Raw genomic sequence first — 72,089 nt, 5'->3', positions numbered from 1 at the left:
TTAACCAAGCCACTGCGCCGCCCTACTCCCCCTACCCATCCCCAAGCCCTAACCCCGTCTCTGGAGCCAGCTGGAGCTTGTTGTGGCACCATCATCGTTGCTGGAAATATCCATCCGAGCTCCTATTCACCCGTGGCCTTGTGAATGAGCCTCTCCCTCCGCTCCTGGAGTCTGTTTGTGGCTGACATCTGCACCTCTACACCTCCTCGGCTGGTCGTCAACACATAGTCATGCAGAGCATCCTATGATCATCCCCATGGACTCACCTTCATCTCCCCAAGTGCCAAGTGGATTGATGACACGAGCACGTGCAAGAGCTATCGAGGCCGAGGTGGTATCTCTCCTTAATGAAATTCCACATGACCGCGTGAGACATGGCTACTACCTCAATCTGGAATGCGATGTGTGCTTAGGTACCAATAAGATCCTCTCAAAGATGCTCGGAACAATGGACAAGTCCCCAAGTACACGGATGAAGGAGCACGATGAGAGGAACCGCTGAACCTCTACAATGGCCGGACATCTGTCCCATGGCCCGTACATCCAGCACCTAAAGACATCCACAACAGTAGCAGTCCAGCAACCCAGAATCCATTGGGCCCAGACATCCGGCCCCGGCCCGACGCGAGCCACTGGACATCCGGCCCCACCTAGAAATCCAGCTGGAGACCTAGGTGAATTTAAGTCAGCCCGAACATCCGGCTTGTCCCGAAGCCCTGGACATCTCGGCCCCAGCCCGGACATCTGGCACCTGCGCGTGCCTAACCGGGCAACAGGACCATGTACCCCCTCTTCTCCCCTCCTACCTTGTGGACTACCATATAAGGACCCCTACCTCCAACTAGATAGGGTTAGCAAAGGTTAGAGCTCATTTGAGATAGAGCTTTGCTCATCCACTTACCACTCCCATGGAGTTCAAGACCTCCATGTGAGAAGATCCCCCAAGTGGATTCAAGACACCTTCATGGGAAGATCCTTCTAGGATTCAAGACCTCTCTCGTTCAAGGATTGGGATGAACTAGCTACCTTTCTACCCTCTTGTTTTGACTCTGGATCCTTGTATCTCCTCTTTGTGTATGTGGATTTAGCATATGTGTGATTGTATCTTGTCTATTTGAGAGTTCTTCTTATGTTCCTGTTTGATTTTCTCTCTTCCCCACCTCCAAGTGTGAAAAATATTAGCGTACACATTGGAGTGTGATGTCGTTCCCATATATCCATACCATCTCCTCCTAGGAAGACCTTGCAATTTGACCATGGCATCATCCATAATGTATGGACCAATCACTATAGCTTCAAGATGAAGGGCAAGGAGTAGGTGCTTCGTCCCATGTCGCTAAGTAAAGTAATCGCTGAGAAGCAAGCTTCAACCCATCGTGGAGAAAGTAGTGAGCAAGTGAACCATCAAAAGGAGAGTGAGCGTCACAAGCCAAAATTGAGCGACTCAACGATGAGCGACAAGAAAAACTTAGTGGAGCCACCATTTTTTTTCTTCAAAAATTGACCTTAAAAGTGCGTACTATCAAATTCCCATTCAAGAGGGTGTTGAATGGAAAATGACTTTCAAAACCTAATTTGGCTTGTATGAATGGTTAGTCATGCCTATGGGCTTATCCGAAGCACCTAGCACTTTTATGTGTGCGATGCATTATGTTCTTCGCAAATACATTGGCATATGTGGTGTGGTATACCTTGATGATATACTTGTGTTTAGTCAATCTCTTGAAGATCATGTCATTTCTCTTAGGGATCTTTTGCAAGTTCTTAGAAACAAGCAAATTTACGCTAACATGAAAAACTACACCTTTGGTGTTGACAAGCTTATTTTCTCGTAATTTGTTGTTTCCCCTAAGGGTGTTCAAGTTGATGAGTCTAAAATTGCCGTAATCAAAACTTGGCCACAACCAACAAATTTGCAGCAAGTGCGTAGTTTCCTTGGCGTGGCTGGTTTCTATCATCGATTTGTTGAGGACTTTAGCACTATTTCATCACCATTGCACTCATTGAGTAAGAAGAATGCACCATTTGTTTGGGGACCTTCCCAAGCACCGCATTCCATGAGATTAAAAAATGGATTACACATGCTCCATTACTTGCCTTACCAAACTTTGATAAAACTTTTGATGTGGATTGTGACGCTAGTGGTAATGGCATAAGCAACATGTTAATGCAAGAGAAGCGCCAAATAGCCTATTTAGCGAAAAACTTTCTGGGGCGCAACTTAATTACCCCATTTATGACAAGGAGTTATATGCTTTAGTGATAGTGTTGCATGTGCCGGAACATTATCTTCGCCCTCGTGAATTTGTCATCAATACAGATCATGAGACGCTTAAATACCTCAAGGGTCAAACAAAATTGAACAAGCGACATGCCAAATGGAGTGAGTTCATTGAGTCTTTTCCTTATGTGATCAAGTACATCAAGGGTAAGGAAAATGTTTTGACAGACGCTCTCTCTCGCAAATGCATGCTAGTAACTCAACTTGAATTCAATGTCATAGGATTTGAGCACATTAAAGACTTGTATGCACATGATGTTTAATTTGCTATTCCTTATGCCAAATGCCTAACCCATACATCTTGAGAGCGATATTATATCAAGGATGGTTATCTAATGGGAGCTAACAAGCTTTGTATCCCTGAGTCTTCTCTTGGTTTGTTGCTTTTGCAAGAGGCTCACACTGGAGGACTTCTGGGACACTTTGGACGTGACAAGACATTTGCTATGCTCTCCAAGAACTACTTTTGGCCCAAGATGTATCATGACATCTCATGCTACACCAACTGATGCTATACATGTCACAAAGCTAAGTCTACCGCTCAATCCCATGGTCTCTATGTGCCACTTCCTATTCCATATCACCCATGAGAAGACAATAGTATGGATTTTGTGCTTGGTTTGCCATGAACTCAAAATGGCAAAAATTCGGTATTTGTTGTTGTGGACTATTTCTCTAAGATGGCACATTTCATTCCTTGCAACAAGATAGACGATGCTTAACATGTTGCCAATCTCTTTTGTAGGGAAATCTTGAGATTGCGTGGAGTGCCCAAGATGATTGTGTCAGACCGTGACATCAAGTTACTTAGCTACTTTTGGAAAACACTATGCGCCAAGCTCAGAATCAAGCTACTCTTCTCATTGGCATACCACCCACAAACTGACGACCAAATGGAAGTCAAAACTAGATGCTATCTACTCTCCTCTGCGTGTTGATCAAGAAGAACACCAAGGAGTGGGAGGAATGCTTACCCATCGCCGAGTATGCCTACAATCGAGCAAGACACTCTAATACTAGCATGTCCCCCTTTGAGGTCATCTGTGGATTCAACCCATTGTCCCCATTGGACATTCTACCGCTACCACTTCAAGATAGCATCAACATGGATGCGAGCACATGAGCAATCTACCTAAGGAAGGTGCATGAAAATATAAGGCACAACATCGAGTGCCAAGTACAATGACTCACAACCAAGATCAACATCAACAAGCACCCCATGGTGTTCAACCCTGGAGATCTTGTGTGGCTACACCTATGGAAAGACCATTTCTCTAACGAGCGCAAGTACAAGCTACTACCTCGAGCCGATGGACCATTCAAGGTGCTAGAATGCTACAATAACAATGCATACAAGATCGACATTCCATGCAACAAGTACAACGTGAGCGACATATACAATGTCAATGATCTATCTGCCTTCCATGGTGATGAAGTTTTCGATCCGAGCTTGGATCTTTCCCAAGGGGTGAGATGATGCGGAGCATCCTACGGTTAATCCCATGGATCCACCTTCATCACCCCAAGTGCCAAGTGGACCGATGGCACGAGCACATGCAAGAGCTATTGAGACTGAGGTGACATATCTCCTTAATGACATTTCGTATGACCCATGTGACACATGGCTACTACCTCAATCTGGAATGCTATGTGTGCTTAGGTACAAAGAAGACCCTTTCTGATATGCTCGGAATGATGGACAAGTCCCTAAGTACATAGATGAAGGATCCCAATGAGAGGAACATCTGAACGTCTAGAGTGGCTGGACATCCTACGCGTGAAGACAATTGCTATAACAACAGTCCAGCAGCCCAGAAGCTATAGGGCCCGGGCGTCCGGCCCCGGCTCGGAAATCCGGCCGGACTCGAGCCGCCAGACATCCCGCCCCTGCTTGGAAATCCGGCCCGAGACCTAAAAAAGCTGAACCGAAGCCATCCCGGACATACATCCATGACCCCAGACATCCGGCTCGTCCCGAAGCACCGGACATTCGTCCCCCAGCCCAGACGTCCGACACCTACACGTGCCTAATGGGCTAGAGGACCATGTACCCCCTCTTCTCCCCTCCTAACCCTACCTCCCCCAAGCTAGGGTTAGCAAAGGTTAGAGCTCATTTGAGATAGAGCTTTGCTCATCCACTTACCACTCCCATGGAGTTCGAGACCTCCATGTGAGAAGATCCCCCAAGTGGATTCAAGACCTCTCTCCTTCAAGGATTGGGATGAACTAGCTGCATGACATTCTTTGGGTAGTCATGGACGGAAAAAACCATGGTAGAACCGAGGGCGAGGAAAATATCGGGGAGTTCCCGGTTACGGTGGGTGGTCGAGGGCCGAGCGATGCGCGTTTCTCTCGTACACATATGCGCGTGGGTGTGAGGCGTTGGGCTCTAACTGAACCTGGGCGAGGCATTTTCCTACTGAACCCGAGATATTGCACTGCAGGCTACGCGTTACCGAACCTGAGTGATCGATCGATCTGACAGTTAACTGAACCCGATCGAGCGATTCCTTCGCTACTACTTCTAACTGAAGCTGATCGAACCTGCTGCCTCTTGATGAACAGTGAGAGTTGTTGGCGTTGTTGGGGGGGGTGGATGAACAGTTCCTGATGGGGGTTGGATGAACAGGACCCTGTGGTAGTAGAGGTCGTTGCCGCTGGATGAACAGGACCCCGATCGAGCCGGTTGGGGGTGGATGAACAGGAGCCCGTAGAGGGCTGGATGAACATGACGACCCCATGGAGGGCTGGTTGAACAGTAGCCGGTGGAGGGCTAGATGAACAGTAGCCCATGGAGGGGTGGTTGAACAGGACCCCGTGGAGAGGGCAGGTTGAACAGTAGCCAGTGGAGGAGTGGTGGAGGCTAGATGAACAGGAGCCCGTGGATGAACAGTCGCGGGTGGAGGCTGGAGGAGGTCGACGATTGATGAACAGTAGCCCATGGAGGCTAGAGGAGGTCGATCGTGGAGATGAACAGTAGCCCCTGGAGTCCCGTTTTGCGTTACGCCACACACCTCCCGATCAATAGGACCCCCGTTTCAACCGTAGCGCTCCAACACAAGTTCGTTTCCTTCGTTTTGCAGTACGCCACACCCCTCCCTATCAACAGGACCCCGTTTTGACCGTAGGAGGTCCAAGAGAAGTCTGTTTCCTCCATTTTTGCGGTATGCCACACCCCTCTTGGTGAACAGGATCCCGTTTCGATCGTAGGCAGTCGAACACAAGGCCGTTTCCTCGTTTTGCGGTACGCCATGCCTCGTTTCCATCTATTCCGTCCAAGTCGGTTGGCTCCCGATGAACACGACACATTCCATTCCGACCCAGCTGGTTGGCTGCCGATGAACAGGACGCCATCGCTGCCTCTCCATCTACACGAGCCCTGGTTGTACGTATGCACGAGTAGGCGTTCGAGACCCCGCCCGTATGTACGTATGTGGCCTTATTTTTGGCGTGTGGCTGTATGTATGTGTACATGGTTTAGACGGGACAGCCTGAACTGTTACGTGGGAAGCTCTACTATGACATGTGCTGCTACTTACTCGGCCACGGTTCATCATTGTAGAGCGACCAATCGGCCAGTATGTACGTACATGTTCGCGACAAGACAGACAACGGTATGTATGCTTCGACCGAGTGTGTCCCACTTATCAGGGAGGATAAGGACACACTTTGTTGCGTGCGAAGATGTAGCTGGTGGGTCCCAACAGTCAAGGGGAAACGTTTTTTTCACGAAATACGGTCGCCCATCCGGTGGGTCCTAGCTGTCAGGTGGAGGAATCATTATTTTACGTGTAATAAGGAGGCACTTCCTTGATGCGGCCATTGACCCAGATGTCAGCCTCTCCACGTACAGTACTCTTCCGATGGAAGTCGTTCCTTGACCACATTGACCACGCCGTGCCAAGAGCACCAAGGCGGTGGACGACGGCGAGGCCTAGGAAGGGGACGACGCGGAGCCAGGCAAGACGCGACAGTGGATTCCCACATGGAGAGGAGTACGAGGGTTCACTCATTCGACTGTGGTGTGAGGTTGCCGTCACCGCAGAATAACAGGGGGTGTGGGTGAGTAGAGGGATGGCCTGGCCAACGGTGGGAGTAGTAGGTGGCGGTGAGGCCTCCGTGGTAGCACAGCCGACCACGGGAGGCAGGAGCAGGCGGCACGACCGGCGCTGGTTTGGGCAGCTGGAGCAAGAAGATCAGAGGCTGAAGAAGCACTACGGCCGTTGGATGGACATCGTACGGTCATTGGAGATAGAATCGTTCGTATTAACTAAGTTGACAAAGCCCTCCGTCCCCGTCAACTTAGTAGGCCCACAAGTCAGCCTCCCCCTATGGTGGGTCCCATGTAGCAGGGGGAGTATTAATTTTGTGTGTGTTGACCACGCCACGCCGAGCGCATCCAAGGTGATGGACGAGGGCGAGGCCCCGGACAACAATGAGCCGGAGATGGGAAGACGCGGGAGTGGAGTCGCAGAAAGAGAGGTGTACGAGGGGTTAAATAGTTCTGGTGCCGCGTGGTTCGAAAGTCGGTGGAGAAGAACAGGATGTGTGGAGGGGTGGAGGGATGGTCGGGCCGGCTGTGGGGTAGAATTTCACATCGAAGAGTGCTAAGCAGAGCTGCTAGCAGCAGGAGGCGGGACGAGGTGGTCCCGGCGGCGCTGGAGGAAGAAGACGAGAGATTGAAGATAGATGCCGGTCGTTGTATGTAAATCCAACGACTAACGATGTTAGAATCATTTGTTGACTAAGTTGACAACGACTTGTGTTGGCTTCGACCAATTGGCCCACATTTCAGCCCCCAAAAATGTGGAATATATTCAACCCATTTTTCAGAATTTACTGTCCATTTGATCTTTTTTGAGAATTACAGTCCATTTGCTGGGCTGGGTGAACAAATAATGCACCGTCCATGCGGCCCATTTTTTTAAAACTACAGCCCATTTTCACTTTCTTGAAATACAGAAATTTGCTGGGATGGCTGAACAAATAATGTAGCGTCCATGTGGCACATTTATTTTTTTTCCTAAAAATTATAGGCCATTTGCACTTTCTCCAAATACACGATTTTGCTCGGCTGGTTCTAATTATAATGTTGGGTTGGGCGCAACAATATTATCAAAAAATAAATAGGGGCTGAGCATTTTTTTAATAAATATATTTAAATAATAAGTGATTTATTATTACATTGGTCCTTAAATCTTACCAAGCTTTTGTACACAATCACCAGGATTTTCATTGCCTTAATTTAAAAAAATCCTGGATTTTATTGTTAAAAAATTATTTTTACAAGTTAATAAGATGTGGGATATTGTTTTCTTATATATGTAAGTATCTGTTAAATATATGATGACAATAACAATAATATATAATAGCATAAAACAATTTAAATATATATAATATAGTTAGAAGTGAAACATAAGTTGGACCTGGCGTTCCTATTCTTATATAGAAAAATAGAACAGACCTCTGCGTTTTCTTCAAAAAAATACATATGTTGGGCTGCCGATGTTTCAGGAAAAATAAAACCTCGGATGGGGAGGTCCATAGGCCGGTTGATACATGACGGCCCTCAAGAAAATACAAACCGGCATGTCGTGGGCTGCGCATGTTAAAAAAGAAAGCCTAGACGGGGCAGCCCACGACCCAACTGATACTTGCTGGCCCACCGATAATGAATGATACGTGCCAGCTCCCCGGCTTCATTGTAAATTTATCTCCTTTAGTAGCTACGTTGAAGCACCTAAAAAATGTAACTATGTTGACAAACCCGTGGGCCCCTACATCAGTATAGCATTAGGAGGAAGTATTTTTTCAATGCGGGACTTGCTTGCGTACGACCATAGACCTGGTGGGTCCTGACTGTCCGCCTCTCCACGTACAGTCCTCTCCAGATTCCTCTCGTTTGTTCAGCATGTTCACAATGGCAGACAGCGGCGCCGAGGCGAGCGCACAAAGGCACGAGAAAGAACCACCGGAGGCAGTGCCTCATTTCTACCGAAACTACTAAACTAGCCCAGTGGCCAAGTGACACTACCCGACCGTTGTTCCGCTTGGGTTTGATTCCACCAGATGCAGGGAAGATATCTCCAATTTTTTTGCCTCTGCCATTATTGACATGTGGGTCCCCATTGTCATCTACGCACACCATGTCCAACACTTGCCAAAACTTCGTCCCTCGTATTCTCTGTTTTTCGCACACTCAACATTGTGTGGGTATTTTGAAAATAGCATATCTTTTTGACTGTGCATCATATGAAGATGTGCTATGCATGAATGTTGGTCAACATGATGTTAACTAGCTGGTAATTCCATTTTTGATCATGAATAAAACTTCCAACATGATGTTATCCCCATTTGAAAAGGGCGCGTTAATATAAATGCTCTGCCTCTGAAACTTGCAGTTTCTTATCTGAAACTGAAACTTGCAGTTTCTCCTCTGAGAATCACATTGTCTGGAATTTTATACTCCTATGAAACTGCATTTTTAACTGCTAAAAATAGATCTCTAGAATTCGTAAAGTACTTCATATGCTCAATACTGCAAATCTGAAATTCAAAAGACATTCATATCTAAAAATACTCTCAAAATGCACAACACAAAACACAATTCACAACCTGTAAATACTTACAACCCTAAGCTCCTCCTGACAATTCACAACCTACCCGACTATTGGGTTGGGGGCAGTCCCCTCCTATTCCTCGGTGGCAGACAGCCACCCCGTGAGACGATGTGAACGGCGAGGGAGAGGATGGCAGGGAGCGTCATCGGGCCAACTGCTTTTCTCCTCTCGCAGTTGAGTTCGGTCGATGAAGACTCCACCGGCTCGCTCTGGCACGGCACCCTCACAAACGGCACCCTATAGATGCTCGATCCTTCAATCTCTAGTGGATGCTCCATCTAGGATCTATACTCCCACCACCGCTGCCTCACAATCAGATTCAGTGAATCTGTTTGCTCCATGGCCCAGAGGAGTAGCTCTATGTACTCCGGCGCAACTCCCTTCAGCAGTATCACCACCTTTTCACTCTGTTGCAGATATTTGGCCATGGATGTCGCCGTCGCCGCTAGTTGGTCCTTGTTGTCAAACCAAGACTGTATCTCCAACATCCTAGCTAGCTTCACAGGGTTGCCGTCTGCGATCCTCACGTATCGGTTGTACTCCTCCATCGATCTTCTTCTCCACAGGAGCTTCACTCGCCGGCGGTGGTTTTTGAATGGAAGAGGAGAGGAGCAGCGCTGGTTTTGGATTAGAACGGGAGAGGAGCGGTGCTGGTTTTGGATTGTAACAGGAGAGGAGGGGCAGTGGTTTTGAAATGGAAGAGGAGAGGAGCAGCTCTAGATTTAGATTGGAATAGGAGAGGAGCGGCAGTGGTTAAAGAGTAGAGGAGCGGCGCTGGGCTTGGAAGTATTTTGTTTTGCACATTTTGGGTCAAAGTTTGACCATGTACTATATTTCACAATCAAAATGTGAATGCATGTCACAAAAGATTGTATCGTTTGGTTCGTATCTGAATGTACGTTCAAATTATATTATTTTTGCAACATATAACATATATTTTATTTGTGAAAATCATGGTCAATTATGACCCAGAATAAAAGGGAGACTAGTTAATGTGGGGTCAATTTCTTAATTGAAGGGTAAATTGATTTTGATTTTGATCCAGTCACAGCGCGCCGGCCCTCTCTTCCAATCCTAAATCGCTGTCACACGCTCCTCTCCGTCTTCTCCATTGCAAAACCACCTCCTCCCCTCTCCATCATCTCGGTTCCAAAACCACCGTCTCGGCTCTCCCACTTCCCCATTGCAAAACCACCCCCTCTCCTCTCCATCTTCTCCATTGGAAAACCACTGTCTCGCCTCTCCCTCTTCTCTATTGCAAGGCCACCGTCTCTCCTCCTATCTTCCAAAGCTAGCACCAGACCTCTCAGAAGGATATCTATGGAGAGGATGCAGCAGCGAATCAGGAAGATTGCCGGCGGCGACCAGACAAAGTTAGCCAGGTTGAAGGAGATCCTTACTTGGTTTGACAATGAGTGGGAGATTTCGAGGACGGTGAGGGCCATGTGGCAATGTATGCGAAAGAGCGAGACGACGACGATGAGGGCGGCGATGTACTCCTCGGTGGCAGTCACGCCACAGTCCTTTGAGTTCATTGAGTATCTCCTCTGGGCAATGGAGCAGACTGATTCACCCGAGGAGAAATTCAGGCGGAGGTGGTGGGCATATAGGTTGAAGGTCGAGCATCCAGAGGATAACGAATTGATCGAGTACGGTGTGCCATTCGTGAGGGTGCAGAGCGTGTCGGAGCCACAGGAGTATTCGTTCTTCCACCACAAGAGGAGGCCGGATGGCGCGACATCGCTTCCCCGCCATTCTCCACGGTTCCCTCGACGATCGTCTCATTTCAATAGCGGCGGTAGGGTTTAAGGTAAGCTTCGCAGTAACCTAATCATCCATGTGCTCATGCTTACAATCAGTGTGATGACTAACGAAAATCATGCTTACAATTAGTCTCTGAGTACTACGCCAATCACCCTAAAATAGCTTTTGGCCTTTGGATCAAAGTTGTGAAACTGTGTACAAATAAAGAAAAATAGATTGGTGCTTCTTTCAGAAAAGAGTACTCCCTAGAAAACTGCCAATATAAGCTACTAGTATTTAGTTAGAGGATTTGCTGTCGAGAAAGATCCGTCCACAAAGAGCGTCACACATCCCACTAGTGGTGGTGGATGCCAATGCATGCATGGAGCATGGTTGGTGTCGGTAATTTTTTCTTGGCACACCTCGCACTGTGCATATAAGCCGGTTCCATCCGTACATTTGTGCAGTTCCACCAAAACGCAGCTGAATAACCCTGTTTGCACAGATAATGAAAAAGTGTGATTACATTATAGTGGCACTAGTTGATGAAACAAACACTAATAAATAGAAGAAAGTATTGCGATAGTATCATAGTATGCCATGCTGCGAGGGCGAGATGGGCCCTGTGATGCCTCATATGGTAGGCCTCATACTAAAAAACCACCCAATTCTCCCCAATACACCTTCTGCCAGTGATGAACATCAGTGTACAACGGTAGTACAAGGAGGGGCCTTGAGACATTCCAATCTCTATTTTTGTGCAGATCAACTAAAATTAAGCACCCCAGTTTGCAGACACGCTTAAACATTAACGATGGGACTAGTTGATGAAACATATACTAACAAAGAGAAGCACTTTCTTTATCTGCATTGGAAATGAAATGATAGAGAGGACACTCGCTCTATTTTAGCTATATTATTACTTCATTTTATCAGTGGCACTAGGGTCGAGCAGGTGGCAAGCGAGGTGTACCATGTGTCACAAGGATGGAGACCGGGGGTGCTTAGACTGGGATGCTGAAGCTGGCTCTTTCAGTCCCTATCTTCACCCCTGATGTTTCTTTGGTAGCATTTCGTTTCTAATCCAAACTTGGTCGAGCTGGTGCCGCGTCCCCTACCTGCCTAGCTTATGTGGCAAACTTGTCTCCTGCTAGCACTTAGTCCGTTCTAGTAGTAGTTGCATAACTACCCGTTTACACCGAGATGTTGTCGGATAATGGTTCTCTATGGTTGGGTTTCTTTAATGAAATCGGAGGAAACCCCCTCTTTCGATATATAAAAAAATCAGTGGCACTAGTGGTGCCAAAACATTGCCTCAAATTAATATGCCACTAGATTAAGGTGCAAAATAATAACATTACTGCTTTATCATGGCAGTGCCAAAACAGTAGCACAAGAGCAGACTGAACATGCAGGATCTTTGGCAAATGGTCGGACCAAAAAGGAACATACCTCATGATGGGAACCATATCTGCAGTCAACGCCATCGTAGAAGGGATGACACCAGTCACCAACATGGATGATTCAATTCATGGGACCTTTTTGTGCAGCTCACCTAAAATGAAGCAATGTCCCATGAGCTAGCAGCTTCTTAATTTTTTTAAGAAAAGGGCTCCAGCCCTGGTTCCATTTCCATCAAAAAATGAAACCCACAGAGCTTAAACCCACAGAGCTTCTTCTTCATTAGTTGCAATAAAATTGAGCAACATCAAGGTTGGTTGTGAAGCTCGTGTAATGTTCAACTATAATTTGGATATCATTTGTGTAGTTCAACTAAGATCAAGCGTGAAATGTATATCTCAGTTTGCACAAAAAAGGTGGAAGGGAGGGTGATTAACAAGTGATGAAACATACATCAAATGAAAAGAAGCATGTTCCTTACCTGAATGGCAATCCTACAAGGACAATAGCACTATGACAACCGTTAAATACGACATTACTTTAATGGTGCCATTGCTTCATTTTGCCAGCAACATTACATTAACAGCTTCTACGGAGTTGGTATTTGGGCATTGGAGAGTAGACGGACTAGGAAAGTTGCATTTCTAACAAAAAGAAGCAACTTATCTTAATGGGAAATTTAGCATGACATGAAAAAAGTGCCATTGATTCATATTACTGGAGGTGTTACATTGAAAACAACATTGGTTTAACGTGTCCTTACTTTTAACAGTGCGACAGCTACATTTTACTAGTGGCATTACATAAGAGGGGCTCGGAGCAACAAACATCAGAACATGATATCTAGGTTGGTCCCATTTTTGTTCGGTATAGCCACCTTATACTGTGTGAGGCTAGCAAATCTAGTGTTGGATATACTCTGTTGACTTGTCCTCTAGTCCCCACTTCCTTTCATTTTCAACCATTAGATTGGGCTTATATTCAGTTTGTACTGCGTTTCCCTTTATTTCCATATTAGACCAAGAGAACAGTTGGATAGCCAGTCTCTCCTACTTTTCGCCCCCATTATTTCCTCTTTCGACCAAGTCCTAGATTCAGGTAACAAATCTTCCCCCACCCCCACTCCCTTTCTTCCTTGTTTGAACCAAGTAGTACTAGATTCGAGTGCATGAACTAGTTTTACCTCTTAACAGTAAAAATTTAGGTGGCTTTCGAACAGCCGATCGATCCTATCTACGAGGGGGCTTGAGAAATAGTAAAAGATACAAATGCAGCGACATTAGGAGCTGGGGAAGTAGAGCAAGCCCAGATTTGAAGGAAGTTATACCTGAGGGTCACCGGGATTTCGCTAGGTGGGCGGTGGGAGGCCGGATATGCCCATACTATGATAGCGAGGAAGAAGGGGTCGGAGGCCCTCCCTAGCTGGCGGTGCGTGGGAGACAACGGCAAGGCACGCTGACCGGGACACACCGGCAGTGGGTAAGAGCCGTTGCCAAGGATGATCGCGTGAATGTTGCACCTTCTCACCTTCCCCGGCGGAGAGGATCCGTTTGGATCTGTGACCAGCAGTGAGTAGAGAGAGTGTGGCCACCACTGTCGTGTTTTGATCTGGAGAGGATGAGACAGTGTGAAGAGAGCAACACTAGCAAACAAGCGCGGAGGCTCCAGCCTATATCGTGGAGTAGTTTTCTTTTGTCTACCGGAGCCGGCTTGACCTCATCAATGATTGTTGAGAAGTCTTCATGCATGTGCCCCGGAGGCGCAGTTGTCTTCATTTTGATCTGAAGCACCGCATTAACATATAACACAAAAAATGCCACATGACAAGAAACCATAACCTCACTTCCCCAAGGAGACAACATGAATCTTGACGGACAAACTAGACGAGGATTAAAGCTCAAATTAAAGATAAACTCATAGAAAAGGGGTTGTCGGTGTCAAAACTGGCCGATCTCGGGTAGGGGGTCCCAAACTGTGCATCTGAGGATCGAAGCTAACAGGAGGCGGGGGACACAACGTTTACCCAGGTTCGGGCCCTCTTGATGGAGGTAATACCCTACTTCTTGCTTGATTGACTTTGATGAGTATAGGGGTTACAAGAGTTGATCTACCTCGAGATCGTAATGGCTAAACCCTAGATGCCTAGCCTATATGATTGTGATTGCCTCTATGGACTAAACCCTTTCTATTTATATAGACACCATACAGATTCGGTTTACAAAGAAAGGAATCTTCATATCCGAACGCCAAGCTTGCCATCCATGCAAAGGAGAGTCCTATCCGGACACGAGGGAAGCCTTCTATCTTGTATATTCACGACCCACCAGTCCGCCACGCCACACAACCTGGATGCTCGGGGACCCCCTAATCTAAGACTCCCTCAGTAGCCCGTGAACGAGGCTTCAATGACGATGTGTCCGACGCGCAGACTGTCTTCGACATTGCAAGACGGGTTCCTCCTCCGAACACTCCAAACTAGTTGACCAAAAGAACTGTATCCGGTTCTGTACAATAGTTACAACCCTGAACCACAAGGGAAAATACATAAATAAAAATAGGTCATGTCTTCTGACAGCTTTTTTGGCGAGGCATTGTATTCTGGCCGCATTATTATTTCGAACCATTTTTAGCCTCCCATTTCGCATTTCGAGGTGCGGTTTTCATTGACACGTCTTGTCAAAGAAGAGATCGTGTCCCCTTATTGCGGGATTCTCATCAATACAGTTTTGGGTAACCCAACCATGTTGTTTACACGATGTCTTAGGAATAGGCGAGTTTTAAGGCTCGTGGGGGGACGTTCGATATTCACTGCCTTTATAATAAGATAAGGGTCCATCTTTTTATCCCATGCCGTTTTCCTCCTCAGCCCATCCGTCCTCAAGCTCCGGCGCCCAAGCTTCAAGCTTTCCCCTTGCCGCCAAGTACTCCAATCATGTCCGGATCCGGCTCGCAAGGAAGTGGATGGCCTCCTCCATGACGGAGAAGGACATCAAAGAGCTTCAGGAAGCGAGGTATTTGATAGCGGAGATCAGGCATAGACTCCCTGCCAAAGAGCAAGTTATCCCCACTCCAGAACCTAGTGAGAGGGTAGTATTCCTCCCTCACTTTCTCCACGGACTAGGAATTCGCCTACACCCCTTTGTCTGCAGTCTCATGTTCTACTACGGGCTCGGTTTTCACGGTCTGGCCACGAATTCCTTTCTCCACATCTCAGAGTTTATCGTCATGTGTGAGGCATTCCTCCGCGTCCCTCAACACTTCGGCGTATGGCTCGAATTTTCAATGTGAAGCCGAAGGTGGTCAATGGGCAACACGTGGACTGCAGCGGTGCCATGATAAGAAAACTTCCCAAAGTCATCTGGCCCAAAGGGGCCTTTGTGCATACCATCAAGATATGGTAGCAGGAGTGGTTTTACATTACTAAACCCCGCAACACCAAATGGGTAGCCGCCCCTGCATTCAGATCCGGACCCCCGATGTGGCTTGCATCCTGGACCAACAAGGGTCTGGATTGGGGATCATCCAATGGGGTGCTAATGCTGAAGAAGCGCATTAAAAGAATCATAGAGACGAACACCATCCTCATAGAAGTAATCCAGGTGATGCTCATCCGTCGGTTTCTTCCCTGCCAACGCCGGCCTCTCCGCATGTGGCAGTTCAATCCGGAAGGCCACAGATCCTGACATGATTCTTCGGCATGACGCATAAAGCGATCTGGAAGCTACTTTTCAAGACTCAAAAGTCCTGGACGGAGATGTCCAAAGACATCAGCCTCGACTGCAGTCATCCAGCCTCGCCACTAAGTGCTATTCTCCTAACATAACATAGTCAATTAATCAAAAGAGGGGCCCGGCTGAGAATTCCATTGTATAAAATAGGGCTAGACTAAGAAGGTGGAGTGGATCAGATGTCCATCTCCATTGCCCAAAAACCCAACAAATCCTCTTTTAATAAGATGCTGGTCCCGGCGCCCTATCAAGCGCCGGAGAAAAAGGTTCGGAAGAAGAGCAAGGAAACCAAAGATGGCCTCCCTTGCAAAGGTACTTCGGACTGGGCGTCCGGACAGAACAAAACCCATTCCTCCGAGGAGGATGAAGAAGATCATGATGAGGAGGAGGCCGATAGCACTCTTTCCCCGAAGGGGAAGGAGAAAAAGAGGGCGTCCTCCGAGATCCAGAGGCGGAGGCGCCCAAAAGGGAAAAATATCCCTTCCAGATGGCTCAGATTCAGACACCAAGGCCATTCCCATGTGGTGCCCCAGGCCGAAACCCCTTGCCGAATCTTGAGTATCCAAAGATGTCGTACATAAGTCCGGTTTTGATGGGTATGGTATTAACGTTTTGAATGGTGCAGGCCGGCCCGGATCTTCCCCAACAATCATCGGAGGCGAACTCTTTGGATCCAAGGATGATGGAGAGCGAGTCACTTTCGCGAGCCTCCCCACCTCTCGCCAAGGATGACACCGAGGTGTTATCCCGAAGGGCCTCTCCGGGGCACGAGGCAGTACGGAGGCCACCAAAACAGCGCCAGAAGGTAATACTTCAGTCGGTGAAAAGACGAGGGTAAAAATACCCTCGAGGGCTATCGGTGGGGGTCTAGACCAGTTCGACCATCAGTCGGACACTACTCCGGAAACCCAAATAGCTTTGGAGCCGAATAAGCAATCCCCCTTGAGGGAGGGGGCGTGCCAACTCCCGCGGCATCCTCCCTAGTCCGGAGGCATCGAATACACTGATGGAGGTACTACAACGAGCTTCCATCATGGAGGAGCACCGCACCCTGATGGGTGTGGTGGTTGAAAAGGTTCAGTCTGCCAAGAACAGACTGAACGAGGCCTTTGCTAGCCTGTTAACCGGTTTCGAGGTATGCAATTTAATATTCCTAACCGCTTTTCATGTGAGAAGATGCATGTGTATAGATAATATCCCTTGAGACTCTGATCATCCCTTTTGTTAATCAAAAAGAGGCGGATAGAGGATCAATAATTTTCCACAGGAGCTGATGTACTTCCATACGTTGAACTGTAGGCTTCACTATTAGCGGCGACCGCCCAGGCTGCTGAGGTATCCGAACTTAAGCGTCAACTAGGACTGGCCGATGAGGATGTCATCCGCATCAATAAGAGTATTGTTGAGGCACAGGGTACGTTATTAAAACGTTTCGTTCGGGCCCGTACCTCTAGAGTTTAAAGCTCATGCGCTGCTATGTGCGTGATTGCAGGTAGCGTGGCTGCAGTTGAGGCCCTTAGGCGTGAACTTGCCCAGGCCAAGGCGCAGGCAAGGGTGAACAAGGCGGGCGCTGATAAAGCGGCCGAGGACTTGAAGTCCGAACAGGTTGTCCGCTGCCAGTACGAGGAGCGGGTGGCCGAAGTAGAGAAGGCGCTCAAGAACGCCGCCGACAAGTATAATTCCCTGGAGAAGAAGAGTAAAGCCCTGGAGACCGACCTTGCCAGGCCCTTAAAGAGGCCGAGGAGGCGCGGGCTGACTCCCAAGCGGCGCGTGAGGAGATTAGGCAAGCCGAACAAGTAACTGCTGGTAAGCCCCTTCTTCTACAGAGTAAATTTGGTTATCAGTCGTACGTTTTACTCACGCAACTATGGGGTTCCCTAGATGTCTTTGTGGATCTTCCGAGGAGCTCTGTTGACGCCGCACGGTTCTTCCAAGCCCAGGAGGGGCATGCGACGGAGGAGCAATTTTGGAGCCAGTTCGTAGCACGGGAGCACCCCGCACTGCTGAATAACCAGATGGCGCAGTGGGCCGAGCTACATAGGATGTCCGGCTCAGGTATGAGGGACGTCATAGTCTGGCTATGGCTGACCGAACCCGTTCCAAGCAGCTATTTTGGCCTATTGCGACGACTTGTTGAAGCCCTGCCCCGTGTTGACGCGGCTAAGAGATCGTCGTGTCTAGAAGGTGCATGGCTGGCTTTTGCCCGTGTCAAGATGCACTAGGCCAAGATGAAGGCCGCCAGCATGGTCGTTGAAGGTCCGCCCGGTGACAAGATCCACCGTACGCCTGAGCGCTATTTCGAAGACGTCCTGGAAGGCACCCGCTTAATAGAGGGCCAGTGGTCAAAGGACATCTTATTCGAATGAATATGTTCGAATACCTGGATGCTTGTATGAACCAAAGCTTTGTAATATATTTATATTGCTTGTCTTTAAAAGTGTTATTCCTCGTGTGCGGCCGTTGTATACCTGAGAGTTTACTAGTCGTTGGCTTCAGCCCCCATGTAGATACTACGGGGGTGTTCGGAGTAGCACGTGACCACATGTTAACCCAACATGTTGGTCTGTAAATGAGGTCTCAGTGTAGCGAACGAGGCAATCGGACTATGTGGCTTTACCACTCTCACTTAGCCATAGGAGTTTGATGATGGGGTTTTAAGATAGCCCCTGGTGCGTATGCAGCCATCGAACTTAGATTCCTTTAAACGCATGTCTAAACAAAGCCAAACCTTCATGTAATACAGAAGAAATCGCTAGAGATTTAATAAGTCACCGAATTGTGGACCGGCTCTCGCCGCATCACGATAGTCAATTTTTGGCTTTGTCTACTGAGGTGCTTGAGTGGGCTAGCCGGAAACACAATCGCAATAGTTCTCCCTTTACTACCTTAGCCAAAAAAATGGAACGTAAGGTGGCAAGCACAGGAGCCAAGCAACCCAACTATTGACCAAAGACATGATTCGGAGCCAATGCATATAATGCAGTATTCGGGACGTCGAAGTATACTCTAAGAGTGTTTGGAGTTTCTATTGTTGAAGATATGTATATGGCTTGAAAAGAGCCCTTGGCGATTTAAGTCATACCAAGTTGTATATGCCAATTTGAACATAAAGTGGGAAAACAGAAAAAGGCCAATACCAAACGAGGCTGGGAGAAACTATTTCCATTATAATCAGATTGGTACGTCAAAACATATTTTTTTACAGAAGATGCAATAAGCATCACAGCTATTTTACATGCCGAGAACAAGGGAAAGTTGTATACAGGTCCTAAATTTGAAAAATGATCTAGAAGATCCTTTGGACATACTGCAGCACGTCTGCGCCGCTTTTCACCTTGGTTTAGGATTCTTTGAGAGGATCAATAATGGAGTATGTATAAGGGGCCTAGAAGGGGGGCCCTTGTTAGCTCCAAAAATTGATGTGGGCTGTAAAGAACCTGAAAAAATAAAAACGAGAAGAAAAAGGTGGAGCAATATGTAGGTACGGATAGGGTCAGGCCGTATTGTGGACCCTATGTTTAGCATGCCTCCATCCTTGCCCATGGTATTTCAGCACGTAGTTATGTACGCACGGTACGTATGCCACTATCAGGCCGGGGCATTAGCGGAGGCCAAATTGCTAATCTAGCTCTAGATGAGTCGGACTATCATTCTGCAGGGTAGATCAGACTCTTTTAACAGTGTTCGGGGACTTGACTACCAGTGTGGATTTTGGCTTATCGAGGCCGCCATGCACCTCAGCCGCGAGGGCCGCGGTATGTTCCTCTATACGCAGGGAGTGCTCCATGTTCCCATTGACTGTTATAACACCCCGTGGTCCAGTCATCTTAAGCTTGAGATAAGCGTAGTGCAGGACTGCAATGAAGTGGGCGAAAGCGGTTCGTCCAAGTAGTGCATGATAGCCAGTCGGAACGGGACAATGTCGAAGATCAGGTCTTCGCTCCTGAAGTTATCTGGTGAGCCGAAGACGACCTCCAGCATTATGGGTCCTGTGCAATAGGCGTCTACGGTAGGTATTACCCCTTTAAAGGTGGTCTTAGTGGGCTTGATTCTAGATGGATCAATGGCCATTTTACGGACGGTGTCCTGATAAAGCAGATTGAGACTGCTGCCGCTGTCCATAACGACTCGCGTGAGGTGGAATCCGTCGATAATTGGTCTGAGAACCAACGCAACTGAGCCTCCGTGACGGATACTGGTCGAATGGTCTCTACGATCAAAAGTGATCGAACAAGCTGACCATGGCTTAAATTTTGGGGCGACTGGCTCTATGGAGTAGACATCCCTTAATGCACTCTTGCGCTCCCGTGTAGGGATGTGAGTGATGTAGATCATGTTCACCGTTTTGAACTCGGCCGGAAATTTCTTTTGTCCCCTGTGTTCTGTGGGCGAGGCTCTTTATCGTCGTCCTCGTTGGGCGGCCCTTTCCCCTTGTGTTTGGCGTTGAGCTTGTTGGTCTGTTTAAAGACCACACAATTTCTGTTGGTATGATTGGCAGGCTTATCGGGGGTGCCGTGAATCTGGCAAGGCCGGTCGAGTATTTTGTCCAAACTAGATGGACCATCTTTGTTTCCTTTGAATGGCTTCTTCCGCTAACTGGGTTTAGAGCCACTGAATTTGGCGTTAACCGTTGTGTCTTCGGTATGTTGGTTGTTGCTTCGACGCTTGTGCTTATTGCGTCATGACTTGCCATTGCCATCACTGGCTTCGGAGGTGCCAGGGTCATGAGTGCTACTGCTTCTATGAGGTAGACAGCTATCTTCTCCCGTGCAAAAGCGGGTCATGAGTGCGGTAAGGGCTCCCATGGACTTCGGCTTTTCTTGGCCGAGGTGTCGGTCGAGCCACTCATCTCGGACGCTGTGTTTAAATGCCGCGAGGGCATCGGCATCCGGACAGTCCACAATTTGGTTCTTTTTAATTAGGAACCTGGTCCAGAGTTTCTGGGCTGACTCTCCGGGTTGCTGGACTATCTGACTGAGGTCATCGGTGTCTGGGGGCTGAACATAGGTACCTTGGAAGTTGTCTCTAATGGCATCCTCCAAGTCTTCCCAGTTGCCGATGGAGTTCTCTGGGAGGCTGTTTAACCAGTGCCGAGTTGGTCCCTTTAATTTGAGCGGGAGGTATTTGATGGCGTGGAGGTCATCACCGCGTGCCATGTGGATATGGAGAAGGAAATCTTACTGCAGGGTCTGTCGTACCATCGTATGATTCATGTTGACGGGTTTAAACCCTTCTGGGAACTAATGTTCCATCACTACATCGGTGAAGCATAGGGGGTGTGCGGCGCCCCTGTACCGGGCGATGTCACGGCGTAGTTCGAACGAAGGCCGTATGCGGTTTTCGGCCCGGGTGAGGTTGTGCCTGCACACCAGGTCTGATGGTCGTCCTCTTGCGTTGGGGCACGCCCCCTCGATCCATAGATTGATCTTGTCTGATCGGCTCTATTGTCCAGGTCCTTGCATAGGTCGTAGGTGTAGCCCGGGGCCGCTGCCTCCCTACCCCAACGGTGGGGTGGCGCGCACTAGTGTTCGGCATGAGTAGCCGGTCTGTCCTGTCCACATGGTGGTCCGTCGGGCCTGTCAGCAGTTTTGTGCTTTGGCGGTATTGGCTCAAGGGCCTCGTCGTCGAATTGTGGTAATAGCTTGCGCTTCGGGAAACTCTTAGTTGGGCATTTGAGGCCGTACTCCTCGGCTGCCAGGACATTAGTCCATTTGTCATTGAGTAAATCCTGATCGGCTTGAAGCTGCTGCCGCTTCTTTTTCTGGCTTTTTGCAGTGGTGATTAGCGGGCGCTTAAAGCGCTCTTATTCCAGGGGTTCCTCCGGCATGATGTAATCTTCATCGCCGAGGCTCACATCCTCTTCGGAGATCGTTAGGTAGTAACTGCCCTTCGAGTCCCCATTCCCGATAGGATCGTCGGGATTAACTTGCCCATCCTCCCAATCATCATGTTCAGATGTTGGCTCGACAGGGGCTTCGAGGTCTTCGGCATTCTCCAGAGTGTTATTGTCTTTAGTGTCGGTATTGCTGTCTTTTTCACGGCGCGATTTTGAGTGGTGCCGCTGACATAGACGCTTTGGAGGTGCTTCGGCAGGCTTGTCCTCAACCGGATCCTTCTTGCCGTCGCCGTCGTCCTCTTTGGGTGTATCCACCATGTATACGTCGTATGTGGAGGTGGCCGTCCAATGTACGGTAAACAGAGGGTTTTGGCCTTGATCGTCTCCGGCATCGTCGTCCATACCGTCGATGTCTTCGGAGGCGTAGTCCAGCATGTCGGTTAGATCTTCGACAGTGGCAATGAAGTGGGTGGTGGGTGGGACGTAAAATTCCCCACTTTCAGCCCATAGTCCGGGCTGGGCGTAATTCGGAAGGGATTCCTCTGTTATGGCAAGGGATCGCATTAATTCCAGAGCCTCGTTTAGGAGCGAGGTTTGGTCATAGAGGCGAGAGTCCTCTGGGCCGACCGGGGTGAGGGCCACCTGGCCGCGCCCGCATGTCGCAGACCTCAAGAGTTTGGATTTAGAGTCCGAGGGAGTGTCCGGCGCTCTAACGACAAGGGGAGTTCGGTTCGTCTTTGGGTTTGCTGATGACGCCGTCCCCTCCGGATCTCCGGTAGCGAGCTCGATAATTGTAGGGAGTCCGGCGGGCTCTAAATTCCAGTCTTTGGACCCGGTGGCCTGCTCTAGATCTAAGGCCGGAGCGGCGGTCGGGGCTACGAATCCTTCGAAGATCAAGTCTCCTTGGACATCGGTGGCATAGTTTATGTTCCCCAAACTGATCTAATGACTAGGGGTGTAGCTGTCGATCTGCTCATGGTGGCCAATCGAGTTGGCACGCAGTGCGAAGCTGCCGAATACGAAAATTTGGCCGGGGAGGAAAGGCTCCTCCGAAACAGCATCGTTGTAGATGATCGAACGAGCCATCGAACCTTCTATCGACAGCATAGAGGAACTCTCAATGAAAACACCAATGTCAGTGTCAAAACCGGCCAATCTTGGGTAGGGGATCCCGAACTATGCGCCTGAGGATCGAAGGTAACAGGAAGCACGGGACATAATGTTTACCCAGGTTCGGGCCCTCTTGATGGAGGTAATACCCTACTTCTTGCTTGATTTACTTTGATGAGTATATGGTTTACAAGAGTTGATCTACCTCGAGATCCTAATGGCTAAACCCTAGATGCCTAGCCTGTATGATCGTGATTGCCTCTACGGACTAAACCCTTCCGGTTTATATAGACACCAGAGGGGCCTAGGGTTCTACAGAGTCGGTTTATAGAGAAAGGAATCTTCATATCCGAACGCCAAGCTTGCCATCCACGCAAATGAGAGTCCCAACCGGACACGGGGGGAAGCCTTCTATCTTGTATATGCATGGCCCACCAGTCCGGCCCATGTCACACAACCCAGACGCCCGGGGACCCCCTAATCCAGGACTCCCTCAGGGGTCCATCGATAGATGTCCTAATTAACATAGCCGGCTTGACCTAGATCAGAACTGAGTAGTCTTCGTGCATGTGCCCCCAATGACTAGCACCTTGGAGGAACTCAGTTGTCGCTGTTTAACCCTCGTAGTGATCCGAAGCACATGACACCTAATATTGCGAGATGACAAGAAACACTTTTTTAGATTTCTCATCAGAATTACAACCCTATACAACACAACCTGCATGATATGTTGACGATAGCCAATTCAACCGTGTCTGTTGGAGTCTGGTCACATGCATGGATGAACTGATCTTCTGTGTCATGCAGGGATCGTCCATGTATCGACGTCTATACATCACTGCTTCAGTACTATCGCTCGTCTCTCTCTCTTCTATTAACTCACCCAATTTGCGAGGCCAGGGAGTGTGCCTATGGTCGGTTCTCAATTGCAGTCCCACATGTGTGTGCAAATGCAATATGACGCACATTCCATTAGGAGAGCGGCGTGCTAGACCGACTGACCATCTGGGGTGCGACACGAACACGACGAGCATGTTGTATACTCCGTACATGTGTACCGCCATTTTCTTGAGGCTTTGCTCCATGTCGCAATCCATGGATACAAAATTATACTATTTATAAGTCGAGGGCGGGGCTTTTCCCGCGCAGTAGGCCGGGCAGTTCCGCCTAGTCGGTTTGACAGAGAAGCGAGAAGATGAGGGAGTAGGCTGCTGCAAACGTAGGGCTGTGTGATTTGACATCGAGTTACTGCTGGATAGGTGGGGCCCCATGATTTGACTTGCCATTATCATTTTAACTGCGGTGCTATGACCGGCGTGAGTCTCCCGATTCCTGACCACCTCCATGGTATACAGGTGCCTCTCCAAATTCTCCACCATGTAGAGAATGGTTACTAGTATAGCCAGCTGCTGGTGTTGCATGAGTATATGAACATGCCATGTCATCCAAAGTTAGTAGTATTATTTATTAGTCATACTATAGGGTTGGCTATATGGTTGTCCATATGGTGTTTCTCACGTTCTCTCTATCTCTCTCCTTTGTCTAGGAGCACGTGTAGAGGCTGGCTCTTGCATGAGAGCCCACTCCTCCACTTTTTCCTTGCCTCTCTCCTCCACATATGCAAAAATGCCATGGAAGCGGGCTTATTGCCCACTATTATACTTGCTTGTACAGGTGCTAAGCCTGCCACATAGGCAAAAAGTCTGATGTGCTAAGTTAATTAAGAAGAGAGAGACTAGTTTGGTGACCCCAGGAAGAAACGGCGCTAAGCGGGTGTACATGTGAAAAGATAATTTTGAGTCTATAGCTAATAAATGAAGCAAGCCTAGCAACAAAAAACTAAGCACCTATGCATTGGGGACTTGAGTTTCTTAGCCATTTAATGCCCTTTATAGCTAACCTTCTTGTATGAGTGACTAAGTGATGACTATGTATGACATGCCAACATCAAATAGCCTAACGCAATGTGTGAAATCTCCAAGGGTGCGACCGCGCGAGCGAGGCGACGGTCGTGGTAGGTGCGACCATGATACGGGCTGCTGGCAGCCCTTGGATCTGAGATCGAATAGTTGCATGCTAAGTTGCTGAAAATTTGCAGAATAACCCTCCAGGATAGGATATTCACCCATAAGTCTAGAATCACGCCATGCAACTGTCGATCTCAGATCCAGGGGCTCTCGGAAGCCCATATCATGGGAGCATGGAATGCTTCGTATCACCTGTAATTTTCCCGACGCTTGACGTGCGCGAACATGCAGATGCATGAAGCCATTTAATTGGGCTTCTAGTAGACATGACATCTAATTGGGCCCCCATAGTACTGTGCATGAATCCATTTATCCACCGGGCAAGCCCACTACCCTGCCGTTCGCACGCCCCACTTAGCATTTTTACAATTGGAAAACCGCTAGCAGTTCGCTCCTACTCGTCCCCGGACGTCCTTTAAGATTGCGGCAGTTCGCTCCTAGTCATCCTATCCTTTGACATTACGGTAGTTTCACTAATCCTAACCCTCCTCTCAAATCCATGGCGTCCCAAATCTCCTTGATCGGCTGTGAGTACAAGGTTAGAACCATCACTGGCAATGAGTTCGACATCATCTACACCCGTTCTTCTGCGAGGGTGAAAGGAATCCTTGCTCGCTTCAGATGCATGTTCGAAAAGTCAAATGATGAGTGATTCGCTGGGCTAGATGTTGAGTACACCACAGTCCTGGGAAAAGAGAAGAATCTAAAGGAGGAAGAGAGGAAGAATCCCGTAGTGATCGAGGTTTACGTGCATAACTTGTGCTTGGTCTACCACATATGCCATGCCGACATTGAGTGCGAGGATTTTAAGAACTTCCTCGGGGGTGGCAAAGTCAAATTCATTTCTGTAGACTTTACGATTGACAAAGAAGTCCTGCGTCGGATAGGCCTCATTGTAGGTGAGCGATGGGGCTTGAAGCTACGTCGATATTTCCCCAAAGAGGAAGGGATGATGCAGCACAGCGACGGTAGGTATTTCCCTCAGTGATGAAACCAAGGTTATCGAACCAGTAGGAGAACCAAGCAATACTATGTAAACAACACCTGCGCACAAATAACAAATACTCGCAACCTAACGTGTAAAAGGGATTGTCAATCCCTTTCGGGTAACGGTGCCACGAATTGGCAAACGGACGTGAGAGTGTAGTAAATATTGATAGATTGAAAGCCAAATAAAATAAATTGTAGCAAGGTATTTTTGTATTTTTGGTTTAATAGATCTGAAAATAAAAGGCAAATAAAATAGATCGCAAAGGTAAATAATATGAGAAAGAGACCCGGGGGCCGTAGGTTTCACTAGTGGCTTCTCTCAAGAAAAATAGCAAACATCGGGTAAACAAATTACTGTTGGGCAATTGATCGAACTTCAAATAATCATGATGATATCTAGGCAATGATCATTATATAGGCATCACGTCAAATATTAGAAGACGGACTCCTGCCTGCATCTACTACTATTACTCCACACATCGACCGCTATCCAGCATGCATCTAGTGCATTAAGTTCATGGAGAAATGGAGTAATGCAATAAGAACGATGACATGATGTAGACAAGATCTATTTATGCAGAAATAGACCCCATCGTTTTATCCTCAGTAGCAACAATACATATGTGTTGGTTCCCCTTCTGTCACTGGGATCAAGCAACGTAAGATCGAACCCACTACAAATCACCTCTTCCATTGAAAGACAAATAGATCAAGTTGGCCAAACAAAACCCAAATATTGGAGAAGAAATATGAGGCTATAAGCAATCATGCTTATAAGATATCAAATAAACTCAAATAACTTTCATGGATAAAAAGATAGATCTGAGCATAAACTCAAATTTCATCCGATCCCAACAAACACACCGTAAAAAGAGTTACATCATATGGATCTCCAAGAGACCATTGTATTGAGAATCAATTGAGAGAGAGGAAGCCATCTAGCTACTAAGTATGGACCCGAAGGTCTACAAAGAACTACTCACGCATCATCGAAGAGGCACTAATGGAAGTGGTGAACCCCTCCGTTATGGTGTCTAGATTGGATCTGGTGGTTCTGGACTCTGCGGTGGCTGGAATTGATTTTCGTCGACTCCCCTAGGGTTTCCAGAATATTGGGGTATTTATAGAGCAAAGAGGCGGTCTGGGGGCACCCGAGGTGGGCACAATCCACCAGGGCGAGCCTGGGCCTCCAGGCACGCCCTGGTGGGTTGTTCTCCCCTCGGAGCAGCCCCCAGGTGCTTCTTCAGCCCATTGGATGTCTTCTTGTCCAAAAAAATCCACAAAAAGTTTCGCTGCGTTTGGACTCCGTTTGGTATTGATTTCCTGTGATGTAAAAAACATGCAAAAAACAGCAACTGACACTTGGCACTATGTCAATAGGTTAGTACCAAAAAAAGTTATAAAATGATTATAAAACATCCAAGAATGATAATATAAAAGCATGGAACAGTCAAAAATTATAGATATGTTGGAGACGTATCAACATCCCCAAGCTTAATTCCTGCTCGTCCTCGAGTAGGTAAATGATAAAAACAGAATTTTTGATGTGGAATGCTGCCTAACATGTTATCTCATATTCTTTTCTTTATAGCATGGGCATTTGGACTTTTATATTGTTCAAACCAATAGTTCTAGTTTTGACATGATAACTTAAATACTCAAGCATACCAACAAGCAACCATGTCTTTCAAAATATCAACGCTAAAATAAGTTATCCCTAGCCCATCATGCTCAATCATTGATCCATTCATGAAACACACTCGCATATTAGCTACACCCAATGCTCAAGTATGATCATAGTGCCTCCTAGGTGGTGCTTTATAAGAGAAGATGGAGACTCAATTAAAAATAAAAAATTCATAAAGTAAAACAAAGGCCCTTCGCAGAGGGAAGTAGGGATTTGTAGTGGTCCTAGAGCTCAAAGCTAAAAACATTTTGAGAGGCATACTTTTCCCACCAACGGAAACGACTTAGAGTTCCCAACACTTTCCAAGCTAGATATATCATTGGCGGTTCCCAAACAGAAAATAAAGTTTATTTCTTTTTCCACCAAACTTTCACTTTCCATGGCTAACCGTATCCACGGGTTCCTTCCATACCAACACATTCCAAGGAAATTATTATTTGACAACATAAAGTGAATTCATTTTTCATTTCGGGACTGGGCATCCCTAATACCTGTGCCTTACTCTCATGCAATGACAAGTGAATAAACACTCATCGGGAGAATAACACATCTATCATGTAAAATATTAGCCACCTCTCACCGCCTCGTGAGCGGTACGAGCGCACAAAAGAGAAATTTATTTTGAATATTAGAGATGGCACATACAAATTTGCTTAGAATGGCAAAACAATACCGCATATAGGTAGATATAGTGGACTCATATGGCAAAACTGGTTTAAAGGATTTTGGATGCACAAGTAGTGATCATACTTAGTGCAAAATGAAGGCTAGCAAAAGATTCAGAAGCGACCAACCAAGAAATGAATAATCTCATAAGCAAGCATTAAGCATAATTAACACCGAGTAATGCACCACAAGTAGGATATAATTTCATTGCATAACTATTGACTTTTCGTGCTTGCATAGGGAATCGCAAACCATAACACCAATATTCTTACTAAAGCATAATTACTCATCAACATGACTCACATATCACATCATCATATCTCAAAACTATTACTAAGAATCAAGTTTATTTTGTCCAATGATCTTCATGAAGGTTTTTATTATATCCTTCTTGGATATCTATCACTTTGGAACTAATTTTCATGTGTTGCTTTTGATAAGCTCAAACAAATATAAGTGAAGATCATGAGCATAATGTTTCTTTCTCTCAAATTAATTTAAGTGAAGCAAGAGAGAATTTCTTGAAAATTTTACTAACTCTCAAATAAATCTAAGTGAAGCAAGCGAGCATTTCTTCAAAAATACAAAAGCACACCATGCTCAAAAAGATATAAGTGAAGCACTAGAGCAAATCCATAGCTCATAAAACTTGAAGTGAAGCATAGAGAGCAATTCTAATAAGTCATGGCATAATTTTGGCTCTCTCAAATAGGTGTGTCCATCAAGGAATCAAGACTTAAAACAAAAAAACAAGCAAAGACTCATATCATACAAGACGCTCCAAGCAAAACACATAGTATGTGACGAATAAAAATATAGCTTCGAGTAAATTACCGATGGTCGTTAGAAGAAAGAGGGGATGCCACTGGGGGCATCCCCAAGCTTAGTTGCCTGCTTCTCTTTGCATAATAGTTGGGGATGCCATGGGCATCCCCAATCTTAGGCTCTTCTTACTCCTTATTCCTTCATCTATCATAAGATAACGCAAGACTTGAAACCTTCAATCACACAAAACTCAACAAAACCTTCATGAGATCCGTTAGTATAAGAAAGCAAATCACTACTATAAGTACTGTAGCAAACCAATTCATATTTTATTCTTTCATTATATACAATATTCCAACTTTTATATGGCAAAAACGCATCAAAGAAAACCATAGAATCATCAAAACAAGCACACAACACAAACAAAACAGAATCTGTCAAAAATAGAAAAGCCTGTAGCAATCTGGATATTTCGAATATTTATGTAACTCCAAAAACTGTGAAAAATTAGGAACACCTAATAAATATGTATATTAATCTTCTGCAAAAAGAATTCGTATTTTATCGCTCTCTGGTTAAAAATGAGAATTGTTTTGATGAGCACAAAAGTTTCTGTTTTTCAGCAAGATCAAACAACTATCACCCAAGAAGATCCTAAAGGATTTACTTGGAATAAAAACTAATTAAAACACAAAAAACACAATCATAAGAGTAGCATAATTGTGCTAACACTCAAGAACAGAAGCAAAGAGGAAAAAATAAAATTTATTCATTGGGTTGCCTCCCAACAAGCGCTATTGTTTCATGCCCTTAGCTTGGCATAAAGCAATGATCTAAGTTTTGTCATCTTTGCTTCGAGATGCATAAGATGCCCTCATGATTGATTAATATGGTGGCCTAATTATTGTTCTAGGAAAGTGTTCCATACCCTTCCTTAGTGGAAATTGGAACTTAATATTACCTTGTTTCATATCAATCACGGCATCGATAGTGCATAAAAACGGTCTACCAAGAATAATTGGACAAGACGGATTGCAATCGATCAAGAAGAATAAAATCTGTGGGCACATAATTACTATTTGCAATAATAAGAACATCATTAATTCTTCCCATAGGCTTTTTAATAGCAGAATCCACCAAGTGCAAATTTAAAGAACATTCTTCAATATCGGTAAGACCAAGCACATCACATAAAGATTCTGGAATTGTTGAAACACTAGTACCCAAGTCACATAAAGCAAAACACTCATAATTTTTAATATTTACTTTGATAGTAGGTTCTCATTCATCATGAAATTTTCTAGGAATTGAAACTTCTAATTCCAACTTTTCTTCTAAAGCTTTCATCATAGCATCAACAATATGTTTAGTAAAAGCTTTATTTTGTTCATAAGCAAGGGGTGAATTTATCATGGATTGCAACAAATAAATACAATTAATCAAAGAGCAATTATCATAATTAAAGTCTTTGTAATCCAAAAGAGTGGGCACATCACTAGTTAAAGTTTTGACCTCTTCAAACCCACTTTTATCAATTTTCTCAACAAGATTTTCACCCTCCTAATTATCGGGATGTCTTCTAACTAAAGTTGTCTCTTTTCCAGTCCCTTTTTCATCAATCCTAACTTTACTAATCAAGGAATAAGCAGAAGAAACACTAATCATTTTAAGATTTTCATCACGTTTACGAAAGTAATCACTAGAAAACACTTTTTCTAAAAATTATCTTTTATCTCTAAGCATAGCGATTCTTTTCTTACTTTCATCCATGGAAACAAAGAGAGATTTAATTGATTCCTCAACCTTAGGCACAAAAATTTTCATCTTGAGATTTTCCACATCATGAGAAATTCTATCAACACTTCTAGACAAATCATCAATCTTATTCAACTTTTCTTCTATGGCAGTGTTGAAAACTTTTTGTGTGTTGATAAATTCTTTAATATTATTCTCAAGATCAGAGGTGTTCCTATTATTATTATTATTATAAGAAGGATTTCCATAAGAATTACCATAATTATTAGAGGAATAACTAGGAAAAGGCCTAGGATTAAAATTACCTCTATAAGCATTGTAATTGGAATTGTTTTGCGAGATAAAATTCACATCTACGGCATCACTATTTTTCTCAGTCAAAGTAGACAAAGGCATATCATTGAAATCAATAGGAGTCATTTTACTAGCAACCAATTTCATAAGAGCATCAACTTTTTCACTCAAAGAAGAAATTTCTTCAACCAAATTAACCTTTTTACTAGTAGGAGCTCTTTCGATATGCCATTGCAAATAATTTGCGATAATATTATCCAAAAATTTGGTGGCTTCACCCAAAGTAATTTCCATAAAAGTACCACCTGCGGTGGAATCTATACGAGAAACAACATTCAACCCTGCATAAAATTTTTGTATGATCATCCAAAGATTTAACCCATGAGTTGGGCAATTCCTTAGCATCATTTTCATCCTTTCCCAAGATTGTGCAACATGCTCACGTTCAAGTTGCTTCAAATTCATAATCTGGGTTCTAAGGGAAACAACTTTTGCGGGCGGAAAATACTTAGTGATAAAAGCATCTTTGCACTTATTCCAAGAATCGATACTATTGCGAGGCAAAGAAGAAAACCAAAATTTTGCAGAATCACGCAAAGAAAATGGAAATTATTTCATCTTCACAATATCATTTTCCACATCTTTTTTCTATTGTATATTGCACAATTCCACAAAGGTATTAAGATGGGACGCAGTATCCTCATTAGGAGTACGGAAAAATTGATCTTTCATAACAAGATTCAGCAAATCAGTATTAATATCACAAGATTCCGCACTAGTGGCGGGAGCAATCGGAGTGCCAATAAAATCATGGTTGTTGGTATTTGAGAAATCACACAAGTTGGTGTTCTCTTGAGCCATGATGACTACGCAACAAGATTGCACTCAAAAACAGATCCGACAAGAAAACGGCGAACGAAAAAGAGGGCAAATAAAATGGCAAAATTTTGTGAAGTGGGGGAGAGGAAAACGAGAGGCAAATGGCAAATAATCTAAAGTGCAAGGAGATGAGATTTGTGATTAGGAACCTGGTAGATGTAGATGATCCTCCCCGGCAACAGCGCCAGAAATTCCTTTTGATGTGGCTTGAAGATACATCGGTATTTCCCCAAAGATGAAGGGATGATGCAACACAACGATGGTAGGTATTTCCCTCAATGATGAAACCAAGGTTATCGAACCAGTAGGAGAACCAAGCAACACTATGTAAACAACACTGCACACAAATAACAAATACCCGCAACCCGACGTGTAAAAGGGGTTGTCAATTCCTTTCGGGCAACGGTGCCACAAATTGGCAAACGGACGTGAGAGTGTAGTAAATATTGATAGATCGAATGCAAAATAAAATAAATTGCAGCAAGGTATTTTTGTATTTTTGGTTTAATAGATATGAAAATGAAAGGCAAATAAAATAGATCACAAAGGTAAATAATATGAGAAAGAGACCCGGGGGGCGTAGGTTTCACTAGTGGCTTCTCTCAAGAAAAATAAGAATCAGGGTGGGTAAACAACTTACTGTTGGGAAATTGATAGAACTTCAAATAATCATGACGATATCCAGGCAATGATCATTATATAGGCATCACGTCCAAGATTAGTAGACCGACTCCTGCCCGCACCTACTACTATTACTCCACACATCGACCGCTATCTAGCATGCATCTAGTGTATTAAGTTCACGGAGAAACGGAGTAATGCAATAAGAACGATGACATGATGTAGATAAGATCTATTTATGTAGAAACATACCCCATCGTTTTATCCTCAATAGCAACAATACATACATGTCAGCTCCCCTTCTGTCACTAGGATCAAGCACCGTAAGATTGAACCCACTACAAAGCACCTCTTCCCATTGCAAGATAAATAGATCAAGTTGGCCAAACAAAACCCAAATATCGGAGAAGAAATACGAGGCTATAAGAAATCATGCATATAAGAGATCAAATAAACTCAATAACTTTCATGGATAAAAAGATAGATCTGACCACAAACTCAAAGTTCATCCGATCCCAACAAACACACCGCAAAAAGAGTTACATCATATGGATCTCCAAGAGACCATTGTATTGAGAATCAAATGAGAGAGAGAGAGAGAGGAAGCCATGTAGCTACTAACTACGGAACCGAAGGTCTACAAAGAACTACTCACGCATCATAGGAGAGGCACCAATGGAAGTGGTGAACCCCTCCGTGATGATGTCTAGATTGGATCTGGTGGTTCTGGACTCTGCGGCGGCTGGAATTAATTTTCATGGACTCCCCTAGGGTTTCTGGAATTTTGGGGTATTTATAGAGTAAAGAGGCGGTCCGGGGGGCACCCGACGTGGGCACAACCCAACAGGGCGTGCCTGGGCCTCTAGGCGCGCCCTGGTGGGTTGATAGAGGCAAAGGTGTCCCATCTTTCGATGAGATGGTGGCTATCGTTTTAGAGGAAGTCGACTTTGATGATCCGACTACGAACGTGCGAGGACATCGCACCTTAGCAATCGCTAAACCAACTCCAAGGGGTTATTGACCATGCCGGAGCACGATCAACCTGACCACGAGGGCCTGTTTCCTGCGAGCAAACAAAGAACAAGCAAGAAACTGAGATTGCAATCTGGATATTGCAAATATAAGAGGAAAGATTTCTTGACCAATGTGGGGTTCTGTGACGCCTTGGTCTGGTTGTTGAACACAAATGAAGTACGCCAAGTTGCAACTATGGCGAACTTTTGATCTAAACAAAACCCAAAGTCTGAACGATGCCCTAAGGGCTATATATATGGAGGAGAGAGGGGGAATTTCGTGGCCCTTGGTGGAGGGGTCCGAAACCAACCCTAACTCTTGTTTCCCCACACATACGGACTCTAAAAATAGCCTATACTTAAGTACTTCGAAAATACATGGGCGTGGCCCAATAATTAGGTGACGCAGCGCCTAAAATAGCCTCTGGATGAAATTTATGAAGTGGCATCTTGTATATTTTGTCCCATGCTTCATGCACTCATTATGGTGGCTTCAGAGTCCTGAAATAATCACTTGTAACTCCATTCTTGTTCCCCTTGCGCATGCCACCATCTCCATGCTTGAACTTGCTCCAAGGTTCACCTTTCTTGTCCAAGCTAGGCCCTTCATTTGTAAGCAAAACAAATGTATCCAATTTAGGCAGCATCATATTCTCATGAGCATTAGAATCGTTACCAAGAAACGAAAGTACCTGATAATTCAATTGGCGTGCGCGAGTTCTAGTAATTGGTCCAGTATGAACAGCAGCAGGGGCTATGGGTGTAACAATGGTATTGATGTCCTCATCATCCTCCCCTTCTTGAAATGAAGTCGTCCTCGACGAAAGTTCATCGTCCTCACCCAAATAAGGCTTCAAATCTGCAATGTTAAAAGCGGGACTAACCCCAAAATCTGCAGGCAGCTCAACTTTATATGCATAATTATTTATTTTCTCTAACACCTTAAAAGGACCATCAGCACATGGCATTAGCTTTGATTTGTGCAAATTAGGAAATCTATCCTTACGCAAATGTAACCAAACAAGATCTCCAGGTGCAAACACAACATGTTTTCTACCCTTATCTCCAGCAAGTTTATATTTAACATTCATACGCTCAATGTTTTCCTTAGTTAACTCATGCATTTTTAAAATCAATTCAACACGTTCTTTAGCATCAAAATTAACCTTCTCCGAAGATGGAAGAGGCAACAAATCAATAGGTGCACGAGGTAGGAAACCATACACAATTTCAAAAGGGCACATCTTAGTAGTAGAATGCAATGAACGATTATAAGCAAATTCAATATGAGGCAAGCATTCTTCCCACATTTTCTTGTTATTCTTCAAAACAGCCCTAAGCATAGTAGACAATGTTCTATTGACTACTTCAGTTTATCCAATCAGTTTGGGTGTGACAAGTAGTACTAAAAAGCAGTTTAGTCCCCAACTTAGCCCATAAACATCACCAAAAGTGGCTAAGAAATTTAGTATCACGATCTGAAACAATAGTATTTGGCACACCATGCAAGCGAATAATTTCACGAAAGAACAAATCAGCAACATTAACAACATCATCGCTTTTATGACATAGTATAAAGTGTGCCATTTTCGAGAACCTATCCACGATAACAAATATGCTATTCCTTCCCTTCTTTGTTCGAGGTAAACCTAAAACAAAGTCCATAGATATATCCTCCCAAGGAAAACTAGGTACAGGCAAAGGCATATATAAACCATGATGATTGAGTCGTGACTTAGCTTTTTGACATGTAGTGCAGCGAGCAACAAAACGCTCAACATCCCGTCTCATCTTTGGCCAAAATAAATGTGTAGCAAGTATATCCTCCGTCTTCTTGACGCCAAAGTGTCCCATTAATCCTCCTCCATGCGCCTCCTGCAACAACAAAAGACGAACGGAGCTAGCTGGAATGCATAGCTTGTTAGCACGAAACGCAAATCCATCGTTAAGAACGAACTTGTTCCAAGTTCTCCCTTCCCTACAATTCTGCAATACATCTTTGAATTCAGCATCATGCACATATTGATCTTTGATGGTCTCCAAACCAAATATTTTAAAGTCAAGTTGTGAAAGCATAGTATAACGACGAGACAATGCATCAACAATAACATTTTCTTTACCCTTCTTGTGTTTAATGACATAAGGGAAAGTCTCAATGAATTCAACCCATTTAGCATGTCTACGGTTCAGTTTTGCTTGACTTTTAATGTGTTTCAAAGATTCTTGATCAGAATGTATAACAAATTCCTTGGGCCATAAATAATGTTGCCATGTTTCTAAGGTCCGAACAAGAGCATATAATTCTTTGTCATAAGTAGAATAGTTCAGACTAGGCCCACTCAATTTTTCAGAAAAGTATGCAACAGGTTTGCCATCTTGTAATAACACACCTCCTAATCCAATTCCACTAGCATCACATTCAAGCTCAAAAGTCTTATTAAAATCAGGAAGTTGGAGTAAAGGAGCATGTTTCAACTTATCTTTCAATACCGTGAAGGCTTCTTCCTGTGCGGTACCCCAAACAAAAGGCACATCCTTCTTTGTAAGGTCGTTGAGAGGTGCAACAATGGTGCTGGAATCTCTCACAAAACGCCTATAGAAACCAGCGAGGCCAAGGAAACTCCTCACTTGTGTGACCGTTTTGGGCTGCGGCCAACTCTCAATAGCTTCAATCTTGGTTTTGTCAACTTCAATTCCGTGTGGAGTAACAATATAGCCAAGAAAAGATACTCGGTCGGTGCAAAAGGTGCACTTTCCAAGGTTACCAAACAAACGTGCATCACGTAGAGTAGTAAAAACAGCACGTAAATGTTCCAAATGTTCCTCCAAAGATTTGCTATAAATCAATATGTCATCAAAGTAAACTACCACAAATCGTCCAATGAAAGCACGTAAAACTTCGTTCATTAGTCTCATGAAAGTACTAGGTGCATTAGTTAACCCAAAAGGCATGACTAACCACTCATATAAACCAAACTTAGTTTTAAATGCCGTTTTCCATTCATCTCCCAATTTCATACGAATTTGATGGTATCCACTACACAAATCAACTTTGGAGAATATTGTAGAGCCACTCAATTCATCAAGCATGTCGTCTAGCCTAGGAATAGGATGATGATAACGAATAGTAATATTATTAATGCCTTTACAATCAACACACATACGCGACGTACCATCCTTTTTCGGCACTAAAATGATAGGAACAACACAAGGACTAAGGAATTCACGTATATAACCTTTGTCAAGCAGCTCCTGTACTTGACGCATAATCTCCTTCGTCTCCTATGGATTGGTACGGTATGGCGCACGGTTGGGTAATGATGCACCGGGAATTAAGTCAATTTGATGCTCAATCCCTCGAATAGGTGGTAATCCCGGTGGCACATCTTGTGGAAAGACGTCAGCGAACTCCTGCAAAATGTTAGTGTCAGCAGGAGGCAAAGAGGAAGGCACGTCTCCGAATGAAAATAATGCCTCTTTGCACACAAAAGCATAGCAAACAGATTTGCTAAAATCTAGATCATCAATATCAGATTTGGTGGCAAGTAAACATGCACTTTTCAATTTAATTTCAGAAGCAACACTAGATGGTTTATTATTAGGCTTCATTTGTTGCTCAAATTCTTTTGCCACAATCTGATTTTCACTCTTATTGTTCTCCTGTTTTGCTTTATTAGCTCTATTAATATCATCTTTCAAAATAGAATTAGGAGTCATAGGAAGCAAAGTAATATTTTTATCCTTATGAACAAGAGTATACTGATTGTTTCTACCATGGTGTACAGAATTTTTATCAAATTGCCATGGTCTACCAAGTAATAAGGAACATGCTTGCATAGGTACCACATCACAATCAATATAATGAGCATATGTAGCGATACTAAAATGCACACGAACATTATGTGTTACCTTAACCTTGCCGCTGTTGTTGAACCATTGGATGTAGTAAGGATGTGGATGTGGTCTTGTGGTGAGAGATAGCTTCTCCACCATCTCCATGCTAGCCAAGTTATTGCAGCTCCCTCCATCTATGATGACGCGAACAGAACATTCCTTCACAACTCCCTTTGTATGGAACAAATTATGCCTCTGATTTTGCTCAGCTTGTGTGACCTGCACACTCAAAACACGTTGAGCAACTAAACATTCATACCTGTCAGCATCTTCAGCAGCCATGTATTGCGTCTCATGATCAGAATCCTCTCCACCATGTTCTTCACGTGTAATAAGAGCCAAAGTCTCCTCATCATAGTCACTAGCGGACTCATACCCACCATCCTCAGTAGCAATCATCACACGTTGAGATTGGCATTCTCTCGCAAAATGTCCTCTTCCCTTACAACGACGACAAATAATATCACTTGTGTGCCCTGTTGATGCCATGGAAGAAGAAGAGCTCTGCGCAGGTCCAGTAGGTGTGCTCTTGGCAGATAGTGGTGGTTGTGCCTTCTTTCTTGTATCACGGCTGGAGGTGGCACCTGATGGAGGTGTTGGTGGAGTGGAAGTAGAGGATGCACGTGGTGTCCATGATGAAGATCGACCTGCAGAAAAGTTAGTTCGCGCCAATGCCTGTCGATCCTGCACTTCACGTTCAGCTTTACAAGCAAGATGGAATAAATGAGTGATATTAGTATACTCCTTATACTCTAGAATGGTCTGAATCTCTCTATTTAATCCACCCATAAAACGTGCAAGCATAGCTTCATTCTGCTCAACAATACCACATCTAATCATGCCAGTTTGTAATTCCTGATAATATTCTTCTACAGAATTTTTTCCTTGCCTTAGGCGCTGCATCTTTTGAATTAATTCACGTTGATTATATGGTGGAACCCAACGAGTACGCATAGCAGTTTTCAAAGCAGCCCAAGTAGCTGGAACAGGATATAATCGACAATGTTCAGACCACCAATCACATGCAAAGTTGAATAAACGCTCAACGACGGTACTGTGTTGGTCCTAGGCTAGACCATACTAGAGATGCGAGCCTAGAACACTAACAAAATCACGGCACTGCACGTAAACAATGGAGGAGCACACTCTGAAAATTTTTTCTCTTTTTTTTTTACTTTTTTTCCTCTTTTTTTTGCTCCGCGACAATTTTTTTCGAAAAAGTCTACAAATGTCCTAAAAACTGCCTAGCAAGAATTTTCCAGACTTAGTTTTTTTTTAAACTGGAACTATTTTTCTTCTGCGGATGGCTCGGAAGTTGGGGAGTCCTTCTCTGTCACGACTTGGAGTATGGCATGATCGGGAAATACAAAAAAGAGTAACAAAATATTGGACTCGGAATAGGACTGGTGGCGGAGATGAATCTGGTGGAACTCGGACTGGTGGCGGAGATGAATCTGGTGGAACTCGGACTGGTGGCAGATATATGTTGCATGTGGACTCGGATTGGTGTGATGGCGGCGGATATGTGGTGGCGTATATGGACTCGGATTGGCGGTGAATATGTGGTATATGGCAGCAACGATGATGATGATGATGCAGTGGTGATATATGGCAGCGGCGATGTGACAACCTGTGAACAGAACTCAAAACTCTAAAGGACTAGACGCTAAAACCAGCAACTTGACACGACGATGCAACCGCAAATTCAACAAAGCAAATACAGAAAAGATTATGCAAAGGCTCAGATTGGTTCGGATGGGATGAACTAACCCTAATTTTTTTTGGCTTTTTCGTGGACTATAGGTATGAAGAACAGACTCGATCTAAACTACGAAAAACTGTAAAATCTCACAGAGCAACCTGGAAATCTGATACCACTTGATAGAGGCAAAGGTGTCCCGTCTTTCGATGAGATGGTGGCTACCGTTTTAGAGGAAGTCAACTTTGACGATCCGACTACGAACGTGCAAGGACGTCACGCCTTAGCAATCGCTAAACCAACTCCGAGGGGTTATTGACCACGCCGGAGCACGATCAACCTGACCACGAGGGCCTGTTTCCTGCGAGCAAACGAAGAACAAGCAAGAAACTGAGATTGCAATCTGCATATTGCGAATATAAGATGAAAGCTTTATTGATCAAGGTGGGTTCTGTGACGCCTTGGTCTGGTCGTTGAACACAAACGAAGTACGCGAAGTTGCAACTATGGTGAACTTTTGATCTAAACAAAACCCAAAGTCTAAACGATGCCCTAAGGGCTGTATATATGGAGGAGAGAGGGGAAATTTTGTGGCCCTTGGTGGAGGGATCCGAAACCAACCCTAACTCTTGTTTCCCAACACATACGGACTCGAAAAACAGCCTATACTTAAGTACTTCGAAAATACATGGGCCTGGCCAAATAATAAGGTGATGCAGCACCTAAAATAGCCTATGGACGAAATTTATGAAGTGGCATCTTGTATATTCCGTCCCATGCTTCATGCGCTCATTATGGTGGCTTCAGAGTCCTGAAATCATCACTTGTAACTCCATTCTTGTTCCCCTTGCGCATGCCATCATCTCCATGCCTGAACTTGCTCCAAGGTTCATCTTTCTTGTCCAAGCTAGGCCCTTCATTTGTAAGCAAAACAAATGTATCCAGTTTAGGCAGCATCATATTCTCATGAACATTAGAATCATCACCAAGAAACGAAAGTACCTGATAATTCAATTGGCGTGCGCGAGCTCTAGTAATTGGTCCACTATGTACAACAGCAGGGGCTGTGGGTGTAACAATGGTATTGGTGTTCTCATCATGGGTTCTGCTCCCCTCGGAGCAGCCCCCAGGTGCTTCTTCGGCCCATTCGATGTCTTCTTGTCCAAAAAAAATTCACAAAAAGTTTCGCTGCGTTTGGACTCGCTGCGTTTGGACTCCCTTTGGTATTGATTTCCCGCGATGTAAAAAACATGCAAAAAATAGGAACTTGCACTTGGCACTATGTCAATAGGTTAGTACTAAAAATGATATAAAATGACTATAAAATGATTATGAAACATCCAAGAATGATAATATAATAGCATGGAACAATCAAAAATTATAGATATGTTGGAGACGTATCAGCATCCCCAAGCTTAATTCCTGCTTGTCCTCCAGTAGGTAAATGATAAAAATAGAATTTTTGATGTGGAATGCTGCCTAACATGTTATCTCATATTCTTTTCTTTATAGCATGGACATTTGGACTTTTATATTGTTCAAAGCAATAGTCTAGTTTTGACATGATAACTTAAATACTCAAGCATACAAACAAGCAACCATGTCTTTCAAAATATCAACGCTAAAATAAGTTATCCCTAGGCATCATGCTCAATCATTGATCCATTCATGAAACACACTTGCATATTAACTACGCACAATGCTCAAGTACGATCATAGAGCATCCTAGTTGGTGCTTTATAAGAGAAGATGGAGACTCAAATAAAAATAAAAAAATTCATAAAGTAAAAGAAAGGCCCATCGCAGAGGGAAGTAGGGATTTGTAGAGGTGCTAGAGCTCAAAGCAAAAATTGAGAGATAAAACATTTTGAGAGACATACTTTTCCCACTAATGAAAACGACTTAGAGTTCCCAACACTTTCCATGCGCATTTTGAGAGGCATAAACTTTTATGTTGGGAACTCTTAGTCATCGATCCCACAGTGCCGCTCGTCGTTAGCATTATTCTATTCATGCCTAGCATAGAACATGACACATGCGACGAAACAGCCGAAGCAAAAGAAGAAACATAACAGCAAAAGAAGAAGGAAGATTATCACCCCCAAAAAAGAAGGAAGACGCACACACAAGTTTGGGGCGCTGCTCTCTACTACATGAAGGGTTGCTGGTCGCGGAGTCGTATCTTCTTCTTCATCGCCTCCACGCCCTCCATCTTCTTGCGCATCTCCTCAGCCATATTATTCATTTTGTCCATGACGCTGGATTTCTCGATGCGAGCCTTCATCATCTGTTCCACGACCGCATTACGTACCTTGACAGCAGCCGGGTGCTTGATGCGGAGCTTCGCCAACTCCTCCTTCTGTTCCACGACGAGGGCTTGTAGCATCTTTATCGAGGAACTACTCTTCTCATGCAGCTTCTTCTAGCCGGTGTTCTCCTCCTTCAGCAGGTCGAGCTCGTGGCAGAGCTTCGCCTTGTCCTCCTGGAGTTGCAGGATTTCGCTGGTCACCTTCTTATCCGAGGCAATGCTCTTCTTCAGCAGCATCACCAAGCCGGCGGTCAACTTCCCCTACTCATTGAGCTCAGCGGGCATGTCATTGAGGTTCTCCTTCGGCAGCTCCACCAAGCCGTCGATGAACTCCTCTTGCTTATTGAGCTGATCGGGCATGTCATCGAGGGATAACGACTCCAGCGTCGCTAGCTCGGCATGTTCGCCTCCGCCGCTAGGGGCGCTCCTGGGAGCCCTCGCCTCCGCGGCTAGGGCGCTCTTGGGAGCCCTCTCCTGCCCATGAGAGATCCTTTGAGGTCTCTGCGAGGTGGCAAGCCCTCTCTTTTTTTTCCATGACCTTGGTTGCCGCTCCCTTGTTACGAGTAGTTCTCGACCTAGAGCTCTGCACACCGGCCATGACAAGGACGGATCAACAAGAAAGACTTATGAGGAGGAAGAGGTAGTGTGAATTTTAGCTAGGTACTAGTTCCCCTTTTTATAACCTAGTACTAGCACTAGCACTAAAACCTGCATAGCGGATACACATTCAGGTTTGATACGTACTAGGTGTGAGCAGGTTTGCACTTAATTATACTATACACTTTGGAATGAGATGGGAACAAGCTAAAAGATTAATTGATGGTTTTGGTTTTGAGGCCCGAAATGGCTCCCGATGAGTTTCCTGGAACACAAATTTCAAGTACTACTGCTCAAATACGGTCGCACAAGTCACTGATGTAACTGGTCATACATGTCAGACCAAGCCGATGCGTGTCGCGGGTCCGACCGACCATCTATTGGTGTGACCGACCGTAAGTATTACGCAATGGAGACTTCTGGCTGTGGCTTCGGGTGATTGTCACAACCAAGCATTCAAAAACTAGTGATAAATCAATTACCATCTTTTTCCAAACGACCAAGTATTTTCACAGGAATACAATACACATAGATGGAGTGATTGTCATGGTTGCAAACCGCCATGGTGCCACAAGTTCACTGCAGCAGCAACCGAGTAGGTCACTGCATCGCCGGCGGGGAAGGAGGGCAGTTCACCTCGCCTACGACGTATGCCCAGCGGCGCCGCCACAGCTGGTCCCGCGATTTGACTTCTCCTACCGCCCATTTGAACAGTTGCACCGACTACTCATGCCATTCTGCAGGCATGCGCGTTTTTCCTCTGCAGTTGACTCCGTGAATACGATCTCTGCCATTAGCCCTAGATCAAAATCAACGCGACGCTTCCAGATGCTGACATCCCTAAGCATCTCTCCCCTGAGATCGACTTGCGCCTCCGCCTTGTGTTGTGCCAGGTGCATCTCCTTCTAACTTCTCTCCAATCGATGCGATGCTTACTCGATCTAATTTGTCGTTGATGCTCACCACCTGAAATGCAACCCTGGCATGTCCTCCGGCGCCACTGATCTGTGATTCCAGAGCAATGGATGATGAGGACATCAATACCATTGTTACACCCACAACCCCCACTCCTATACATACTGGACCAATTACTAGAGCTCGCGCATGCCAATTGAATTATCAGGTACTTTCGTTTATTGGTAATGATTCTAATGTTCATGAGAATATGATGCTGCCTAAATTGGATACATTTGTTTTACTTACAAATGAAGGGCCTAGCTTGGACACGAAAGATGAACCTTGGAGCAAGTTCAAGCATGGAGATGATGGCACGCACAAGGGGAACAAGAACGGAGTTACAAGTGATGATTCCAGGACTTTGAAGCCACCATAATGAGTGCATGAAGCCTTGGACGAAATATACAAGATGCCACTTCATAAATTTCGTCCAGAGGCTATTCTAGGTACTGCGTCACCTTATTTTTGGGCCAGGCCCATGTACTTTTGAAATACTTGATTATAGGCTGTTTTTAGAGTCCGTATGTGTGGGGAAACAAGAGTTAGGGTTGGTTTCGGACCCCTCCTCCAAGGGCCACGAAATCCCCCCCTTTCTCCTCCATATATACAACCCTTAGGGAATCGTTTAGACTTCGGGTTTTGTTTATATTAAAAGTTCGCCATAGCTGCAACTTCGCGTACTTCGTTTCTGTTCGACGACCAGACCAAGACGTCACAGAACCCCACCTTGATTAATAAAGCTTTCATCCTATATTCACAATATCTAGATTGCAGTCTCAGTTTCTTGCTTGTTCTTTGTTTGCTCGCAGGAAACAGACCCTCGTGGTCAGGTTGATCGTGCACCGGCATGGTCAATAACCCCTCTGAAGTTGGTTTAGAGATTGCTAAGGAGCGAGTCTCGCACGTTGGTAGTCGGATCGTCAAGGTCGACTCCCACAGAAAACGATAGCCACCATCTCGTCAAAACATCGGGACACCTTTGCCTCTATCAAGTGGTATCAGATTTCCAGGTTGCTCGGTGAGATTTTACAATTTTTCGTAGTTTAGATCGAGTCTGTTCTTCATACCTACAGTCCACGAAAAAGCCACAAAAAATTAGGGTCAGTTCATCATATCCGAACCAATCTGAGCCTTTGCATAATCTTTTTAGGGTTTTGCATTGTTGAATTTGCGGTTGCATCGTCATGTCTAGTTGCTGGTCTTAGTGTCTAGTCCTTCAAAGTTTCGAGTTCTGTTCACAAGTAGTCACGCCGCCGCCGCGTCATCATCATCATCACCGCTGCCATATACCTCCATCATCGTCACTGCTTTCATATACCACATTCTTCATCACCGCTGCCATATACCACATATCCATCGCCATCACGATAATCCGAGTCCACCACCATCACAGATTCGCCACCAGTCTGTGTCCCACCGCCCTACATATATCCGCCACCAGTCCGATTTTCCACCAGATTCATCTCCGCCACCAATCCTAGTCCGAGTCTAGTATTTGTTGCTTTGTTTTTGATTTCCAGATCACGCCATACTTCGAGTCGTCACAGATAAATATTCTCGAACTTTTGTGTTACCCGCAGTAGAAAAATAGTTCAAGTTTCAAAATAAAGAGAGGAAAAAAGTGAAAAAAGTGAAAAAAAGAAAGAAAAAATCAGAGCGTGCTCCTCCCTTGTTTATGTGCAGCGCCGTGATTTTGTTAGTGTTCTAGGATCGTGTCTCTAGCATGGTCTACCCTAGGACCTGCATAGTACCATCGTTGAGCATTTATTCAACTTTGCATCTCTAAATTGATTATTGCCGACCCTTTTTGCTACCATATTATAAGCCTTCCCAGCTCCACATACATCTACGTCGTGCGTTTGATTCTCCCTGGTAATCGCTCTATCCAAGCTTTGAGAGTTTTGACTACGACGGTTGCCGATCACCGCCTGCTGCTGGGTAAGAATTAGTAAGAATTTGAGATTTGCTTGACGGATTTGTGACACCCACCACCACCTCTTGTTAGTAGTCTGTAGGATCATATTCTTGTGTGTTTCTATTGCTGCTAACCATGGTAGGATCACAAGCCGACGTGACTGACTGGGAGAACATGACGAATAAGGAGTTGCATGATAAATTTCATCAAATGATGAGTGGACAGGTAGAAGTTGTGCTAAACAGATTTGAAGAGGCCATGGAGAAGATAGATGGCATTGAGAAGACGTTCGAAACAAAGCTCGATAACAAGTTTAATGAATTGCTAGCGCGTCTTCCACCACCACCGCCGGCTGCACCTATCGCACCTCTTCAACAACAACAACAACAACGTCGCCTTCCAAATCAAGTGGACGAGCACAACGCGTTCCCATTGACCCTGGGCAGAATTCTGTAGCTCCTGCTGCTACTGCAGAGGTGGAGGACCATTACGAGGATGAGGTTGATCAAAATCAGAACTACGTGCAACCACCAGCACCACCACCACCAGGTCGTCCTCAGGTATATCATCGCAACGGTAGGGCTACACCACCACCCGAGGTACGAGATCATGACCTTTTTCCTAAACTAAAGTTGAATATTCCACCATTTGAGGGTAGATATGTTCCTGATATATATCTTACTTGGCAGTTAGAAACTGAACAACATTTTACATGTTTACAATATCCCGAGGCGAGACGTTTTCCTGCTGCTATTTGTGCTTTCACTAGTTTTGCATGTGTTTGGTGGTTTGAACATTGTTGATTATATCCTATTCCAGCTACTTGGGCTGCTTTAAAACTGCTATGCATACTCGTTGGGTTCCACCATATTATCAACGTGAATTACTTCAAAAATTGCAGCGTTTAAGACAAGGAAAAAATTCTGTAGAAGAATATTATCAGGAATTACAAACTGGCATGATTAGATGTGGTATTGTTGAGGAGAATGAAGCTATGCTTGCACATTTTATGGGTGGATTAAATAGAGAGATTCATACCATTCTAGAGTATAAGGAGTATAATAATATCACTCGTTTATTCCATCTTGCTTGTAAAGCTGAACATTAAGTGCAGGATCGACAGGCATTGGTGCGAACTAACTTTTCTGCAGGTCGATCTTCATCATGGACACCACGTGCATCCTCTACTTCCACTGCACCAGCACCTCCATCAGGTGCCACCTCCAGCCGTGATACAAGAAAGCAGGCACAACCACCACTATCTGCCAAGAGCACACCTGCTGGGCCTGCGCAGAGCTCTTCTTCTTCCATGGCATCAACAGGGCACACAAGTGATATTATTTGTCGTCATTGTAAGGGAAGAGGACATTTTGCGAGAGAATGCAAATCTTATCATGTGATGATTGCTACTGAGGATGGTGGGTGAGGGAGTCCTGGATTAGGGGGTGTTCGGGTAGCCGGACTATACCTTCAGCCGGACTCCTGGACTATGAAGATACAAGATTGAAGACTTCGTCCCGTGTCCGGATGGGACTTTCCTTGGCGTGGAAGGCAAGCTTGGCGATGCGGATATTCAAGATCTCCTACCATTGTAACCGACTCTATGTAACCCTAACCCTATCCGGTGTCTATATAAACCGGAGGGTTGTAGTCCATACGCAATCAACTCCATATACAACAATCATACCATAGGCTAGCTTCTAGGGTTTAGCCTCCTTGATCTCGTGGTAGATCTACTCTTGTACTACCCATATCATCAATATTAATCAAGCAGGACGTAGGGTTTTACCTCCATCAAGAGGGCCCGAACCTGGGTAAAACATCGTGTTCCCTGCATCCTGTTACCATCCGGCCTAGACGCACAGTTCGGGACCCCCTACCCGAGATCCGCCGGTTTTGACACCAAAATTGGTGCTTTCATTGAGAGTTCCTCTGTGTCGTCGCCTTTAGGCCCGATGGCTCCTTTGATCATCAACAACGATACGGTCCAGGGTGAGACTTTTCTCCCCGGATAGATCTTCGTCTTCGGCAGCTTTGCTCTGCGGGCCAATTCGCTCGGCCACCTGGAGCAGATCAAAAGCTACGCCCCTGGCCATCAAGTCAGGTTTGGAAGCTTAAACTACACGGCTGACATCCGCGGAGACTTGATCTTCGACAGGCTCGAGCCACGGCCAAGCGCGCCGCACTATCTCGAGGGGCATGATCTAGCTCTGCCCCGGACAGTGTCCTGGAGGCCGCACATGCATCGGTTCCGACCCCTAACTCGGAGCCTATTGCGCCAATCGAGGATGAGCGGTTGGACGTCACCTCGGGGGCTGCGATCCCAAAAGCGATCGAGCTGAACGCTAGCCCCACACTCTGCACGATCCGTGACTCCGAGGATCCGGACTCCTCCCCGGACTCCGAACCCCCCGCGCCCCGGCCAATCGAAGCCGATTGGGCGCCGATAGTGGAGTTCACCGCCACAGACATCTTTCAGCATTGGCCTTTTGGCGACATCCTGAATTCTCTTAAGTCTCTCTCTTTATCAGGAGAGACCTGGCCGGACTACGGTCAGCAAGGGTGGGATACTGACGATGAGAAAATTCAAAACCCACCCACCACCCACTTCGTAGCCACTGTCGACGATCTAACCGACATGCTTGACTTCGGCTTCGAAGACATCGACGGCATGGACGACGATGTAGGAGACGAACAGGAACCAGCACCTGTAGGGCGCTGGAAGGCCACCTCGTCATATGGCATATATATGGTGGATACTCCAAAAGATGGAGATGGCGATGGAACAGTGGGGGATGACGCCCCCAAGAAACAGCCAAAGCGCCGGCGTCAGCGGCGCCGCTCTAAATCCCGCCAAAGCAAAAACGGTGATTCCCGCATGGGAGATAATACTACCCCGGATAGCACTGAAGAACACCCACCTCAGCAAGATTCGGCACAAGAAGATGGAGAAGCCAGCCCTCATGAGAAAGCGGCAGACCGAGAGGTCGAGGATGATAACTATATGCCTCCCTCCGAAGACGAGGCAAGCCTCGATGACGACAAATTCGTCATACCATCAGACCCCGTCGAACAAGAGCGTTTTAAACGCAGGCTTTTAGCCACGACAAGCAGCCTCAAGAAAAAGCAGCAACAGCTTAGAGCTGCCCAAGATTTGCTAGCTGACAGATGGACTGAAGTCCTTGCGGCCGAAGAGTATGAACTCGAATGCCCCTCCAAGAGTTACCTGAAGCGCAGGCCGCTGCCCTGATCAGAGGAGAAAGCACCTACATCACCAGCGCATGACATGGCAGACCGGCCACCTCGCGGCCGCGACAGAGAGGCCTCTCGGCCCTCCACCCAAGCCATGCCCCGACACCGCTCAACTAAGGCACGGGAAAATGTGCCCGACCTGCGAGACATACTGGAGGATAAGGCAAGACAAACAAAATAGATCTACGGATCGCGCAGGCGCCCTACGACATGTGACAATGATCTTCACTCCGGATACAACAAATCCGGCCGGGCCGAACACAACAGACATAGCTCTTCCGAGCTGCGTCGTGATATAGCCCAGTACATAGGCGCCGCACACCCGCTATGCTTCACGAATGAAGTAATGGATCATAAAATCCCAGAGGGTTTCAAACCCGTAAACATCGAATCATACGATGGCACAACAGATTCGGCGGTATGGATCGAGGATTATCTCCTTCACATCCACATGGCACGCGGCGATGATCTACACGCCATCAAATACCTCCCGCTCAAACTTAAACGACCGGCCCGGCATTGGCTTAACAGCTTGCCAGCAGACTCAATCGGTTCTTGGGAGGACCTGGAAGCCGCATTCCTCGACAACTTCCAGGGCACTTACGTGCGACCACCAGATGCCGACGACTTAAGCCACATAATTCAGCAGCCAGAGGAATCGGCCAGACAATTCTGGACACGGTTCCTAACAAAGAAAAACCAGATAGTCGACTGTCCGGACGCGGAGGCCCTAGCAGCCTTCAAGCATAACATCCGCGATGAGTGGCTTGCCCGGCACCTGGGACAGGAAAAGCCGAAATCCATGGCAGCCCTCACGACACTCATGACCCGCTTTTGCGCAGGAGAAGACAGCTGGCTAGCTCGCTGTAACAACTTATCAAAGAACCCTGGTAATTCGAATACCAAGGACAAAAGTGGCAAGACACGTCGGAATAAGCAAAAACGCCACGTTAGCAGCGACAGCAATGAAGACACGGCAGTCAATGCCGGATTCAAAGGCTATAAATCCGGTCAGCGGAAAAAGCCATTCAAAAAGAATACTTAGGGCCCGTCCAGTTTGGACCGAATACTCGATCGCTTGTGCCAGATACATGGCACCCCCGAAAGGCCAGCCAATCACACTAACAGGGATTGTTGGGTGTGCAAGCAGGCAGGCAAGTTAAGGGCCGAAAACAGAGACAAGGGGCTGCACAGCGACCACGAGGAGCCCAAGCCGTCGAACAACAATGGACAGAAGGGCTTTCCCCCACAAGTGCGGACGGTGAACATGATATATGCAACCCACATTCCCAAGCGGGAGCGGAAGCGTGCGCTACGGGACGTATACACGATGGAGCCAGTCGCCCCAATGTTCAACCCATGGTCCTCCTGCCCGATCACTTTTGATCGAAGGGACCATCCCACTAGCATCCGTCATGGCGGCTTCGCCGCATTGGTTCTCGACCCAATCATCGACGGATTTCATCTCACAAGAGTCCTCATGGACGGCGGCAGTAGCCTGAACCTGCTTTATCAGGATACAGTGCGGAAAATGGGCATAGATCCCTCAAGGATTAAGCCCACAAGAACGACCTTTAAAGGCGTTATACTAGGTGTAGAAGCCAACTGTACAGGCTCAGTAACACTTGACGTGGTCTTCGGATCCCCGGACAATTTCCGAAGCGAAGAGTTAATCTTCGATATAGTCCCGTTTCGCAGTGGCTATCACGCCCTGCTCGGACGAACCGCATTCGCAAAGTTCAATGCGGTGCCGCATTACGCATATCTCAAGCTCAAGATGCCAGGCCCTCGAGGAGTAATTACGGTCAATGGAAACACCAAACGCTCCCTCCGCATGGAGGAGCATACGGCGGCTCTCGCAGCGGAGGTACAAAGTAGCCTTCTCAGGCAATTCTCCAGTCCGGCCATTAAAAAGCCAGACACTGCCAAGCGCGCCCGGAGTAACCCACAGCAGGACCTCCTAGCGCACTCTGAGCAAGCGTAGCAATGCGGCCCAATCCCAGCTTTCGCGACATAGCGAAACCAATACCTCGCGTACATAACTACGCCCTTGAAATACCATGGGCACAGGGGAAGGGGCACAATAACGGCACGCCCAAAATACGGCTTAAAAAATACTAGGGGCTTCCGGATTCTTTTTTTAATTTTTTCTTACTTTCAGGACTCCATACTTCGGACGACCTGTTCGGCAATTCGACTGCCGCACAAACGATGCAAGATCTAGGGAGGCAGATAAGCCATGCCGCATTATGGAACTCCTAGGTGGTCTCTGTTATGAGCGGTATACCTGTTTTGAATACAATTCCGCGGCCTGCCTCTGGTCAGGACATACTGAATAGTCCAATATCTTTTGCTTACCGCACTATTTGTATCGTTCGGCTTGGATAAATAGCCTCTCTATAAACAATGCTTAGCTTCTTGTCTATTTTTTGCATTATCTTCTTTTCACATTTATGTTTATTAAATGACATGATTTCACCCGTACACCATGGTACGGCAAACACGCCAGGGGCTTCAGTACCCCTCATAATGGTGTGAGAAGTCCATACACTTTCACAAGTGCGGCACCCCGAACTTATAGCACTATATGCATCGGCTCCGAATAATGATTTGGGTCAATAGTTGGGTTTGCCCGGCTCCTATGTTTTGCTGCCTTACGTTGCGCTCTATCTGCTAAGGTAGCACTAGGAGAACCACTGCGATTGTGCCCCGGTTCATCTGGGTTAAGCACCTCAGTGGAGAAAGCTAAAACTGACTATCATGATGTGGCGAGGGACCGGTCGCTGTTCGAGAGGTTTTTCAAGTCCCTAAAGGCTTATGCCGCTTCAAGTGAGGAGCTGGCTTTGTCCGGCCAAGGCATGGATAGCGCCCCAAACTCGGTCTTCCGAACTAGGGGCTTCGCCGAAATTTAAAATTATAGAGTTCTATGGCTAAGTGAGAGTGTTCAAGCATTATAGTCCAATTGCCTGGTTCGCTATGCTGAGCGCCTCCCTCGAAGGACCCAACTATGTGAAAAAGAGCGCTGAGGTTTATCCCGAACACCCCAGCACTAGTGGCACGGGGGCAGAAGCTGACGACTGGCCATCTCTCAATTTTTGATAAACAGCCGCACAGAAAGTAATATTTTAAATTCAATAAGCATTGCTTAGCGCATATGAACAAGTTTTCAGCGCACAGTATAAACACGAGCGAGTTCATTCAAATATCACATCCTTGGTACATTCATCCGCCACAAGGCGAGCACCGGCAAGAACATCCTTGTAGTAGTTCTCGGGCTTGCGATGCTCCTTCCCCGGCGGCGGTCCGTCCTTCACAAGCTTCTCACCGTCCAGCTTACCCCAGTGCACCTTTGCACGAGCAAGGGCCCGACGGGCACCTTCGATGCAGACGGAGTGCTTGATGACCTCAAGCCTCGGACAGGCCTCCACCAGCCGCCGCACCAGCCTGAAATAGCTCCCAGGTAGGGCCTCTCCGGGCCATAGCTGAACTATGAAGCCCTTCATGGCCTGCTCGGCCGCCTTGTGGAGCTCGACCACCAGCTGGTCGCTCAAGGGCACAGGGTGTCCGGCCTCAGAATACTGAGACCAGAACACCTTCTCCATCGAGCTACCCTCTTCAGCTCGGTAGAATGCGGCGGCGGCGGATACGCTGCGGGGAAGATCTGCGAATGCCCCTGGAGAGCTCCGGATTCGGGTAAGTAACAGGTAGTTCACTTTTGTATTTCTTCTTTGCATAAAGAATGCCTTACCCGTTGCTATCTTCCTCATCTCCTCCAACTCTTGGAGGGCCTTTTGGGCTTCGGCCTTGGTAGACTTGGCATCCTCTAGGGCCGTTGCAAGCTCGGATGCTTGCGCCTTCGACTCCAGCTCCAAACTCTCATGTTTATTCATGAGAGCCTGAAGCTCTTGTTGCACCTCGCCGACCTGAGCCCCAAGTCTATCTCGTTCGGTGCGCTCCGCGGCCGTTTTCTTTTCAGCCTCAGACAGCCCCTGCTTCAGGGTCGCCACCTCAGTCGTGGCCCCTACAATAAGCAGTACAATCCTGTTACTCTTTTTGCAATCAAGCCTTTTTATAGGCACTTTTCTTGTAAGGTATTTCTTACCTTCTTCTTCCTCGAGCCGCCGCTTGGCAAGGCCGAGCTCTTGCTCGGTCCGCTCGAGGTCCTGCTTCAGGACACCCACCTCTGTAGTCAGTGCGGCGGTGGATAGCAGCGAAGCCTGCATACACATATTGACTCTTTTTTGTTAGACTCCTGTGATATTTAATAGATCCTCTATTCGGCTTTTCTTTCCGAACGCCAAACAGAGCATCACGGGCTACTGTCTGTACGGTAATATTTTTACATATTTTTACTTACCTCAAAGCCTGTTAGAAGGCTAGCGCAAGCTTCAGTCAGTCCGCTCTTGGCGGACTGAACCTTCTGGATCACCGTACTCATAATAGTACGGTGCCCCTCGTCGATGGAGGCGTCGTCAAGCACCTCCAGCAGATTGTCCGGCACCTCCGGTTGGATGGAGGCCGCCGGCTCAGAAGGCTTGCTCCTCTTGGAAGGAGTTCGCCTACCATGGTCCGGAACTAATTCCGGCGCGGTGTCCAGCACAAAGCCGGACTTAGAGCCCTGGGGAGCCTTATCCCCTTCACTCCTGGAGTCCGGGAGGTTGCCTTGCGGCTCCTCCGGAACCACATCCTCCTGCCCCGGAGCTTGTCGCGACGCCACTTCGGCGTCGTCTGCAGTGCGGGGGGAGACAGCGGGCGGAACTGGGTTCACGTCCGATGAGTCCAGGGAGCCGCCCGACGATTCGTCGAATTCGGCCCGGGGCGGACTGCATAATTACATTCGACATTCGGGAAAGCTGTGCAACAACGGAACATCTTGAGTTACTCTGATATCTGAACTTACGATTTCGCCGGACGCTTGGCCCTGTTTGGCCACTCCTCTTCGCCCTCTTCGGCGTTGGGGGCGTAGTCCGACGGAGGGGTCTTCCTTTTCCTAGACCCCTCGGCCTCCCCCGTTGGGGCGGCCTTCCTCTTCTCTCCTCCCTCCGCTGGGGGGGAGAGTTTTCTTCTTCCTCCTCCTCGTTTTCACGGGAGGAGGGCGTCTCGGACTCGTCAGATGACGAGTCCGACACCACCACGTTGTGGGCACTCTATCAAGTCCCCATGGTCATCTTCTTCTTGGCCTTCTTCTCCGGCACCACATAAGGCGCCGGAACCAGCAGCTTCACTAGTAGAGCTGGGGCTGGGTCTTCGGGCAACGGAGCCGGATAGTTAATCGGTCCGGATATCGCCCGCCAAGCCTGTCAAAGGTAGGGGAGTTTAGATCCCGCATAGAGTCAAACTATGAAAAAAGCTTAACATCCTGCGAAAGGTGTAGATGGCTTACCTCTCTAGCGTTGCGCTGCGAGCTGTATCCGCGGTCCTCGGAAGCGGATGCGGGAGCCTCGGCGCCCTTGAATAGCATCTTCCAGGCGTCTTCGTACATCGTGTCGAAGAGCCTGCTGAGGGTTTGATGCTGTGCCGGGTCGAACTCCCATAGATTAAAATCCCGTTGTTGGCACGGGAGGATCCGGCGGACGAGCATAACCTGGATTACATTAACAAGCCGGTCTGGCTTGTTCACCAGGGACTGGATGCATGTTTGCAATCCGATCACCTCTTTTTCGTCACCCCATGACAGGCCCGTCTTTTTCCAGGACATAAGCTGCGTGGGGGGTCCGGATTGGAACTCGGGGGCTGCGGTCCATTCCGGATCGCGCGGCTCGGTGATATAAAACCACCTGGATTGCCATCCCTTTAGGGTCTCCACAAAAGAGCCCTCGAACCATAGGACGTTGTCCATCTTGCCCGCCATGGCGCCTTCGCACTCCGCCTGGCTGCCGCGCACCACCTTGGGCTTGACGTTGAAGGTCTTGAGCCAGAGGCCAAAATGGGGGCGGACGCGGAGAAAAGCCTCGCACACGACGATAAACGCCAAGATGTTGAGGATGAAGTTCGGAGCCAGATCGTGGAAATCCAGGCCGTAGTAGAACATGAGCCCCCGGACAAATGGGTGGAGTGGAAACCCAGTCCGCGGAGGAAGTGGGGGAGAAATACTACCCTCTCATGGGGACTTGGGGTGGGAAGAAGCTGCCCCTCTTCGGGAAGCCGGTGCGCGATGTCCTTGGACAGGTATCCGGCCTTCCTTAGCTTCTTGATTTTACCCTCCGTGACGGAGGAGACCATCCACTTGCCTCCCGCTCCGGACATTGCTGGAGAAGGTTGAGGTGGGAAGTGCGGGCTTGGGCGCTGGAGCTCGGGTGCGCAAGAGATGGATAGGCAAAGGAGGAAGAAGGCGTAGGTAAAAAGGTGGATCCTTGTCCCCTTATATGGGCGGATGCGGTTGTGCGTCCCCACCTGCCTAGTAAAACTCGCTTGCCTCCCAAGCGCCGTGATAAGTGGCGTGGTTGGGTTACCCACGTCCGTATTGATGAGAATCCCGTAAAAGGGGGGTACACGATATCTTCTTTGACAAGACGTGCCAAGGAAACCGCCTCGCAAAACACGCCGAGGTGGAAAAGTGAAAACGATTCGAGTGAAGGACTTGGCTGTAGTGTGATGATGCACTGCAGAATACGTCAGCAGATTTGATTTGTGTTAATATTATTCTCTCTATGGCAATATGTGGAAGCTTATTTTGCAGAGCCGGACACTACTCCTGGTGTTTACAATCTTCTATGAAGGACTTGGAGGAGGAACCCGCCTTGCAATGCCGAAGACAATTTGCGCGCCGGACTCATCGTCATTGAAGCCTGGTTCAGGGGCTACCGAGGGAGTCCTGGATTAGGGGTGTTCGGGTAGCCGGACTATACCTTCAGCCGGACTCCTGGACTATGAAGATACAAGATTGAAGACTTCGTCCCGTGTCCGGATGGGACTTTCCTTGGCATGGAAGGCAAGCTTGGCGATGCGGATATTCAAGATCTCCTACCATTGTAACCGACTCTATGTAACCCTAACCCTATCCGGTGTCTATATAAACCGGAGGGTTGTAGTCCATAGACAATCAACTCCATATACAACAATCATACCATAGGCTAGCTTCTAGGGTTTAGCCTCCTTGATCTCGTGGTAGATCTACTCTTGTACTACCCATATCATCAATATTAATCAAGCAGGACGTAGGGTTTTACCTCCATCAAGAGGGCCCGAACCTGGGTAAAACATCGTGTTCCCTGCCTCCTGTTACCATCCGGCCTAGACGCATAGTTCGGGACCCCCTACCCGAGATCCGCCGGTTTTGACACCGACAGTGGGTATGAGTCCACTAGTGACTATGATGAGGAGACTTTGGATCTTATTACACATGAAGAACACGATGGAGATGATTCTGATCATGAGACGCAATACATGGCTGCTGAAGATGCTGACAGGTATGAATGTTTAGTTGCTCAACGTGTTTTGAGTGTGCAGGTTACACAAGCTGAGCAAAATCAGAGGCATAATTTTTTCCATACAAAGGGAGTTGTGAAGGAACGTTCGGTTTGCGTCATCATAGATGGAGGGAGATGCAACAACTTGGCTAGCATGGAGATGGTGGAGAAGCTATCTCTCACCAGAAGACCACATCCACATCCTTACTACATCCAATGGTTGAACAACAGCGGCAAGGTTAAGGTAACATGTACTGTTTGTGTGCATTTTAGTATCTCTACATATGTTGATTATGTTGATTGTGATGTGGTGCCCATGCAAGCATGTTCCTTATTACTTGGTAGACCATGGCAATTTGATAAAAATTATGTACACCATGGTAGAAACAATCAGTATACTGTTGTTCATAAGGATAAAAATATTACTTTGCTTCCTATGACTCCTAATTCTATTTTGAAAGATGATATTAATAGAGCTAATAAAGCAAAACAGGAGAACAATAAGAGTGAAAATCAGATTGTGGCAAAAGAATTTGAGCAACAAATGAAGCCTAATAATAAACCATCTAGTGTTGCTTATGAAATTAAATTGAAAAGTGCATGTTTACTTGCCACCAAATCTGATATTGATGATCTAGATTTTAGCAAATATGTTTGCTATGCTTTTGTGTGCAAAGATGCATTATTTTCATTCGAGGACATGACTTCCTCTTTGCCTCCTCCTGTCACTAACATTTTGCAGGAGCTCGCTAACGTCTTTCCACAAGACGTGCCACCAGGATTACCACCTAGTCGAGGGATTGAGCATGAAATTGACTTAATTCCCGGTGCATCATTACCCAACCGTGCACCATACCGTACCAATCCAGAGGAGACGAAGGAGATTATGCGTCAAGTACAAGAACTGCTTGACGAAGGTTATATACGTGAATCCCTTAGTCCTTGTGCTGTTCCTATCATTTTAGTGCCGAAAAAGGATGTTACCTCGTGTATGTGCGTTGATTGTAGAGGCATTAATAATATTACTATTCGTTATCGTCACCCTATTCCTAGGCTAGATGATATGCTTGATGAATTGAGTGGCTCTGCAATATTCTCCAAAGTTGATTTGTGTAGTGGATACATCAAATTCGTATGAAATTTGGAGATGAATGGAAAACTGTATTTAAAACTAAGTTTGGTTTATATGAGTGGTTAGTCATGCCTTTTGGGTTAAGTAATGCACCTAGTACTTTCATGAGGTTAATGAACGAAGTTTTACGTGCTTTCATTGGACGATTTGTGGTAGTCTATTTTGATGATATACTGATTTATAGTAAATCTTTGGAGGAACATTTGGAACATTTACGTGCTGTTTTTATTGGTCTACGGGATGCACGTTTGTTTGGTAACCTTGGGAAGTGCACCTTCTGCACCGACCTAGTATCTTTCGTTGGCTATGTTGTAAATCCACAGGGAGTTGAATTTGAGAAAGCCAAGATTGAATCTATTGAGAGTTGGCCACAGCCCAAAATGGTCACACAAGTGAGGAGTTTTCTTGGCCTCGCTAGATTCTATAGGCGTTTTGTGAGAGATTTCAGCACCACTGTTGCACCTCTCAATGATCTTACAAAGAACGATGTACCTTTTCTTTGGGGTACCGCACAGGAAGAAGCCTTCACGGTATTTAAAGATAAGTTGACACATGCTCCTTTACTCGAACTTCATGATTTTAATAAGGCGTTTGAGCTTGAATGTGATGCTAGTGGAACTAGATTAGGAGGTGTGTTATTACAAGATGGCAAACCTGTTGCATAGTTTTCTAAAAAATTGAGTGGGCCTAGTCTGAATTATTCTACTTATGATAAATAATTATATGCTCTTGTTCGGACTTTAGAAACATGGCAACATTATTTATGGCACAAAGAATTTGTTATACATTCTGATCATGAATCATTGAAACATATGAAAGGTCAAGCTAAACTGAATCGTAGACATGCTAAATGGGTTGAATTCACAGAGACTTTCTCTTATGTCATTAAACACAAAAAGGTAAAGATAATGTTATTGTTGATGCATTGTCTCGTCGCTATACTATGCTTTCACAACTTGACTTCAAAAAATTTGGTTTGGATACTATCAAAGATCAATATGTGCATGATGCTGATATTAAAGATGTAATGTAGAATTGTAAAGAAGGAAGAACATGGAACAAGTTTGTCGTTAATGATGGATTTGTGTTCCGTGCTAACAAGCTATGCATTCTAGCTAGCTCCCTTCGTCTTTTGTTGTTGCAGGAGGCATGCGGAGGAGGACTAATGGGACACTTTGGCGTGAAGAAGACAGAGGACGTACTTGCTACACATTTCTTTTGGCCAAAGATGAGACGGGATGTTGAGCGTTTTGTTGCTCGCTGCACTACATGTCAAAAAGCTAAGTCACGACTCAATCCTCATGGTTTATATATGCCTTTGCATGTACCTAGTGTTCCTTGGGAGGATATATCTATGGACTTTGTTTTAGGTTTACCTCGAACAAAGAAGGGGAGGGATAGCATATTTGTTGTCGTGGATAGATTTTCGAAAATGGCACACTTTATATCATGTCATAAAAGCGATGATACTGTTAATGTTGCTGATTTGTTCTTTCGTGAAATTATTCGCTTGCATGGTGTGCCAAATACTATTGTTTCAGATCGTGATACTAAATTTCTTAGCCACTTTTGGAGATGTTTATGGGCTAAGTTGGGGACTAAACTGCTTTTCAGTACTACTTGTCACCCCCAAACTGATGGACAAACTGAAGTAGTTAATAGAACATTGTCTACTATTCTTAGGGCTGTTTTGAAGAATAATAAGAAAATGTGTGAAGAATGCTTGCCTCATATTAAATTTTCTTATAATCGTTCATTGCATTCTACTACTAAGATGTGCCCTTTTTAAATTGTGTATGGTTTCCTACCGCATGCACCTATTGATTTGTTGCCTCTTCCATCTTCGGATAAGGTTAATTTTGATGCTAAAGAACATGCTGAATTGATTTTAAAAATGCATGAGTTAACTAAGGAGAACATTGAGCGTCTGAATGCTAAATATAAACTTGCTGGAGATAAGGGTAGAAAACATGTTGTGTTTGCACCTGGAGATCTTGTTTGGTTACATTTGCATAAGGATAGATTTCCTAATTTGCGCAAATCAGAGCTAATGCCACGTGTTGATGGTCCTTTTAAGGTGTTAGAGAGAAAAAATGATAATGCATATAAACTTGAGCTGCCTGCAGATTTTGGGGTTAGTCCCACTTTTAACATTGCAGATGTGAAGTCTTATTTGGGTGAGGAAGATGAGCTTTCGTCGAGGACGACTTCATTTCAAGAAGGGGAGGATGATGAGGATATCAATACCATTGTTACACCCACATCCCCTACTGCTATACATACTGGACCAATTACTAGAGCTCGCGCATGCCAATTGAATTATCAGGTACTTTCGTTTCTTGGTAACGATTCTAATGTTCATGAGAATATGATGTTGCCTAAATTGGATACATTTGTTTTACTTACAAATGAAGGGCCTAGCTTGGACAAGAAAGATGAACCTTGGAGCAAGTTCAAGCATGGAGATGATGGCATGCGCAAGGGGAACAAGAACGGAGTTACAAGTGATGATTCCAGGACTTTGAAGCCACCATAATGAGTGCATGAAGCCTTGGACGAAATATACAAGATGCCACTTCATAAATTTTGTCCAGAGTCTATTCTCGGTGCTGCGTCACCTTATTTTTGGGCCAGGCCCATGTAATTTCGAAATACTTGATTATAGGCAGTTTTTAGAGTCCGTATGTGCGGGGAAACAAGAGTTAGGGTTGGTTTTGGACCCCTCCTCCAAGGGCCACGAAATTCCCCCCTTTATCCTCCATATATACAGCCCCTAGGGCATTGTTTAGACTTTGGGTTTTGTTTAGATTAAAAGTTTGCCATAGCTGTAACTTCGCGTACTTCATTTGTGTTCAACGACTAGATCAAGACGTCACAGAACCCCACCTTGACCAATAAAGATTTCATCTTATATTCGCAATATCCAGATTGCCGTCTCAGTTTCTTGCTTGTTCTTCGTTTGCTTGTAGGAAACAGACCCTCATGGTCAGGTTGATCGTGCTCCAGCGTGGTCAATAACCCCTCGGAAGTTGGTTTAGTGATTTCTAAGGCGCAACGTCTCACACGTTTGTAGTCGGATCGTCAAGGTCGACTCCCATTGAAAACGATAGCCACCATCTCATCGAAACATCGGGACACCTTCACCTCTATCAATGGATCCCCTCTAAAACACATGTGGGTTTTGCTCAAAGGCGGCAGTGCTGCGGGCCGTAGCGAGAGGGCAGACCGCGAGATCCTAGGATCTAAGGGATTATCCATGGCGGGATCCGGTGGGCGAGGCAGGGAGGCGAGCCTAGGCGTTGGGAGAGCCCTACGAGGCTAAGATAAAGATAGTACTACTCCACTCCGTCCATATTTAAATACAAAGGCCACCAACAGTAGCCCTGGCAAAAATTGATCATGTTGCCTGCGTCCTGGTTTATTGGCCCCATTTTTTTGTGCCACTTTTTATGACATGCATAAATATTATGTTAATTAAAAATATGGTAAAAAATTGGCACAAAATATGAAGGAGACCAATGGAACTAGCAACCCATGACTTAACTACTCGCATGCACGCAATGGAGTAGTAATGTCTTTCTCAACTACTTCCTCCCTCACGTCCACTCAATTTGCATGCGCTGTATTAATTGACCATCAATGACGTTAAGGACTTTACACGTGTCAAATTATCACATGGGGTGGATCTTCCAACAAAAATGCATCCCACCATGTACCCGCGTGTGCGGGCGAGGGAATGAGTGCGTGTGTGCACATCTTCACTTCGTGCATGTACTGCCAGTGTGCCTAAGAGGGGATGAGTACATTCTTTTGGAACCAGCAGCACGTCACTATGATCAATCCACACAAGGAGGTTGTGAGAATACCTCCACATGTGCCATGTGGCTTCATGAACTAAAAGAGAGACACCATGTAGACTGCCATTGGAATTCTAATTTACGTGTTTTGCACATACTGGAAGTACTAGTAAGGTACACATGCATTACACACATCAGATTTGGCAACCAAATTATGAATAAATACCACACTATAGCATGTAAGCTTTGAGTCATATATGCATGATGTAGACGTTTGTTTAATTCTTATAGTTCATCTCATTCAAAATCAATTAGTTTTATAAAAAAGTTAGGGCCTCTTTGATTTGTAGGTTTTCCAAAACACGGGAATAGGAAAAACATGGGATTATTGTGGAATGTCATCTTGAATCCTACAGGATTGTACGAGTGTTTGATTGTGCATAGAAAAAATGTAGGATTATTTCAAAGTTCCCTATGAAATCTAGTGCAAATGAATCCCTTGGCAAAATCCCTATGGTTTACAATCCAATGAATCAAACCACCAAGACAGGAAAAATTCCTAAGGATTAGAATCCTCCAAAATTCCTTATGTATGATTGTAATCCTCCAAAACTCTTGTAATCCTCCAAAATACCCTATGGGTTACAAGAGTTGATCTACCTCGAGATCGTAATGGCTAAACCCTAGATGCCTAGCATGTATGATTGTGATTGCCTCTACGGACTAAACCCTTCCGGTTTATATAGTCACAAGAGGGGCCTAGGGTTACACAGAGTCGGTTTCAGAGAAAGGAATCTTCATATCCGAACGCCAAGATTGCAATCCATGCAAATGAGAGTCCCATCCGGACACGGGGGAAGCCTTCTATCTTATATATTCACGGCCCATCAGTCTGGCCCACGTCACATATCCCAGACTCCCGGGGACCCCCTAATCCAAGACTCCCTCAGTAGCCCCTGAACCAGGCTTTAATGACGATGTGTCCGGCGTGCAGATTGTCTTCAGCATTGCAAGGCGGGTTCCTCCTCCGAACACTCCAAAGTAGTTAATCAAAAGAACTATATCCGGCTCCGTACAATAGTTACAACCCCGAACCACAAGGGCAAAATACCTAAACAAAAATAGGTAATGTCTTCTGACAGCTTTTTCGGCGAGGTGTTGTGTTCTGGCCTCATTATTATTTCGAACCGTTTTTAGCTTCCCATTTCACGTTTCGAGATGCGGTTTTCATTGAGACATCTTGTCAAAGCAGAGATCGTGTCCCCTTATTGCGGGATTCTCATTAATACGGTTTTGGGTAACCCAACTGTGATGTTTACACGATGTCTTGGGAATAGGCGAGTTTTAAGGCTCGTGGGGGGACGTTCGATATTCACTGCCTTTATAAGAAGATAAGGGTCCATCTTTTTGTCCCACGCCTTCTTTCTCCTCAGCCCATCTGTCCTCAAGCTCCAGCACCCAAGCTCCAAGCTTTCCCCTCGCCACCAAGTACTCCAATCATGTCAGGATCCGGCTCGCAAGGCAAGTGGATGGCCTCCTCCGTGACGGAGAAGGACATCAAAGAGCTTCGGGAAGGGAGGTATTTGACAGCGGAGATCAGGCATAGACTCCCTACCAAAGAGCAAATTATCCCCACTCCAGAACCTGGTGAGAGGGTCGTATTCCTCGCTCACTTTCTCTGCGGACTAGGATTTCCCCTACACCCCTTTGTCCGTGCTATTACGGGCTGGATTTTCACGATATGTCCCTTAATTCCTTTCTCCATCTCTCGGTGTTTATCGTCATGCGTGAGGCATTCCTCCGCGTCCCTCCACACTTCAGCCTATGGCTAATTTTTTTCAATGTGAAGCCGAAGGTGGTCGACGGGCAACACGCGGACTGCAGCGGTGGCATGATGAGGAAACTTCCCAAAGTTATCTGACCGAAAGGGGCCTTTGTGGATACCATCAAGATATGGCAGCAGGAGTGGTCTTACATTACTGAACCCCGCGACACCAAATGGGCAGCCGCCCCTGCATTCAGATCCGGACCCTCGCTGTGGCTTGCATCCTGGACTAACAAGGGTCTGGATTGGGGATCATCCGACGAGGTGCTGATGCTGAAGAAGCTGTCGGTGGAAACGACACCTATGGGGTCACCGGGATCCCTTCAACGTTGGCGAGCGCGAGGTTGTGCAAAGAGCGGGTCTGACAGGAAGCACATGGATCGTTTATCTAGGTTCGGGCCGCGAAGATGTGTAATACCCTAGTCCTGCTTTGGTGGATGTATTCGAGTGTTCTTGTGTTCTTGAGCTAGCTACGGGGTGCAACTTGCCCAAAAGAGCCAAATCCCTCTCCTGGTCGCCTCGGGCCTCCTTTTATAGAAAAAAGGGGTTGCCACAGTGGCACACAGGAGGTGGAAATGTCTACAGTCGACAAGCCTATCCTATGGGACCGTCGGACAAACACATTTGATGCGCTGCTGACGTGCCCTCCTCACTTTTTTGGGGACGCCAGGGAAGCACGTCCCAGCTGTCGGCGCCTTGCCTGGCCTCGATAAGCGTCCCAGCTGATGAGGCATCGCGGCGCCACGTTGGCTGGCTGCTAGGCTAGCGTGGTGGTGGAGCCTTCACGAAGGGTCGCATGCCACCACGCAGGTGCTTGCTGAGACGGTGTAGAGGCCGCCCGTCGCCACGCAGGTGCCTGCCCGGCTGGTTGAGCTATCAGCTACTTGGGGATGGTGGTGGAGTCTTGGCTGACGCGGGCCTGGCAGTGGCCCTACTGATGCCCTCGACAAGGGTGCTGCTGTGGCATTGCAGTTGTCCCTGGCAAGGGTCTTGCCTGGGTTCTTGTGGATTCCCTTGGCTGGGATCCCGACGAGGGTCGCTGTCTTCTGGTCCTCATCTGATCTCATATGTTTATGATCTTGACGAAGATTTGCATGCCACCATAGAGGCACCTCCAGAGCCTTGGTTTCAATGTAGTTGGTTGGGTTGGAGCCTGTGGGCTCAAGGGTGGCTTCCTCCGCTGGCATCGGGCAAGTTTCCCCGGCAAGGCTCTTGCCGGGGCTGTGGAGGCTGCCTCGACAAGGATCTTGCCGAGGGAGTCCACCTCACCTTCTTTCTCTCCTGCACTTCTAGTCTTGGCGTTGCCTTGGTTGTCTCGTACTTCGACTTTTCTCCGGCTTCCCTCCTCTGCCATGCTAAGTGTAGCCGTGGCACGTGGCTCCGACTGCTCGTGCACAAGTAAAGGGGTCAAAAGAAGAGCACCTACTTTTGTACACCGATAGGAGCCCCTGGGCCTGGGCTACACATAAGCGCGCCATGTTGTTGGGCTAGGCCCAGAACGGTGCGTAGGCAGGTAGGGCGGATTTTACCGGCTTCCCTCCTCTGCCGTGCTAAGTGTAGCCGTGGCACGTGGCTCCGACTGCTCGTGCACAAGTAAAGGGGTCAAAAGAAGAGCACCTACTTTTGTACACCGATAGGAGCCCCTGGGCCTGGGCCACACATAAGCGCGCCACGTTGTTGGGCTAAGCCCAGAATGGTGCGTAGGCAGGTAGGGCGGATTTTACCATAGTAAACTCCTCGTCCGCTGCGCTTCCCCACGACCCACGTTGAACGCGCGATGTGGGGGCCATGCGTGGGGCGGTTTCCACACGCATGCCTCACATCGTGGTAAAGAGGCGGCTCGCGCCTTCCCCGTAAAAAGGAACGACCACGGGCACACTGCTCATTTACCCCCTATGTCTTCTCCAATCTCAGAGCCGTCGTTCCTTCCTTCTTCCTCCTTTCGCAGCCGCCATGGCACCCAAGACTAGCAAGGCCAAGGGAGCAGCCAAGAACGTCAGAGCGGCGGAACCGCCGGAGAGTGAGTTGGCGGCGCGGCGGATGGAGCTCGCCTACTTTCCCCCGACGGTCGACGCAGCCCACCTCCGGGACAACTTCAGGCCACTGTGGGGGGTCAAGACGGTGGAGAAACGATGGGGCATCCTGCCACACACATCATCCCGCCAACTGCGGCCAAGCCGCCCCGAATCGGTATCCGTTCTTCGTCGATTACTTCTCCTGCGGCCTCTGCCCCCTTCTCCGTCTTCTTCAATGACATCATGCATTCCTTTGGCTTCCACCTCCTGGATTTCACCCCAAATGCCTTGGCGTGCATGGCTCTTTTCGCTCATCTCTGTGAGGGCTTCGCCGGAGTGCATCCCAACACGACGCTCTTCCGCCACTACTTCTTCCCTCGGAGCCAGCAGGGAGGCGCCATCTCCGGTTGTGTCGCCTGGATCCCGAGGTCCAAGGGGGCATACCCGAAGGGCACTCAGAAGGAGAGGTGGGAGGAGTGGCGGGGCCAGTGGTGCTGGATTGAAGAGGAGGATCCATAAGAATTATGCCGGGTTCGCCAGGCGCTGCCGGTTCGCGGAAATGACTGGAGTAGTGTCGATGCCGACGACGCGAAGCTCATGGTCGCCACCACCAGGATTCTTCGCCACACCGAGGCCGGGCACACCCTTGAGATGATCGGGGCGGAATTCGTTCGCCGCCGAATCACTCCGCTGCATAACAAGGGGACGCTGGCCTGGCTCTTCACGAACGTGGCGGACATCATGTGACTCCGCCCTGGCCTCGACCACAACTTCACCGTGTTGGCGCACGCTCACTTATGCCAGTGGCTCTTCCAGCTCGACATGGACCGTGACGGCAAGGCTAAGAGGTCTGGCAAGGCCGCGAAGGCCGGCAAGGTCGCCAAGGGGCTCTTCTTTGGGTTGCCGGTGGGGGTGGTCCCGTTGAGCAATAACTCGCGCCGAAGTGACATCATCGCCATGATGTTGGAGTTCAACGCGCACGGCCTTGTCCCAAATTGGGCCGAGCCGCCGGAGGATTAAGTGCAGGAGTTTTTTGACACCCTGGAGGAGAAGTACATCCGCGACGAGCCGCGGCTCGTCCAGGACACCACCCAGGTAGAGCTGGACTACATCGCCAACAGGGCGGCGGAGGCGGAGCTCGCCAAGGAAGCCGGCAGCACCGGCGGCGTGGAGGACAAGGCCGCGGCGGCCGAAGAGGATAAGGAGCTTGCCTAGTGGGCGGAGTCCGCTGGGGAGGCCAGCAGCGCCGGTACCAGGGCCCCTCTCGTCGAAGACGACGATGACGAGTCGTCTGAAGAGGAGCCTAAAGTTGTCGAGCCCCCAGCCGCGGGGAAAGGGCGAGTCCTGCGGCGGGCCAGCTCTGGCGAGCCAAGTTGGCCTGGCAGGGCCGCGCAACCCCGGCATGCCCAGGAGACGTCCGCGCGCCAAATGAGGGTCGCGGCGGCGAAGAAATTGGTGAAGGCCGCGGTGGCAAAGAAGAAAGCATATGCCTCTTCTTCGTCCAAGTGTTCCCCAACTCCACCTACTTTCTCTCCTCCTATAGGCGACGACACAGAGGTCTTCTTCGACCTCGGGTCTCTTAGCCCGAGGAGGAAGAGGAAGGCAGCGGAAGAAGAAATGGAGCATGAGTAAGTGCCTTGACTTTTGTCATCTCCGTCCCTCCAGACCATGCTTCTTTTCTTGACTTGTCTTTATCTTGGCAGGGATACGGAGACACTGGCCCACAGGGTGAAGAGGACCAGGTCTTCGGCGGGTAGCCAGCCCCCGGTAGACACTTCTGGTACACCGCTGGTGGTGGTGAGTAGCCCGGACAACAGCCACCGGAGCAGCCCCTAGCATAAGCTCATCACCCGCCCCTAGTCAACGTGTTCGGGGGTACGATTCTTGGTACTGACCTTGCCGTGATCGCAGGAGGAGGACAGCAACAGGAGGAGCCACTGAGGGCTACCCCCAACACGCCGCCTCCATCAACCACGCCGCCCCGAGGGGCGTCCCCGGCAAGGGCGCCAAGCACCAAGCCCATGCACACGGAGGAGGAGGAGAACTTGGGCGCCGGCGGCTCCACCTTGGTGCCAAATGTTGGCGAGGAAGGGGCTACTTCTTCCCAGCCCGGCGCGGGTACGTCATTTGCCTCCCGTCCCTTTTCTTTCTTCTTCTTTCTGAATCTTTGTCTTGGCTTTGCTTCATCCCCTTCTCGATATCCAGATCCTCCGTCGGCGGACTAGGAGGACATAGACACCGTCATCGAGGATGTCACCAAGGCCGCCGAGGCGGAGGCCAAGAAAATCGCTGCCGAGGAGGCCGCCAGGGGCGCTGCTGAGGATGCCGCCAAGGGGCCTGCCGGGGAGCCCGGCAAGGCTACTGCCGAGGAGGCCGACAAGTCCGCTGCCGAGGAGGAGGTGGTTGATGAACAACCTTCCTCCTCCATTGCCTTTGGCTCCGGCAGGTATCTAAAGCTGAGCGACGATCTTTTTGTCCACCTTCCAGGGGCGTCGAGCTCCAGGGCGCCCATTGAGGGAGAGGTTTTCGATGAGGAGGTGTTTGCCGCCACCGGGCTCGATGAGCCAAGCACCGGTGGTGATGGTTCCCAGGAGGAGCGGCTTCTCCAGGCCATGGGCGCCAGCTTTCAGAAGCTCTAGGCGCTCCACCGCACCCTCCTGTACATGTCCAAGTCCAGGATGGCAACAGTGGACAAGGCGGAGGCGGATCTCAAGGGATGCGTCGCCGAGGCGCAAACTTGGTTCCGCCAAGCTTGTGAGGAGGTGAAGGCCGCCCAGGGTGAGCTGGCCAAGCGCGAGGTGGAGCTCACCATGGAGCGGGCCGGCATCAAGAAGGCCCAGGATGTCACAGCCCTAGAAATCTTCTTGTAATTAGTGGCATTGCATCCATGCATCATTTTCAACTTCTATTAATTTTGAAATGGGGATGCTTAAACCCTAGCACCAAATGAATTCAACTAGGGTCAAAATAAAATCTTTTTCATTGAACTCAAAATGCCCTTTGAAAATGTTCACCATTTCTGGTTTGAGGTGGAAGCATCTACCAAAAATGGTTTACATTTTTGCAGGACATATTTGGGCTCTGATTTAAATCATATAGTATTTGCATTTGGGCATATAAATGCTATTAAACATTTTTCATGCCCAAATAATTCTGGATTTAAGTGAGGGCTGTTAGGAATAATACCAACAGAGCCCACAATTATTTTCAGGATTTCTGGAAATGTTTTAGTATTTTTAATAAAGCCCAATAGTTGCAGAAAATTAGGAAACAGAAAAAAATTTAGAAAGAGAGAGAGAAAGGCCAGAGGCCACTTACCTGGCTGGCCCGGCCCATCTGGCCTGTGCCAGTCATCACCTACCTCTACCAGTAGGCAGAGGAGGGACACCGCGACGCCGCCGAGCTTGCCATGCCACCTCCCTGCCTGCCTTCCCTCGCCCGCGCCAGCGCAACGCCTCGAACCGCCTCCGCGGCGCCGCCCGACCCCGTGGACACCTCGCTCACTCCTCTGTCTCCCTCCCTCGCTCTCTCCCACCATGGCCGACGCTGCCGCAGCCACGCCGCCATAGTTCTCACGTCCACCGTCGTCCTCGCGCCGCCTCGCTGTGTCCACGAGCTCCGCCACTGTCCTCTCCGTCGAGCAGACTGAGCCCCAAGCGCTCGTTCGCCCTGAAGCCACCGCATCGACCTCATCTTCACCACCCGTCGAAGGAGATCCACTTAACCGCCCCGCTTGCTCCGGCTTGTCCCGGACTCCTCCGACCCGCTCGCCCGACGCGCCGTGAGCCCTGCTACCTCCTGCTCCTCCCTGTTTGCCTTCTTGTGCACCACAGCGACCACACCAAGCTCGCCCGCACGTGCCGCCACCTCTGCACGTCACCGTCGTGGCCACAGCCACGCTAGCTCGATTCCGAGGATGCCATCGCGTTCGTCGCAGCCCAAGCAGCCCGTAGCACCGCTCCATGCGCCTCACAGTGCCCCGTAGCCTCAGGTTCGACCTCGCCCGAACTTCGGCGACCGCCAAGGTTGTCGCCAGCGTCGTTCCCGGCCACCCCGAGCTCCACCACTACCACCAAATGACGCGGCTCGCTCCCTACGTCACGTAGCTGCTCTCCGCCGTCGATTTGGTCGCCGGAGCACGAAACCCGCCCGCCCCGCCGCGTCTGGCCTCGCCAGCGAGTTTGACCCCATTTGACCATGTTTGACCCCGTGTGGGCCCAGGTTGACTCCCCCCTGAGCCTATGACAGGTGGGGCCGACCTGTTAATTAGGTTAGGATTAGTGTTAACTAATTATTAGTTAGACTAATGACCTGACACGCAGGACCCACTGGTCAGGTTTGACCTAGACGTCCCCTTTGACCGCTGACGTCACCCTAACGCACTGCTGACACAATAACTAATTTTTGGATTTATTGTTATAAAGAAAATTCTAAAAATTGTTGCAAACTTCAAAAAATCATAGAAATTCAACCATAGCTCAGAATGAAATAAGTTATATATGAAAAATGATCACAAAAATCCAATCTATCCATCTGTACCATTTTCATGCATGTTAAAGCAACTTAAACCTGCTGTTTAAATCAAACATGATAATGCACTCTTTTGAATTCATAACTTGAGTTAGTATTTGAATCTTTGATTCAAATAAGCTCAAACCACCCTGATTGTAGTTGCATTAGCCCAACACACTCATACAACCATGCCACATTCATGCATCATATTGTTGCATTGCATTGATTGTGTTTCCCTTCTCTGTTGCCGGTATTTGTCCCCTCTCGATAAACGTGCTTCCGACGATGAGTTCGATGACACCGATGAAGAGATATAACATCTTCAGGAGTGCCAGGCAAGCAAAACCCCCTTGTTCATTCTGAAACAATCCCACTCTCTTGCTCCTACTCTCTTTTACTGCATTAGGACAACACCGATTGAACTGTTACATGCTGTGGTAGTTGAACCCTTTCCTCTGCATGACATGTCATTGTCACAGTAAACAGATGAAACCCACAAGCATGAGTAGGAGTTGTTTGAGCCCTGTTGTGCCTACTCATTCATGCTTGTTTGTCATGCCTCCTACTGCTTAGAGTTGAGTCAGGTCTGATTCATCGGGGATGAATTGGAATGTGGTGAACATGTCCTACCGTTGAGAGCTAAGTGTGTGAACACGATTTGGTAAAGGTAGCGGTGAGAGGCCATGTAGGAGTACATGGTGGGTTGTCTCATTGCAGCCGTCCTCAGGAACTGAGTTCTGTGTTTGTGATCCATGAACAACTACTACCATGCATTGGAATGCTTAAGTGCCCCTCTCGACTTATTAATCAACCTGATCTCTGTCCAGGAGTTGCAACTAGTTTCTAGTGTTTGTAGGTTGTGTTAGTAGTCTACCAAGTGGTACCCGGTACAGGTGGGCTTGGGACAGACTAGGCACCGTGGCACGGTGTACCAAGCATAGATCCATCCATCGAGGTGGGCTTCGGAACCCTGCACACATCGTTTGGGGCCGTGAGCGACACCCTGGCCGGATCTCCTTGCGGATGGAACCCGAATAGGTGATAAACCTGGACTAGAGACTTGTTGGTTAGTCAGGTCGTGGCCGACTCCCTCGCCCGGCTTCCGCTTGAAGGTTGCCGAAGTACATGACGTGTATAGGGCAATAAGTGGCGAGAGCGTGTGTGAAGAAGTACACCCCTACAGGGTTATCATTATCTATTCGAATAGCCGGATTCCTTGGATATGGAAACTTGGACCCCTTGCATAGTTCATAGACAAGTGAAAGTGGATACTCTAAAATGCGCAAGATAAGCGTGAGTGCTATGGATGGCGTTCTCGTAGGGAGACTGGAGCGGATTCATAGTGGTGTATTGATATGGTGAATATGTGGACTCGTGTGCGCCACCTCAAAGAGTTACTTGCAGTCGTAGTTCAGGATAGCCACCAAGTCAAAGCTGGCATGCTGCAGTTAAACTCCACCACCCCGTTTGTTGATACCGATGCATATGTAGTTAGTTCTGATGTAAGTCTTGCTGGGTACATTTGTACTCACATTTTCTTAATTTATGTTTTGCAGAGAGACATCAGTCTCGCTAGTAGTTCCACGTGGACTTTGATGTTTAGCTTGTTACCTCAGCTACGATATTGTACCTTGGGAGGGTCTTGTAGATAGTCAGGCTTCTCAGCCTTTTTCATTTGTAGATGTCTGTACTCAGACATGTTAAGCTTCCGCATATGCTTTGATTTGTATGCTCTGAATGTTGGGTCATGAGACCCATGTTTGTAATATTTCGCTCTTCGGAGCCTAATGAATAAATACTTGAGTCATAGAGTTATGTTGTGATGCCATGTTGTATTTACACATATCGAGCATATTGTGTGTATGATTGAAATGCTTGGTATGTGTGGGATCTGACAACATAGTTGTTTATCCTTGGTAGCCTCTCTTATGCGGAAATGTAGTCTTGTGCTTCCATGAGCCATAGTAGTCCGCTACAGCCCGGTTCACCGGAGCCCTGCTAGCCTAGCACTACTGCTCCGGAACACTTGACTGGTCGGCATGTGATTCACTTTGTTCCTGTGTCTGTCCCTTCAGGGAAATGTCACGCGGTGACATCCGGAGTCTTGCCTAGCCTGCTACAGCCCGGGTTCCCGAAGTCCTGTTAGCCCGGTGCTACAGCCCGTATTCGCACACTGATGACCGATATGCTCGATGTTGTTTCATGTATGCCTGTCCCCGTAAGTTAGTGCCACTTTGGGTTCACGACTAGTCATGTCGGCCCGGGTTCTCTGTCATATGGATGCTAGCGACACTATCATATACGTGAGCCGAAAGACGCAAACGGTCCTGGGCCATAGTAAGGCGACACCCGTTGGAATACCGTGCGTGAGGCCGCAAAGCGATATGAGGTGTTACATGCTAGATCGATGTGACTTGGAATCAGGGTCCTGGCAGCTTTGGTATCAGAGCCTGACTGCCTGTAGGATTACCAAGACAAAGTGGTTGAAGTTGAGTCTAGAAATGCTTTAGTTATGTAGGGGAATTGATTTTGGGAAGGGAACGTAAGGCTCCTTCTACTCCTTATACCTCATGCCCTCTGATCTGAGTCATCCTCTTCTTTTCTACGGGGATTAAGAACTAGGCCTTCTCATCTATCTATCAGGATGACGTGTTACTAATCCATAGACTTATAAGATTGTTGGATTTAAGCCCAGTTCAGTCTCTACTACTTATGTGTGTTCATAGTTGGTCTCGGAACCTTGATATTGTGCTTCTGGGTGGTTATGCCACCATTTTGCAGGATGACTCAAATCATTTTGAGCATTTACCGTTGTTATGTTGTCCGAGTCATCCCAGGTTTCTAAATAGTCTGATGCATTTGTAAATCCTTTCTTTCCGTTTCCAATGTCCTTTATGGTTAGAATAAGCACACTAAATGGTGCATTGAAGTAATTTATTGCCTTGACATATATGTCAGAGCTATTATTATGACCCAAGGTGTTTTAGGGAGTCACCTAGTAATCTAGCCATGTTTTGTGTTCCCAGTGTGATGATTCTGGCCACCATTCTCAAAAGCATCTCGTGATGTTATTAGTTAGTAGGCATTCTATTTCTGGGTTTTTTGAACCAGAGATTCACCCTACTTACCTCATGTCGATAGTGTTTTCTAGTTCCTTTAGGATATTAGTAACCCTTGCATTAGTTCTCGGGGTCCATGGTATTTCCTTCTTCCAAATACCATGAACCATTAAGGTAGAAGTTCTTTGAACCAAAAGCTCACAATCAGAGTACTCTTGAGGAGTTCTCCATCCATAATTGTGATTCTACCAGTTCTACCTTTCTGCATGGGTTATCTGGAAGAAACCTGTTGAACTTGGTTC

Source organism: Triticum dicoccoides, chromosome 3A (genome assembly GCF_002162155.2).
Source record: "Triticum dicoccoides isolate Atlit2015 ecotype Zavitan chromosome 3A, WEW_v2.0, whole genome shotgun sequence".
In the NCBI taxonomy this organism is placed as follows: domain Eukaryota; kingdom Viridiplantae; phylum Streptophyta; class Magnoliopsida; order Poales; family Poaceae; genus Triticum; species Triticum dicoccoides.
Note: the sequence above shows the minus strand (reverse complement) of the source record.